Here is a 72089-nt window from a genome sequence, read left to right as displayed (position 1 = left end):
GGGGTGTTAAAATGGTCAGTTATTATTTTTAAGGTATAGTACTCTAGGATTTCAAACATGACTTATTTGAATTTTTTTTTTTTTTTGATTACTAGAGAAGCTGTGGGTTTAAAGAAAAAATCATGTATAAAATACCTGGTTCCTCCATATCACCCTATTATTTATACTTTACATTGGTATGGTACGTTTGTTACAATTGATGAGAGCACATTTTTTTTTTTTGTAGCTGTATGGCGGGATCATATTTCATTATTTTTCCATGTGAGTATCCCTTTATTGCAACACCATTTGCTGAATTTTTTGCTTTACTTGTTTTTTGATTGTTTGTTTAGCTTGTTTGTTGGCTTTTTGGGAAGTGCATGGAACGGGAATCAAACCCCAGGCTCCCACATGGCAAGTGAGAATTCTACCACTGAACTACCCTTGCACCCCCTGGAAGCACATTTTTATAACTGCACTATTAACTTAGTCTATAGTTTATGTTAGGGTTCACTGTTTGTATTGTATATACCCATAGACTTAAAAAAAAATTATTTTAGTAGCATAAGTACGCATATGTACTGCCTAAAATTTCCCCCCTCTAACCACATTCAGATATGTATTTCAGTGCTGTTAAATACACGCACAATGTTGGGCTACTATCGCCACCATACATAATCACAACTTTTCCATGATCTCAAATAGAAACTCTGCATAATTTAAACATTAACACCCTATTCCCTACCCCCAACCAGCTCCTGCTAACCTATATTCTAAATTATGACTCTATGAGCTTTCTTAAACTAATTATTTCATATCAGAAAGATCATACAATAGTTGTACTTTTGTTTCTGACATATTTCATGCAACATGATGTCTTCAAAATTCACCCGTTTTTGTCACATGTATCGGAACTTCTTTCCTTTTTACAGCTCAATACTATTCCATTGCATGTATATGCCACATTTTGTTTATCCATTCATCAGCTGATGGATACCTGGGTTGCTTTCTTCTTTTGGTAACTGTGAATAATACTGCTATGTGTGAAAATATATGTTCGAGTACTTGCTTTCACTTCTTGTGGGTGTATATCTAGAAGTGGGAATGCTGGGTCATATGATAGTTCTATATTTAAGTTTCTGAGGAAATGCCAAATTGTTTTCCACAGTGATTGCAACACATTATATTCACATCAATAATGAGCAATGTTTTTATTTCTTGACATCCTTTCTAATTCATGTAATTTTTCATTTTGTGACCAATAATTCTAGTGCATATGAAATGGTATCATTTTGCAGTTTTGATTTGTGTTTCTCTAGCCGTTAATAATGTTGACCATCTTTTCATGTGCTTTTTAGCCATTTGTATATCTGCTTTGGAGAAATGACTATTCAAGTCTTTTGCCCATCTTTTATTGGGTTGTTTGTCTTTTTGTTGTTGACTTGTAGGCTGTTAAAATTATAGATACAAAACACTTATTAGTTATATTGTTTCCAACTATGTTCTCCCATTGTGAAAGGTGATGTTTTATTTTCATAATAAAGTCCTTTGACGCATGAAAGTTTTTAATTTTGATGAAGTCCCACATCTAATTTTTTCTTTTGTTTCTTGTGCTTTTGATGTAAAGTCTGAGAAACCACTGCCCAACACAAGATCCCGCACATGCACCCACACATTTTCTTCTAAGAGTTTTATAGTTCTAGTGCTTATATTTAGGTCTTTGACCCCCCCCCCCCTTTTTTTTTCCTTCTTTGCATAGGCAGGCACCGGGAAACAAACCCGGATCTCCAACACGGCAGGAGAGAATTCTGCACTGAACCACCATCGCACTGCCCTACTTTATCCATTTTGAATTGATTTTTGTATATGGTATAAGGTAAGGGTCCACCTTCATTCTCCTGTATATGGAGAAGACATTTTTTCCAGCACCATTTGTTGAAGAGACTATTCTTTCTGAATTGAGCAGTTTTAACTCCTTATCAAAAATCAGTTGGCTATAAATGTGGGGGGTGATTTCTGAACTCTCAATGCAGTTTCATTCATCTATACTTCTGCTGTGTGCCAAAACCATGCTGTTTTGATTACTGTGATTTTGTAATAAGTTTTAATGTCAGGAAGAGCAAGGCCTCCAGTTTCCTTTTTTTTCAAGATGGCTTTGGCTAGTCAGAGGCCCCTTACATCTTCATATAAACTTGATCATTGGCTTTCCCAATTCAGCAAAGTAGGCTGTTGGAATTTTGATTGGGACCTCATAAATCTGTAAATCATTTTGGATAGAATAGACATCTTAATATGTTTAGTCTTACAATCCATGAACATGGAATGGCCTTCCATTTATTTAGGTCTTTTTAAATTTCTTTTAGCAATATTTTATTCTTTTCAATGTGTTAAGTACATTACATTCATAGTTAGATTTATTCCTAAATATTTCCTTCTTTTACATGCTATTTTAAATTGAATTTTTAAATTTCTTCTTCTGAGTGTTCATTACTATCGATTTTTGGATATTGATCTGGTACCCTGCCAATTTGCTGAATTCAATTAATAGCTCTAGTAGCTGGTGTGGACTTTTCTGGATTTTGTGTATATAGGATCATACCATCAACAAAACAGGAAAAGTTTTACTCCTTCCTTTCCAATTTGGGTGCTTTTTTTTTTTAAACTAATTGCTCTGGCTCAAACTTCCAGTAGAAGTTTGAATAACAGTGGTAACTGTGGGCATACTTGTCTCATTCCTGATCTCACAGGTAAAGTGTTCAGTCTTTCACCATTAAATATGTTAGTTTTTCATATATGCCTCTTAGCACGTTGAATGACTTTCCCTCTCTTCTCAGTTTTCTTAAGAGTTTATGTCAAGAAGAAGTGATGGATTTTTATCAAATGCTTTTTCTGTATCAATTGAGATGATCATGTGTTTTTCCTTCACTCTGTTAATGTGGTATATTATATTGGTTGCTTTTCTTATGTTGAACCACCCTTGCACACCTGGATTAATTCTCAGTTGATCATGGTGTATAATTCTTTTACTGTGCTGTTGGATTTGGTTTGCTAGTAAGTATTCTGTTGGGGATTTCTGCATCTATATTCATAAAAGATATTGGTCGGTAATTTTCTTGTGGTATCTTTTTCTGCCTTTTGTATGAGGGTGATGTTGTCCCTGTAGAATGAATTAGGAAATGCTTTTCAATTTGGGGGGAGAGTTTCAGATGGATTGTAGTTAATCTTCTTGGAATATTTGCTAGAATTCCCCTGTGAAGATCACTATGAAGTGATCTGGTCCTGAGTTTTCTGTGTTGGGAGGTTTTTGATTACTGATTCAATCTCTTCACTAGTAATTGGTTTGCTGAAATCTTCTACTTCTTCTTGAGTCAGTGTAGGTAGTTTATATGTTTTTTAAGAATTTGTCCATTTCATCTAGGTTATCTAATTTGTTGAAGTACAGTTCTTCATAGTTACCCACTTATAATTCTTTTAATCTATGTGGGATCAGTAGTAATACCGCCTCTTTTCACTTCAGATTTTATTTATTTGTTTCCTCCCTTTTTTTTTTCCTTTGTCAGTCTAACTAAAATTTAAATATCATTTGATTGATATTTTCAAGAACCAACTTTTGGTTTTGTTGATTCTATTGTTTTTTTAGTTCTTTATTTCATGTATCTCCAGTCTAATATTATTGTTCTTTCCTTCTACTATTCTTGGGTTTAGTTTGCTCTTCTTTTTCTAGTTCTTCCATACATGATTTGACATTGCTTTTTTTTTTATGTAATCATTTAAAGCTGTAAATTTCCCTCTCGGCACTGCCTTTGCTGCATCCCATAATTTTTTTTATATTGTGCTTTTATTTTCATTTGCCTCAAGATATTTCCTAATTTTCTATTTAACCCATTGGGTGATTAAGAGTATATTGCTTAATTTCCACATAGTTTTGAATTTCCCATTTTTCCCTTTGTTATTCATTTCAAGCTTCGTTCCATTGTGGTCAGAGAAGATACATGGTATAATTCCAATATGTTTTAATTTATTGAGACTTGATTTGTGACCTAAGATATGATCTGTTCTAGAGAATGACTGATGTACACTAAAGTAGAAAGTATACTGTTACTGTTGGGTGAAGTACTCTATATGTGGCTGTTAGGTCCTATAGGTTTAGAGTATCTTTCAGGCCTTCCATTTAATTATTGATCTTATTTCTAGATGTTATATGTATTATTGAAAGTGGTGTATTAAAGTATTCTACTATTTATGTAGAATCACCTATTTCTCCCCTTAAAATATGTCAATATTTGCTTCATATATTTTGGGGCTTGGTTGGTAGGTGCATATATATTTATAATTGCTCCTTTTCTTGTTGAATTGACCCCTTTATCATTATATAAGGACTGACTTTGTCCCTCATAACAGTTTTTGACTTAATGTCTATGTTGTCCAATATTAGTATAGCTACTTCAGCTCTCATTTGGTTACTACTTGCATGGTATTTTTTTCCATCCTTTCACTTTCTATCTACTATGTCTTTTAATTTAATGTGAATCTTTTCTAAATTGTACATAATTAGGTCATTTTTGTTTGTTTGTTTTCCATTCTGTCAATCTCTGCCATTTGACTGGGTAGTTTAATCCATTTACATTTAAAGTAACTACTATTTATGCAGGACTTTCTTCTGCCATTTTTCTACTTAGTCTTTGTAAATCTATATATTGTTTTGTCCCTCAATTCTTCTATTAATGGCCTACTTTCATATTTATTTGATTTTTTTTATTGTACCATATTGGATCCCTTCTCATTTCTTTCTGGATATATTTTTCATATATTTTCTTTGTGGTTACCATGGGGTTAGAAGTTTAACATCCTAAATAGATAACAATCACATTTGATTTGGTACCAATGTGACTTCAATAATACATGCATACGAAGCTCCAATACCCCTGCCTTGCCCCACCTTTTGTTGTACTTGTTACAAATTATATCTTTTTATATTGTACATCCCAAACCATAGATTTATTATTCCTTTATATACATTTGCATTTAGCACCTGTAAGAAGTAAGAAATGGAGTTGCATAACAAAAAATACAATAAAATAGCATTGGCATTTTTAATTACCCATATGGCGACTTTTACTGGAAGTCTTTATTTCTTCATTCCACATTGAACTGCTATCTAATGTCCTTTCCTTTCAGTCTATAGCCCTTTAGCACTGCATGCAGGACAGATTTAGCACTAATGAACTCCCTTAGCTTTTGTTTTTTGGGGGAATGTTTTAATCTCTTCCTCAATAAATAGAAAGAAAGACTCACTGGCTACACGATCTTTGGTTGGCAATTATTTTTCCAATATTTTAAGTATTCAACCCACTGTCCTCTGGCCTCCATGATTTCATGATTCCTCCATGATGAGAAATCAGCAATTAATCTTATTGGGACTTCTTTGTACATAAGGAAGTTATGCTTATTGCTTATCTCTTGCAGCTTTCAGAACACTTTCCTTGCCTTTTGCATTTGACAGTTTGATTAGTATGTCTCAGATGTATTTCTTTTCATGCTTATACTGTTTGGTGTTCTCTGGGCTTCCTGGACATGCAAACTTTTGCTAAGTTTGGGAAATGTTCTGTAATTGTGTCTTTGAATATTCCTTCTTCCCCTTTTTCTTTTTTTTTTCTCATTCTGGGACTCCCATAAAGCACATATTGTATGCTAGATAGTGACCCACAAGTGTCTAAGGTATTTTGGCTTTTTATATCTCTTTCTTCTTACTGCTCCTCAGCTTGACTCATTTCAAAGTTTTCTGGTTCTTTCTTCTTCAAGCTCGAATCTGCTGTTGAAACCCTCCAGGGATTTTTTTTATTTCAGTTACTGTGGTCTTCAATTCTGGTAGTTCTGTGTGGTTCCTTTTTAAAATTTCTATCTCCTTACTGAGTTGTCATATTATTCTCTCCTCATTTTCCTGCTATTTTTCAGTTCTTTCTCTATAATTTTATTCATCTCCTTGAGCAAGCTGAAGATTATCTTTTAAAAATATTTGTGCCATATGTCTACAGTCTGGTCTCCTTCATTGATGTTTTCTGGATCATTGTCCTCTTCCTTCATATGGCCATAATTTCATGTTTGTCTGTTTGTTTTGTAATTTCTTGTTGGGCCTTTGTCCATTTTAATATTTTAAGATGTTAACTCTGGGATTTACTCCCTGAGATGCCTGTTTCTTGAGTTTGTATACAGCTAGTTATACAACAGAGATTTTCTTGAGTGCCAGGAGCTAACAAAACTAAGAAAACCAAAGCAAAAAAAAAACTTTCTCTGCATTCCAAATTGGTTTTGCAGTGGCTGGTGCTCTCCTTCAGAGACCAGCCCTTCTATCAAGTGTCAGCTAAGGTGCATGCAAAGTGTAGGACCCTCCTTGTCTTTCCTGATCCTGTGTCTAGTCTTGGCTTGTGCTTGCTAGTCACTTTCAGAGTTCCCCTGTATATTAGCTAGAGTTCTCTGGAGAAACAGAATCAGCAGGAAATATCTGTAGATATAAAATTTATAATAGTGTCTCACATAACCGTGGGAATGTAGAGTCCAAAATCCATAGGGTAGACTGTGAAGCTGACGATTCTGATAGAGGGTCTGGATGAACTCCAAAGAAGAGGCTCACGAGCTGAAGCAGGAAGAATCCATCACTTCTGAATCCTCCTTAAAAGGATTCCAGTGATTAGATTAAGCATCACTCATTAAAGAAGACACTCCCCTTGGCTGATTACAAATGGAATCAGCTGTGGATGCAGCCAACATGATCATGATTTAATTCTATGAAATGTCCTCATCGCGACAGACAGGCCAGCACTTGCCCAACCAGACAAACAGGTACAACCACCTGGCCAACTTGACACATAAGCCTGACCATGACACCCTGTTTCCAGGAATTTTACTATCCCTTCTACTTCCCAGGAAACAGAGATTCTTCCTCTCCCAGGTATTCCACTGCAGGAATTAAAGCAGGTAAGTCACTGTACCAGGCTACCCAACTCAATTTTTTTCTTACTTTGCTTTAGCTGTCTCAAGTTGCTTTTGCCTAAAATGAAAACTCTGGAAGGGAGGGCATACCAAAGAGGAGTTTCCCAAGTCAATCTTTCCCAGCCAGACCAAGGCTGGGAACCCACAAAGGGAGCACTGGCCAGCTCCAAAGTACCAGCTCAAGAAGGAGCCAGGAAGGGTACCAGAAGCTTCCTCCAGAGTTCCTAAAGCTATGCTTTCTTCAAACGGTATATGCTCAGCAAATGCAGCTTTAACTGTCCTCTGCATCTCCGAAGAAGCACACTGTCTTCAAGTCTCCTCCACCACCTTTGGGGTAAGTTGGAACAATGCCAGTCCTCAAAGCCAGGCCCCCAGCAATCTGAAGTAGCTAATCAAAGCAGTGATCAGTGAGTGGGCCAAACACCCCAGGATCTTGGGGAATGCGGTCTTTTGTACTATCCTGGCACCCACATTCTGAACCAGGGGCCAAGTTTGAGTACTTCCTGGCTGTCAGCTAGAAGATTGGGGGATAAGCAGCAGTTGCATACAGAGAATGCAATTCACCTGTATTTGCCATGATTCACCAGCCTTTTCTCCCTCTCGTTCCTGGATGTTACACAGTGTTCTTCTAGACTCAAGAGTTCTGGAATAGTTGATTCTGATAGTTTTTGCCTCTTTCAACAGCTGTTCTGGTGGAAGGACTGATTACTGGAGCTACCTACTTTACTACTTCCTTTAGAAGAAAATACTGTGTGTCGGGCAGGAGTGGTCTTTAACATTGCTAGATACATCTGTCATTGATCTTTCACCCATACATGGTGCTGTGATAACTACCTTTGTGCATAATGCTTTACTCACATTTACGATTTTACAAAGGTGACATATCATTGTCAATTTCTGATTGGATCCTCTGGTGTGTCTTCCTGAAAGACCAACAGCCTATATCATTGCCTATTATCAAGGGGATGGTAGGATTTTGACATTAAATATGCAATTAGATAAACCAACATTCAATAGTAAAGCTTAATATCAACTCTCCCATAACATTATTACAAAAATCAAATAATTTAAAATAGTAAAGCCATATGTGACACACAAGCATTGAATAAATATTATCTATCATTATTATTACTACTATTATTTTATATTTAGAGGATCTTAGTCTTGGTTATCTCCAGCATTTTCCCTTATTAAAACTATCTCCCTTTACAGAATGCCTTATTTTTTTCCTCTATCAATCCAAGCTTACTTTTCATTCAATGTTCAGTTCAGTACTCAATAATCAGAAAAAAAAGCCCTGCCAGGCAAATATCATATAACTTACTCCCTGAACAAATACGTGTTTATCTGTGTTCTAGATACTGAGTGCTTCAGTCAACAGATATAAAACTCTTGCTCTCATAGATCTTATTTATTAGTGAGATCGCTAGATCAACAAAAATATCAACATATAACACATCATCTTCCAGGCAGTCGTATCTTAGTTTGCCTGAGCTTCTACCACAAATACAACAAATACAGTTTTGGCTTAACAACAGGATATTCATTGGATCAAGATTTTGAAGCCAAAAAGAGTCCAAAATCAAGATATCAGCAATACTTGCTGTCTCCCAGAGTCTGTATTTTCTGGCGCTGGTTGCCAGCCATCTTTGGGGTTCCTTGGCTGATACCTCTGCCTCCCGTCACATGGCAATGTCCTCTCTTTTCTAGCTTTTGTGACTTCCAGGTTCTCTGTATATGTCCTCAAGAAATTGAATAAGGACCCACCCTGATTCAGCGGGGCCACATCCTAAATTAAATCTTGAAGAAGTCTTATTTATAATGGTTGACACCCACAAGGATGCAGATTAATATTAGGAATATGTGTTTGTTGAGGTACCTAATTCAATTTACCACACAGTGTTCGTGTTATTTAAAAATAAAACAAAGTAAAGGGGATATAACAATGTAGTGGGGTGGGGGTGCAAGGGTAGTTCAGTGGTTTAATTCCCACACGCCATGCGAGAGACCCAGGTTTAATTCCCAGCCTATGCACGTCCCCAAAAACAAACAAACAAACGAAAAGCCAAACAAAAACAAAATTTCAACAAATGGTGCTGTAATAAGGGGAATACTCACATGGAGAAAGAATGAAATGTGACCCCTGCCAAACAGCCATGCAAAGAAAAAAAATTATGTAGTCGGATGAGGTGCTATTTTATCAGAGGTAGCCAAGGAAGCTCTCTGCATTATTTGACATCTGACTGCACCAGCAAAAGAAATAAGAGAGTAAGACAAGTGAAGAGAGGAATAATGGAGTGTGCTTTGTCTGTTCAAGGAACAGCAAGGAGGTTGATGTGATTGAAGTAGAATGAAAAAGAGAAAAAAGTTTAGAGATATGTTCAAAGATACCGGTAGAGCCAGGCTATGAGCCAAGGGAAGTCTTTCTGGATAAAATGGGAAGCTACCAGAGTATTTTAAGAGAGAAGTGATGTGATCTGACTTATGTTTTAAATTTAAAACACAATCTCTTTGGCAGCTGTGTGAATAATGGACAATAGGAAAGCAAGGATGGAAGCAAGAGGGAAGATGGTTTTGAATTGTTTTAGGGTAATGGCATTGAGACAGTAAGAGATGACCAGGTCCTGAATAAATTTAAAAGATCAAGACAATTTGTTAATAGACTAGATGTAGGATGTGAAAGTAAGGTAAACATCACAGATGATGCCAAGACTTTGAGTCTGAGAAGTTAGAAGAATAGGGTAGCCATTTACTGAGATGGAGGAGATTTAGAGAAGGGCAGACTAGAGAGAGGAAAAGAAGAGTTCACTTTGGACATGTTAAGATGTTATCTGGCTGGTTATCAGAAATGCAAGTAGAAAAATCCAGTAAGCAGTTGGATAGAAAAACTGGACTTAGGGGAAAAGTCAGGGCTGAAGATACAAATTTTGCAGTCATCACTGTAAGAGATGACATTCATAACAAAGGAATTGATCACCTAGAATGAATATGGATGGAAAAAAGGTCAGAGGCCAGGCCCTGGGCCAGCCCTGCATTTTGGAGTCTGGAAAGAGTAGGGGAAAAGGAGACTGAAGAAGGAAAGGAATCAAGAAAGAAGGAGTTCTGGAGAGCATGTTTCAAGAAGTAAGCAAGTAATTGTATCAAATGTCCATGATTACAAAAGAAATAAGTAGTTCTAGATTTGAGTGCTTCAAATTTTGTGTCATTTTTCTACACTATTTTTCATCAGTACATGGAGAATTTATTCCAAAATTCACATCTGGCACGTGATTTGGCCAAATCTGATCCACAAAATATGTCTGTTTTTACCAGTACAGATTTTGTTTTAAAAAATTGAATTTAAAAGCCTTTATGTTGACCATATACTTTACAATTAACCAAAGACTTCCACATTTTGCTTTTATAAAGCTATACATTCCTGGGTCTAGTTATAATTATATCATAATTTATGTCATAATTATATGACATAATATAGTCATAATTATATCATAATTTATGATTATGATATAAAACATACACACACACAACACACACATATGACAACCCAGTTATTATTGTACCTAAACTTAATCTCCTTGGCCACAATATAAGAAATTCAAAAGCAGATCCCTTGGAATTGCCCATATTGCCCAGCTCTGTGTTAAGGCACGCAGAATTATGACCCCCCGAGAAGATTCCATGCTGTAATTCCCAGCATTGTGAATATGTTCCCTTACTGGCAAAGAGGATTTAGCATATGTAATTAAGACTGTTAATCAGTTGGCCTTAAAACAGAAAGATTATCCTGAACTTCTCTTTGAACCCTATAAAGTCACAGGTGCACTTAAAATCAGAAGAGTCTGGCAGAAGAGGAAGTCAGAGGTTCAAAGCATGAGAATTTATCAGTGCTGGCTTGAAGATGGAGACGATAATGTGCAAAGAAATAGGGACCTAAGTCTTACAACTGCAAGGGACTGAATAATGCCAACAATCTGAATGAACTTTGAAGCAGATTCTTCCTTACAATATCCAGAAAAAGAAGCAGCTCTGCTAGCTCCTTAATTTCAGCCTTTGATACTGTGAGTAGAAAATTCAGTCACACTATGTTGGACTTCTGACCTACACAACTGTAAGATAATAAACAGCCACTGTTCTAAGCTGTTAAGTTTCTGATCACTCGTTATGCAGCAATTGAAAGTTAATACAGTGCCATTAATAAAATATGGACACTGAAAGACATCCATGTTTATCACAAATCTATTTTCTTCCATAAAGACTTCTTAGACCAACACAGATGACAAACAATGGCCTGACCTCCCCCACCGCCAGCTGTATCTCATAAGACATCATGGTACCCACCTGATGGAGCCTCAGCCACTGCAACCTCATCTTTACCTCTATTACCATGTGCACTCCTGTACAGGGCTTTTGCATATGCTATTTCCTCTGCCTAGAATTCTTTTCCTTCCTTCTGTGTTTAATAAATGACAACTGATCCCTCAGATCTCAACTCCATTATCATTATTTCCTGAGGAAAGCCATTCCTGGCCTCTTACTAGGACTGTGAACCTTTTTATAGGTTCTTAAAATACCATTCCTTTCTTATTAAAGTTGCAAATTTATATGTGAATCTGTGATAATTTAATTGTCATATTGCCTACCTGTAAATTCCAAGGTGGAAAGGAGTTTTCTGTATTCGCTCTCTAGTACATTCCTAGTGTCTAACAGGGTGCCTGGAACATAATAGCTATGTGGTGGTTTGGAATTACATGTACCCCAGAAAATCATGTTCTTAAAGTTAATCCATTTCTGTGGGTAAATCCATTGTAAGCAGGAACTTTTTACTTAAAAATGTTATTCTATCACTATACATACAACTTAATAGTACCCTTTTAATCATATTCAGATATATATTTCAATGCTGTCAATTACTTTTGCAATGTTGTGCTACCATTACAGACATTCATTACCAAAACATTTCCATCACTCCAAATAAGAATCATATATTTTAAGCCTTAACTTCTCATCCCCCTGTCCCCATCCTGTCCCCTGGTAATCTATATTCTAGATTCTGATTCTATGAATTTGCATATTCTAATTATTTTGTATCTGTAAGATCATATAATATTTGTCCTTCTTATGTCAGGCTCATTTTAGTCAACAATGAAGTCTTCAAGGTTCATTCATGCTGTTGCTTGTATCAGAACTTCATTCTTTTTTTACACCTTTATAATATTCCATTGTATGCATATATCACATTTTGTTTATCCATTCATCAGCTGAAGGACACTTAGGTTATTTCCATCTTTTGACAATTGTGAATAACACTGCTATGAACCTCAATATGCAAATAACTGTTCAAGTCCCTGCTTTCTATTCTTTTGGGTGTATACCTAGAAGTGGGGTTGCTGGTTATGTGATAATTCTATGCTTAACTTGCCTATGAAATACAAAACTGTCTTCCATAGCAGCTGTACTATTTTACATTGCCACCATCAATGAATGAGTGCTCCTATTTCTCTTCATCCTCTCCAACACTTAAAATTTTCTGTTTTTTAATGGCAGCCATTCTAATGGGCATGAAATGTGTATCTTATTGTGGTTTTGATTTGCATTTCCCAGATGGATAATGATGTTAAACATCTTTTCATGTGATTTCTGATCTTTTTTATATTTCCTTTGGAGAGATATCTTTTTGTTAAAGTCATTTTGTCCATTTTTGTTTTAATTGGGTTGTTTGCCTTTCTGTTGTTAAGTTGAAGGATTTCTTCATATATTATGGATTTTTGCATTATTTCATGTAACATAAAATTCACCATTTTAAACTGTACATCTCAGAGATTTTTAGTTTATTCACTCTGTATGCAACCATTACCACTATCTAATTCAAGAACATTTCCATTACCCCAAAAAGAAACCCCATATCTGTTAACAGTGAGTCCCCATTTTCCCCTTGCCCTATCTCCTGACAATCACTAATCTACTTCCTCAGATTTGCTATTCTAGACATTTCATATAAATGGAATCACAGCATACAGGCCTTTTATGTCTGGCTTTTTCACACTTAGCATGACCTCATGTTTCATCCATTTGCAGCAGGTATCAGCACTTCATTTCTTTTTAAGGCATTATCTCAGCTTTCCTCTAGGAAAAGAATGAGGATTGGTTCATAGAAAATCTTGGCTCTAAAGAAAGGCTGATTCTCATCCAGGGTTGTTCTGTCACATGGGAAGGCACATGAAGTCTGCTGGCCCTTTGCTCCTAGGTTTTGATGCATTCAGCTCCTGGTTCCAGTGGCTTCCTCTCTGAGCTTCTGTCTGTGTCCATACATCTCCAAATATCTGCTAAGTAGGACCTTTAGATGAGACTACTTCAGTTAAGATGTAACCCATCTCATTCAGGATCCAATCTTCTTACTGGAGTCCTTTAAAAATGGAGTGAGTAAAAGAGAGAAAGCCACAGAAACAAGATGCTAAAAGCAATGAAACCAGGAAGAGAAGCAATGAAACCACAGATGCCACCATGTGCCTTGCCATGTGGCAGAGGAGCCAAGAATCTGCCAGCAGCTAGGCTTCTAGAAGAATGCTTCACTCTGATGAGGCCTTGATTTGGACATTTTCCTGACCTCAAAACTGTAAGCTAATAAATTCCCATTGATAAGCCATCTATTTCATGGTATCTACTTTCAGCAGCTTAAGAAACTAAAGCAAGTTGTGTTTTTAAAAAATTGTTAATAAACATATACATATATGATGACTGCCCCAAATATCTAATTCTAATTCTAATCCACAAAGAGGAATTACATGGCAAAGAGTAATTATATATATGTGTTATATGGCAAAGAGGAATTAAGACTGTAGATGGAATTAAATAATAAGCCTATCCTGGAATTTCTGATGTTCTTACAAGCAGTGGGGATAGCCAAATCGATGGGCTGAGTCCTCAATCTTGGGGTTTGTCTCTATGAAACTTATCCCAGGGTCTAACTTATTGTCAGGGTGTAAATCTCCCTGGCAATGTGGGACAGAAATCCCAGGATGAACCGGGACTTGGCATCAAGGGATTGAGAAAACCTTTTCAAGGGGGAAGAGAGAAACAAGACCAAATAAATTGTCAGATTTCAAACAGAGTCAAGAGGTTATCCTGGAGGTTATTCTCAGGCATTACATAGATATCCCCTTTTTAGTTTATGGTGTATTGGAGTGGCTAGAGGGAAGTACCTAAAACTGCAGAGCTGTATTCCAGTAGCCATGTTTCTTGATTGTATAATGATATAGCTTTTACAATGTGACAGTGTGATTTTACAATGTGACTGTGTGATTGTGAAAACCTTGTGTCTGATGCTCCTTTTATCTAGTGTTTGAACAGATGAGTAAAAAATATGGATAAAAAATAAATAATAGGAGGAACAAAGGTTAAAATAAATTGGGTAGATGGAAATACTAGTGGTCAGTGAAAGGGAAGGGTAAGAGGTATGGGATGTATGAGTTTTTTATTTCTTTTGCTGGAGTGATGAAAATGTTCAGAAAAATGATCATGATGATGAATACACAACTATGTGATGATACTGTGAGCCACTGATTGTATACCATGTATAGAATGTTTGTATGTTTGTTTGTTAAGGTTTGACAATAAAATATTTAAAACAAACAAACAAACAAAAAAGAAGCCTATACTGAATAATCCTGGGGCCTATGAAATCACAAGGGTCTGAAAAAATGGAAGACTGAGGTAGAAGAAGAGAGACAGAAGAAGACATGATTAAGAAAGAATGGTACAGAGAGAATGAATGTTTGTTGGCTTTGGATATGGAGGAAGGAGGACATGCGCTAAAGAAGTGTGGGGATCAACTAAAAGCTGGAAATAGATTCTCCATTGGAGCCTCCATGTGGAACCCAGCCCTTCCAACATCTTGATTTTAGCTCAGTGAGACCTATAAAGGACTTCTAACCTCCAGAATTCTGAGATAATAAATTTGTGTTGTTTAAACCTTGCTAAATTTGTTTACAGTAGACATAAGAAACTAACACAATAACCTACACCACTGCTTGGCTTGCCTACAGAAATTCGGTATGTTCCTTGATTGCCATCAGCTCAGAAAAAAATTATTAAATAAAATTGAATAATTAACTATTAAACACATTGTGACAAAACTGTATACAATTTGAGGTTGGGAAAAAACTTTCAATTATTGCATAACTACTCTCTCATATTTTAGATAAAAAACTGAAGCTCAAGGAGTAAAGTAACTAGCAAAAATTTATTCATCTAGCTGGTGGGAAAGCTGCAGAAGATGACCGACATAACATAGTGAGAGAAAAAAATTAATGACAAAAGTTAAGAAAACAGCTGTGGATAATCTGATTCGCACATGGTGATCTCAAGTAGTAATAAGTAATAGAGAATTTTTCCACTTTGCAAACCAAAACCCTAGGAGGGCTCTACCCAAATTTTTAGAAGAATACTAAATAACAAAAAATAAAATAACAACAGATTGGCTGCAAGAGGAGAAAAAAGTACTCTTTGAATAGGATTTGCCACATGGGATAAGTGACTGTCTCATCCGATGTGAGTTAAAAAAAATAATTTCTCACATTGCATAAATAGATTCCTTTACTCTTTGGGACAAAAAACAATGTGTGTTTAGGTTGTAAAATGAAATACCGGCAGGTCAGAGAGCTAGTTATTATTTTAACAAATATTGGTGGCTCTTTTTGTGTCATTATATAATAGACTATTGGTTCATATCAATAGTGTTACTTTTTATAAAAGGAATTCATTCAAATTGTACTATTTGATACCTAAAACATATCTTCTGTTACCTAGCAGATCTGGAGTATTTAAAGTAGACAAATTACAAATAAATGCAAAGCACCAACATACTCTGAAAAAAGGTAGATGAATAATTAATAGGCAAATAATGTACATATGATCATTGGTCACTGATAGCAGCAGCAGACTTCTGTTGGAAACGTCATAAGAAGGAATAAGTATGGGGCTTTCATACAGTGGGTCTTCTAAAAAATGTAACTAGTCATTGTGGCATACAAATATTCTAGTCTTGGTTTCTCTATTGGCTCACCAACGTTTTCTCACCAGACAAACCTTAATGGAAAACATAATCCGTCCAAGATACGAGTATTTGTGAGCTTCATTCATATTGGCAAAACCAACTCTGGTTAATAGAAAGTACTATGCAAGTGCAAATTGTTCTTAACGGGACTGTATACAAATTAGAGAAAGATGACTAATAGTAACATATTGTTCTGGGATGTCTTCCTCCAAGCAAGGCAAAAATATCAGTTAACCAGTAAACCAGCCTTTATTTAGTACCTAATCTGTTCTCAAAAGTATCCAAGTCTCAGGATGAAAGAGAAGCAGGTGGTCTATACATTTATGAGAACAACTAATTCTAATGGCTGGCTAATGTTTTTAAGGATTTATTGTATGCCAGAAATTTTACTTGGATTATTCATACCCTTCATATTAATCCCTCAATGTGGGAATTTCTTTTCTCAGTTTACAAATGATGAACTATTGGAAAGGTGCAAGAAGTCAAGTACCTTACCAAATGCCACATAACTAGTTCTCGTAGAACCCAAACTAACTCCAAAGAAGGTCTTCCTTCCATTTTATGATGCTGTCTTGTCAGAAATGGTACAACACCTTGCCAAGAGCCATAAAATTAGGAGGGTTATTACAAAGCAAACTGTACAAAAATTCTTACACTTTTGGGTTCATCAGGAAATATGTTTGCTGTCTATGGGAACCAGTGGGACATGGCAGTTAAATGCTCAGATTTTAGATCCAGATTGCCTGGGTTCAAATCCCATCTCCCCCAATTGGGAAAGTTGCTCGATGTGCCTTAAATTTATCTTTATGATGGGTATAATTGTACTACCTCCTTCATGGGTTGCATGTGTTAATACCCATAGATCACTCAAAATAGAACCCAGCCCATCACTGATACTCGGAATTTTGGTTATCAAAGCATAAGGAGGTATAATCGACAAGAATGTTCAACAGGCAGCACTGAATGAATAAGGCATTCATTGTGCATGAGTCCAAGCTTGGTAGTCTCTGGGAATTAAGAGGATAAATTATTGGGCCTGACCTCAACGAGCTTTCAAATCCACGTGTGTTTTCTATTGAGGTTAGAGCAGAAAAAATCAGCTTATCTTTGATCTCAGGTATCTTGAACAAACCTACATATAATGGTTAAATTCATGTGTCAGCTTTGTTGGGTTAGGATGTCCAGTTGTTTGGTCAAGCAAGCTTTGGCCTGACTGTAACTATGAGGGTATTCCATAGATTGATTTGTATCTATAATCAGTTGATAGTCACCATGGCTGATTGCATCTACAATCAACAAAGGAAACTGCACTCAGCAATGTGCACTCCCTTCATCCGATAAGTTACAGGTCTTAAAAACCAGAACCAAGGATTTCAGAAGACAGAAAGAAGTTCTGCCTCTACTACAGCCCGCAAGCCTCTCCTGGCAAATTCAACTTCACCTTCATCAGAATTTTCTGCTTGCAGCCTACCCTACAAAGCTCAGATGTGACAAATTTCAAAATGACCTTTACTGGAGTTTCCAACTTGAGGCCTGCCCTATGAAATTCAGACTCCATGGTCTCTAGAGCCAATTCTTACAATAAATCACTTAATATGGGTGTGTATATTGTGGGTGTATGTGCGTGTTAACAAATGTGTGTGTGTGTGTATGTGTGGTTCTGTTTCTCTGAACCCTATCTAATCCACAATAAATCCACCCAACTAACATATCACGCTTATTCTTTGCCTTTAGCCTACATTCCTATTGCCTCTCCATTCCTCCAACCTTCTTCCTAGAGCATACGGCTCTCTCATTCTATCCATATCTTCCAGTCTATTAAAATTGCCACCTTGAAAATTACAAAATACTTTTAAAGTCCATATGCATAAGTCTTTTCTCAGCCCTCTCCCACCCAACCCTAGCACATTCAGCAGTTCCAAATTATGTACAGTTTTCCAAAAACATATTGCTGCTTTATGCCCCATGCCCCCTGGTGAAGAGCTCTAACTCTTCTTCATTGACCTTTTACTATATTTTCACTAGTCTTTCTGCATGCAGCTTAAATATATCTATGTGGAGCTTTCCATGACTTGCTCAGGCACTCCTCCACTCTTCCATGCTCTTTCTACACAGATTATAGATATAGATATAGATATAGATATAGATATAGATATAGATATAGATATAGATATAGATATAGATATAGATACATAGATATAGATATGCTTCATTATCAAGTATCCCCAATACTTGGCACTATTGTACCTATTCAGACCATTTCATTTCTAATGCATTCATATTTTGTGCCTCAGAATTTAACATTTGGGGTGGGCCATGGTGGCTCAGTGGCAGAGTTCTTGCCTCCCATGCTGGAGACCTGGGTTTGATTCCTGGTGCCTGCCCATGCAAAAAAATAATAATAATAACATTTGACTTTGCACAAACTACTTAATTGTATTATTGAAGGAGCAAGACTCTTCACTTGATCAAAATCATAATCATTAAATTAATAAATAACTGACAAAATGATTTCCATATTTCTAATTCAGTTCTCTGAGGCATACAAAAGAAATCCCCATAAGTTAGTATCTAATTAGGTGAAAGCAATACCAATCTAGACTTAGGTGAATAAATTCTTAATTATAAACTTATTCAGGATTCTTTTTATCACCTTAACTGTTTCTTCCCTCAGTGCTACTTCTTTGAAGCTAATCACTAAGTTGATTTATCTGCCCTACAGTTAGTGTCAATGGAGACAAAGTTTTTCTGTGATTAGAAATGGGAATTACAGGATGGCAAGCAAATGCACAGATGGGTGAGCAACATTAGAAAAAGAAGACTTTGGGAAGCCATAAAAAAAAAACAGAATTAATTCTGAATAGAAAAAGGAAATTACCCTAAAGGGTAAGCATAAAAACAGCATGAGTGTTCCTTATATGAAGTGAGAACATTCTATAAAAGCATTTAGGGAGTAATAAAATACATTCTTACATTATATTATTTTACAATCATCTTTTTTCTTTTTGAAAATAAGAATATGATCCATAGCCATTATTTAGCTCATTCAGAGTTTCCTGGGAAAAAGTAACAGAAGACACCTAAGCAAAAGTATATGCAATTATGCCTTGCTCAACCTGGAAGAGAGTCTCAAGTAATCTCTGCCAGATTGGAGACTAAGAATTCTTTTCTGGCCCCCCTAAGATCTCAAGGTGACTTAGGAATGAAAACTACAATCTTCTTTTCTAAAGGTCTCTGCTCAAGGCAAAATATCAGCGTAGATCTTCTGGTAAATCAGTGATGACCTTAACTCTTAAGGAACCCAGAATTAAGAAGATGAAAAAGTATGGCTGTTAATAGCCATTTCTTTATCCATTCATTTATCCAACAACTATTGAACACCTCCTAAATGTAAAGCAATGTGCCAGCTATTAGACATGAGAAATGGAAAATATACAAAGATAAATAGCAGAAGTTAACAATTATGGAATACTGAGAGCTTTAGGTGAATTATTTTCAGCTTTGTGTCAATCCTCAAGGTATTAATATCTCATTTTATTGAAAAATAAAATAAATTTTTTCAATGATAAATTACGTATAAGTAGCAAACTGAGTATTCACATACAGGGATGTTTTACAGAAATAAGAGGCTTCACAGAAGAGATGGTATTGAATTGGGCTTTGAATGATGAACAAGTAAATTAGTCAGCTTATACTAGGTTATACAGTTATCCCTCCCACTTCACAGGGGTTAGGGGTGCAGCACCCCTGTAAAACTTTCTGACCTTCCTTTCATACCAGAGAAGGAGTCTTTGTCAGGGTTTTCTTTGATAGTCTCTATAAGATCCTCTCCAGTGAGTAGCGTGTGCAGTGTGCCTTACATTTCTCTATTACTGCCTGATCAAAAGGCTGAAAGAGAGATGTTGTGTTATATGGCATGTAGATGACTTCAACACCTTCAATATGGAATTCATAGCATTCTGGGTGGCTGGGGGCATTGACCAGATGCAACAATACCTTAAAGGGTAATATAATCCCTTGCTGGCAAGGTATTTTCTAATCCCTGGTACAAAACACTGATGGGAACTGTCAAGGAAAAGTGCTTTGGTTGTCCAGGTTTCCCTATTGAACATCCAGAAGATATGCAGCTGGTACTTGTCCTTTCCTGCCAACAGTCAAAGGTTAGCAGCTTTATGTATTAGGGCTGTCTTTATTATGAACCCTACGACACTGGCACACAAGAGCAGGGTTACCGTATCCCTGGAGGCTTTAAAGCCCAGGGTTTCCTTCTCTTCTTGGCTGATGTATATCCTCTGAGACTTTTTTTTTTCCTATATAGGGCAGTTTCATTGGCACTGAGCATCTGTTCCAATTTGTAGCCTTTTCTTCAAGGTTTCAAGAAACTCTTTAGCTGCCTCTTGATCAGCAGATGCTGCCTGCCTCTCCATTACTTTTATACTGCATAGGGTAAAACTTTTTAAAACTTTTTCAAACCAACCTTGCTGGCCTGATTATATGTAGGGGTAGACCCTTTGTCTTCATTTTTCTTTAAGGAATCAGAAAAGGATTTACTCTTTTCTCATATGATGCCAGAGTCTACCAGGCTCTGCACCCAATAAGATAGTATCGTCTTATATTACATTTGGAAAATCCCCATGAAATTTTTTGGCACAATTTTGCACCCAATCCTGCACCCAAAAGAAATGTTGTACCTTGTACATGAGGAGATATAGCTCTTGTGGTTTATGCAAATGCTTTGCAGTTGTTGCTGTAGCTGCAGCTTTTATATGTCATCTGCAGCTTCTGCAAAACTCCCCCAAAATTCCCACTTAATTTCTCAAGCTGACCCACGATGTAATGAAACCACGGGAATGTCATGATGGGGAAGGGGTAACAGTACTGTGGTAACAAACAGTCCCAAAGTCTCAGCAAGCTATTTTATTTTCCTGTATTACATGTTCATTGTGGTTCAGCTGCATCTTTTTCATTCTACAATCTGCCTGACAAAACATGCCCTATGTGAAACCTACTGTGCTGGTTTGAAAGGATTATGTGCCCTAGAAAAGACATGTTTTAATCCTGATCCATCTCAGGGAGGCAGCCATTTCTTTTGATCCCTGGTCAGTACTGTAGATTGGAACTCAATTAGATTATCTCCATAGGGATGTGACTCACCCAATTGTGGTTACTAACCTTGGATTAGAGGCAGGTGTGACTCCACCCATTCCAAGTGGGACTTCATTAGTTTAATGGAATCCTTTAAAAGAAGAAACATTTGAGAGCCACAAGAACTACCAAGCCCACACAGCCAGAGATCCTTGGAGATGACAAAGGAAAATGCCCCTGGAGCTTCATGAAACAGGAAGCCTGGAGAGAAAGCTAGTAGACATTACCATTTTCACCATGTGTCTTTCCAGTTGAGAGGGAAATCCTGAACGTCTACGGCCTTCTTGAACCAAGGTATCTTTCTGGGTGCCTTAGATTGGACAGTTCCATACTCTGCTTTAATTTGGACATTTTCACAGCTTTAGAACTGCAAACTTGCTGCAGCTAGCAAACTAGAACTTAAACCTATCTCTGCCTGACAGAATTATGAAATGGCTCTTGAAGTTACTACTCAAAAGTGGCTTAAGTCACTTTCATTTATATTTCATTGGTCCAAGCAATTTATAGGGCCAAGTTTGCTGTCAATGGAGTTGCAAGGTAGAATGCTCCCACAGGGAAAAGCTGCAAGTATATGAGAATTCAATTACAGCAAGTTTATACTATAGAAATGCAGAAGGATATTCTAAGTAGAGGACATAACTTGACTTCATTCATCATATAAAAGCATTCATTTAAGCACTTGCAGAGAATGGAATTTCAAGTCAGTATGGAACATTATCTAATTGCTTCAGAATAAGGAAATGGCTGACCTGACACAGTTTAAGAGACAGGCAGATGAATGTGAGGAGAAGGGAAAGTAGAAACTGACTTCGGCTTGCAGAATAGGAAATTTCACCTCCCCTACTGTGTGTCTAAATATCGGGCATCTAAACAATTTAGATGGTGACATGAAACACTGCCATCTAGTCTCTGATCTATTCTTCTGACTTAGAGCTGGGCTGGATATCCAAGGCCACATCTTAAAGCTCACGGCCCTCAAGTTCTAAGTAAATTGGTCACTCATAGTCCACAGTCTTAAAGTAACAAAGACAATTCTTCTATTGACACCAGTTTTTCTGTAAAGCAACCTACAGAAACCAAGTGATTTTCCCTTAAAGAGCAACTGAGACCCTGAAGATTGAGATTGCCTTAATGTTACGTTCTCAGTTTGATCCTGAGATCAAGAATAAAAGCAGGCTTGCTTTCTTTAATTTTACAGTGAGCTCTCACCTCCAAGAAAACTTCATCTAAGCAATCTACACAGTGCTAGCTTATCTTGTGAATACAGTAGAAATACTAAGCAAACTGAAGTTTAGTTTTGACATCAGATAAATCCATGCTGTCTACATGGTGCCTGATGATTTGGGGTGAACTTTAATTCATCTTAGTCTATTAAAGACTCCTTTATCAAAATCAAGACTGTCTCACCTAGAGCTCTTCAAATTTTCTCTGCCAGCTTAGCTGTGTTCTAATTTAGACACACGAGAAACAAAACAAACAAAAAAGAAGAATGCATGTCATTAGAAAACCAATTGGCCCCTTGGAACATCCATGGGTTTATCCGAAAACAGCAGAGCTAAGACTTGAGGCCACAGGCCCCGTTTTCGCCCATTTGGTTCCTTGAGTAAGAAGGTCCTGAGTACATGCTGCTTTGAGGAAGGAAAGCTAAAAACAGCCCTTGAGAATCTCTGATGTTGGTTGATTAAATCAAAGTAGAAACTATTTCATATACACTTCTAGGGATAAGAAAGCAACATGAGAGAGAAAACCAGGTACCTAGGACACTGAAATTCTTATAAGAACTTCTTCCAGGAAGGGAAATTTTTTAGATAAATTAAGATGTTATAAACCATTGGAGAAACTCTTCTAATTCTAAGCCTTCCCTCAATCTTACCAAACAAACAAAATACCCTTTTAATCTGAACAAAGCCCTCTGAGATTTATCCACAGAACAGGGTTCAAATCACAGAATCTGTAAAAGTCCTTTTGAATTAGAAATTCTATAATCTTGATTTGAATCAACCCTTGGATTATAGATATCATTTCAAAACGTCTTTGAGGGTTCTCAGCAATCTCCAAAACAATAGATTTCTAACATTTTCCTTGTGTCCTTAAGAGTTAGGGAAAGAAGGAAGCCTGGACTATAAGGATTTATTCTGTAACTCCAAATCTTCAACCAGAGTGTGCTGCTTTTAAAAGCATTATATATTGGACTTCCACAAAATATCTCTTTTGAAGAAAGAATGCTAGTGGTGTGGGAAAAAAAATTGAAAACCACTTCTCTATGCAGACAAAATTAAACAGAAGGCTTAAGATGACAGCAGTACCCAGTGCCCCTCAACTCCACCAGGCCTTTCCAGGGAGGGAAGGAGTTTAAGAGTGGTAAAATGATCCTTTGAATAAAGGCAGTAGGAAAGAGGAAAGAAAACAAACTGACTACCACATCACCTTCATTGTGTGAAAGCTACACCTGGCAGCAGCTTGGAAGGGTCCCCTTCCTTGCTAAATGTAGTAGGTAACCAGCTGGGCTTGTCATGCCTGCTTAATAGCAGCACTTTAAGAAAGTGTTGTCATTTCCTTGTCATACTCATTTCTCTACCTTCTATTATCTTTTCAAAATCATATTACAAAATATTATGAGCTTCCTGTATCAGACACTTCGGGTCTTAGTCACTCAATTATTAAAATTGTATGATTTTTTAAATTGCCATTATGTGTGGGCTGTCTTTACCAAAGCGACAAAGCAATTGAGTTAATCCAAATGGTGCTATGATTGCAGGATCAGAACATGGAAAATTATAGCATCGGGGAAAAAATACAGCTATTTTCTATCAGTGCCAATAAAATCCTAGGAAACTCAACATGACACCATTATGTTAGACGAGCAGCACAAATGCACCCAACATATTACCATGCTGGATGATATGAAAACAAAGCCGTTTAGTGCTGTTAGTTCTATACCAACCTACTCCTCCATATTTATCGAGGCCCTCTGGTAACGTGAGCGGCTCCACATTCCAGGACAAGGGCAATTCTGACCTACTGTCAGCCATCTGTCTCTGCACCTAGGTCCACCACCGTACTCTCTCCACTTAGCTACCATCAGATTTGGGCTCCTCTGCCTCTCTCAGAGGAGAGAGGTGAGCAGAACTCCATGCAGAGTAGGCTCTGCATGATTTTTTCACAGGCACAGCAGACTGTACAATGTCAGCTCTCTGGGCTTAGTGAGCCACTGACAAAGCCAACCTGAAAAGGAGGTAGAATCAAGTTGACTACCCAACCCATTAGAAAAAAAAAAAAAAAAAAGGCAAGCAACATTCTACAGATATTTTATTGACCATTTGGGATCTCTTTTCCATTGTTCCTCCAAACACAGATAGCTGTGCTCACCTAACACCAACCTGCAAATTCAGACTAGCTCCAAGTTCTGGAAGCCCTCTTTTTTTTTTTTTTTTTTTTTTTTTTACATGGGCAGGCACCGGAAAACGAACCCCGGTCCTCGGGCATGGCAGGCAAGCATTCTTACCTGCTGAGCCACCGTGGCCTGCCCTGGAAGCCCTCTTTTTGATGACGTACAATTGCCTAGGCAAGGCGCTTAAACTCAAGTGCCTGCAGAGACACATAGGATGCAAAAATGGAAAGAGATATTAAAATAACTATGAAGGAGAGAGTGACAGCAGGAACTGTGGCAAACCTGAGAGTTCAGACTTATCCAAAGGAGGCGGTACAATGCAGCTCTGACAGACTGTTTCCAGAACAAATGCACGAGCAGCCTTGACAGAATTTCTGGTTTGTTTTTTTTTAATATTTTTATTGTAAAAACAAACAAACATACAAACATACTTGACATAGTTACAATCAGTGGCTCACAATATCATCATAAAATTGTATATTCATCTGGTTTGGTTTTTAAAGAAAGAATGCTAGTGCTATGGGAAATCCGAAATCCAGATTTTTATGTGAAAATATGATTTAAGTTGACAAATTGTTTTGTTTGTTAAAACAAACTGTTTGTCTACGTAATAGTTTCCCACTGCTGTTATCACAAATTATCACAAACATAATGGCTTAAAATAACACAAATGCATTAACATAGTTCAATAGGCCAGAAGTCCAAACTATGTCTCACTGGACTGAAATCAAGGTGTTAGCAGAAATGCATTCCTTTTGGAGGCTGTAGGGGAGAATCTATTTTCTTATTTTTTTCTATTTTCTACAGGCCACCTACATCCCTTGGCTCAAGACCCCTTATTTCATCTTCAAAGCCAGTAGCACAGCATCTTCGAACCTCTCTTGATTCTGACTTTCTTGTTTCCCTCTTTATAAACATCTTTGTGATTACATTAAGCCCAACCGGATAACCCAAGATAATATACCCATCTCAAAATTCTTAACTTGATTCTATCTGTGATGTCACTTTTGCTATGTAAGATAACATATTCACTGGTGTCAGGGATTAAGACATAGGCATCTTTGAAGGCCTTTATTCTGCCTACCTCTCCCTGTTTTGCAACCCCTGGTCTAGGCAATTTAAAGAACTCAGTAGCGGGCGGGCCGCGGTGGCTCAGCGGGCAAAGTGCTTGCCTGCCATGCCGGAGGACCTCGGTTCGATTCCCGGCCCCAGCCCATGTAAAAAACAAACAAACAAACAAAATACAATAAAACAAGAAAATGTTTCCCTTTCTTCCTTCCATCCTTCCTTCCTTCTCTCTGTCTTTCCTTCCCTTCCTCCCTAAAAAAAAAAAAAAAGAACTCAGTAGCTTAACCTCATCTCAGTCTTGAGCTGATTCTTATGCCATATATTCAATAACTGAATACAAGTTCCTCTAAACCACATCTCTATCCTGTGCTCTTAACACATCTTCCTGTACTTACAACATTGCCTTGATTTAGAGGTCATGGAATATTCTTGACCCATAGTGTGGTACTGAGCCACTGATGACAGACTCTTCTTCCCAGATTTCAAAGTTTTACTTCTGTGACTCTTACACACTGCCCAAGTTATCTCCAGGACATGTCCACTGCTCTCTCTGCTAAATAAATCCCTGCTCTAGGAATTATATCTTTTTATTTTGAGTTCTCCCTCATCTTCAAACTTTTGAAATTGCAAACACTTTCTGAAGGATTATATCTTTTTAATTTTTGCAGACAATCATTTGAGAGCTAAAATGGAACAATGTATTCAAAGAAAGTGATGTCTCCCATCTAACTGATACAACACCACCCTTTGGCCTCACTTCTTATAGCATAAGATGTCCCCCTTTCTCCATCTCTCAGGAAAAATGGGAAAATGTACTAGCTAAATAAAAAGCAAATTTCTGCAGGGGTAAGAAAAGAGAGTAAATATCACTGATGTTGGGTTTTATTTCCTCTTCATACTGATAATGAGTTTACCAAAAATTGAAGCCCAAGACAACAGTGTACAATTTAAATAGCTTTCTGGATCTACAGTTCAAGATCTGTCAAGGCCATAGCGGAATTTAACTTTTCCTAGTGATGAACAATCAAGCACTGTTCCAGAAAGAGAGACTGGAATATAAACAGGGACTGCTACCACAATGTCATTTTTACTTCCTTTCCCATCCCTCTGCCACTTCCCCCACCTTCCCATTTCCTTATTCTTTTCTCTGGAAACTTTCTCTTGTACTCCTGTGGGACAGAAGTGGATATATTTAAAAAGGTATTTGTTATGACTTTCTTGTCCCTTTAGAGTCAGTTTTGTTAGATGGTCTTTGACCTGCAGCCCCTCACTCAGAACATACCTGTTCTTTCCCAGCAGAGCTGGTGGGCACCTATAAATCAGCTAGGCTGATTCCACTAGATTCATAGGCTGACTCTCATTTGGCCTATGTTTACGAATAGCAGAGAATGAAACCTCCATGAGACTATGCACAGAAGTCCCATAGAACTGGTGGACCCTTAATTTTGCTTACTTGTCAACAATTAAAAATCAAGAGCTATCACAGGAAATGTCAAACAACTAGTCTCTCTTGAAAGCAATCAAAAGATGTGGCCTCACTGGTTTGCATTTCACAGGCACAAGCTCCCAAGAACTAAATAGTAGCTGACCCCTTAAACAGGCACACCCTTTCCAAATTGGCCCAGCTACACTACCCTAGGAGGCATTTAACTTTGTAACTCATGCAGAATAAAAGAGTGATTAAATATATGCAGTAAGGCAGGTCTGGGTCTGATTCTTGACTCCATATGAAAGAGTATATGATTCTGAAGGCACTGCTAAGGCCACTGTAAGAGATCAAATTCCATTTCCATACCTTAGGAATGCTGTAAATTCTTCTATTGCATCTGAATATTCTTGCACTGAGGATCTCTAAAAACAAATTGACTACTGATTGGTTCTTTGAAACCACCTTGTCATCTACAGATCAATGATTTTGAAATGACTTCTCTTTCCAATTAGATTTATTACATCTGGTCCATCTCCAGTGTTTCATGATGTAGCACTGTGAGTGGGCTCTGGCTTCTTCTGTTTAATACTTGCAAACTCATAGCATGACCAGGATGATCATTTAGTGGTGAAGGATACAATAACATGGCCAGGTCACTGCACCCACACCACTCGTGATATCAGCTTCCAGGGGATATGGATTCCATTTCAGACACCAGCATATGCTCAATATCATTTTCAACACAGTCCTAAGGTAGAGGAGGAAACATTTCAGTGCCAAACACCTATTTAAAAAAAAAAAAATCTCAAGAGACTCTTCACTGGGCTCTTTTATTCTCAGAATGCACAGATAATGTTTGTCTTACCAATTTGAAATAAATGTAATTGACCTTTTAAACACAGAACCTGAGTGATTTAGAGAAAAGAGAAAGAAACAACTCACACTAATCCTATTAAAACGAATAATAATGGCAACTCATCTATAAGACCTTCAGCTAATAAAAGCAGACTGTTCCTTCTAATTGTTATTAAAAGACTGAAAACATAGAGATATGAAGATGGGAGAATTAGTAGCAGGAGTCTAGTTGCCGTATTGCAGAGTGAGACCATGAGAGAAGCATGACATTGCTAGGCAACGCTGTGCAGTTAAACAAATTTTCGCTGGCTCAGTGTGGTATAGTAGGTAGAAAGCAAGACTCAAGAAGAGCAAAGGGGAAAAGAATTAAATTATTTATTTTAATGGGGTGAGGATGGATGGAACAAAAGCAAATGCACAAGTCAGTCCCAGCCAAACTGTCAGGACTATGAAATGTAAAATATAAGAATTCTAGAAAATCTTAAAACATTCTTTTCACTAAATCAAAGATTATCATCTTTTTAATTCAGAATGGAGGCATAAGCTAGGTATTATATTTTATAGACATTAGATTATGGTTAGAGTATACCATTTTATAGATGAGGAATGGAGGTACATAGAGGTAAGTTAGCATGCTCAGGATTAGGGACCTAGAGAAATGAAGAAGCTAAGATTTTACTACAATCCTGTGTATTTTCAAAGCCCATGTTCTTCTCATTATTACATGCTGGGGCTGCTTTATTTAAGAATATCTCATATATATGACTCTAAGTTTTCCTGGGCCTTCAAGGTTTCCATTGTAGCAACATATTTTGTCTGGAAAGAAACACTGGTGTGAATAGTAAGTTATTCATTTCTTTATTCATTCATTCATTTGTTCAATAAATGGTACCTTCTCTTTTCCAAGTACTCTTCTAAGCAGGAAAGCAGATACAGAGGTAAAAAGACAAGTTCTGTGTTCTGATGAATGTGATGTTCAAATGGGGTTTGAAAAGGCTGACAATAAATGAGTGAAAAATGGATAATAATATCTGAGGTGGAGATAAATGCAGTAAATAAAAATAAAGGAGGCTAAGGCTAGTGGGATACAGTGGATTAGACAGAGTGGTGAGAATTAGCCTGTGAGATCTGATCAGTCTACATTCTATGACTGGGGAAGACTGCCCAGCTTATTATTTTTTTCTGCTCTTACTCTGTTTTATTTATTCATGTATTCATTTATTTATTATTTTTTTTATTTTGTTCTTGCATTTTGAGTAACTGTAAAAATATCTTTCTCAATGTATTTCTGAGGCTCTTCTCTCTTGCCTTTGGTCTACAGATGCATTATTCTCCCCAAATGAAAATACTGAAACAAGGACTTGAATTTCTTTGAGAGGACCTGCCCCACTTGCCTCACTGCTTCCTAATAGTAGTCCTGCTCTTGCCCACCCACAGTCCACTCTCCACATAGCAGTCACAGTTTTTTAGACACACAAATCAGATCATACCATTCACCTGCATGAAACCATCCAATGATACCCCATGGAACTCAGAAGAAACCCAACCCTCCTGAACATGTAACCATGAATGGGATTCTATCACCCCTGCCAACCTCATGTTTCACAAATTTTTCTCTATGTCTACCACCCTATTATTAGACATTGCTATGATTAGGGGATTTACTACAACAATGGGATATTGTTGAACTCCGTATCTATATTGGTCATCTTAACCTTACAAACTGATTTTTTTTTATTCCTCTGTTCCAAAAAAAAAAAATAATAAAATTCCTACAGAATGTATTTCATGCTCTTTTACCTGGAATTCTGCTTTTCCAACCTTACTTCCTACCTCCCTCCAGTCACACAGTTTTCTTGCCACCCAAATAACTTATTATCTGTGACCTACACACACCTCCCAATTTCCTTCTCTAGTCTTTTATTTCTGTTTCTTCAATAATTCCCTATTCTCTGCCTCTGCCATTTCCAACTACCTACATCTTACCCAAAAAATGTTTTAATGTTCAAGTTAGGTTTTACTTCCTCCAATAAAATCCTCTGTGCTCTCCCCAACTGAACAGAAGCTCCTTTTCATGTCTCAAATAACATATTTCACTTTCCATTTGTATTGTGGTTTTCTATACTTGTCTTTTTTTCTCCTTATATTAGATAGGGTAAGCGATAGTTGCTGTGCTAAACTACCCCATAATCTCAGCGACTTAACAAAATGAAGTGTTATTTTGGACTTGTATCACAATCCAGTGTGGTTCAGTGGGGATGGGGAAAGGAGGTGACTCTGTTCTTCTCAACTGAATTCCAGGATGCCCCTTTCACCTACTGGCTCTTTCCACTGCAGCCTTGGACTCCTCCACTGGAACCTGTCCATTTGACTGGTAGTAAAGAACTAGAGAATGGAGAAGAGGCACGCGCTCTTTTTCCTTTATTAGAGAAGTTGTGGGTTTACAGAATAATGATGCATAAAATACAGGATTCCCCTATCCCCCTCCCCATTATTAACAACTTGCATTGGTATGGAATATTTGTTACTATTGATGAAAGCACATTTTTATAACTGTGTTATTGAACTATAGCCCATGTTTTAACTTAGGTTCACGTTTGTGCTGTATACTTCTATGGATTTTTTTTTTTTTTAGTTTATTTTGTTATGACATATGCAACCTAATATTTCCCCTTTTAATCATCTTGTCTCAAAGGGCTACCTGCCAAGGCAAAGTGTCTGGAAGCAAGAAACTATGGGGGTGTATTTCTGAGAGCATGGGCTGGAGAGGATCAGATTATTTCTCTGCAGAGCAAATATTCCCCATCAGGATATAGTGCTGTGGGAAGGACCCTGCAGAGTTTCTGATGGAAGAGTCAACATTCCCTCTGCCTTCCAGAAAGAATTACCAGCCAAGAGAAGACTCCAACAAATCATAAAAGTAAAAAGCATTTCTTTGGGTTTATAATCTTTTTTCAAATCTCCCCTTCCTTGTGCGAAAACTATAGAAACTACAAGTAAAATAGTGAAGGGGGAGAAATGAAAAAGCAAATGACACCCTCACCATGCAGGCTGAGGCCTAACCAATATCAAGACATGGAGAAGGTGAATATCAGGTTTATAAGAGATTGAATTTTTAAATCAGACAAGATGGGACTTTTTAAAACCTGGAAGTGACCAGGAAGCAATGGAGGCCACCTAAGATGTTACTAAGAGATGGGAAAGGGAAGCTCAGCGGGCATGTTTGAAGGAAGGAATTGAAAAAATAACAATAAAATGACTGTATGCTTGTATCCTGCAGAAATCAGACTGTTCAGTAAACTAGTTTCTATTAAAGACAAATGATTTAAGCATTCAACTCAAGAACTAGAAAAAAATAGTACAGAAATAAACCAAAAAAATAAAAAATAAAAAGGAAGGAAGTAAATATAAAAATAGTGTTAGGATGGTGCAATGGTGGCTCAGTGGCAGAATTCTCACCTGCCATGTCGGAGACCCAGGTTTTATTCCTAGAGACTGCCCATGCAAAAAAAAAAAAAATAGTGTTAGAAACCAATGAAATTAAGAACAAAAAGAAAAGAGAGGTTATTAATCAAAGCAAAATCAAGTTTTCTGAAAAGAATAAAAAACAGAAAACAAATGTTGACTGAGTTGGGGGAGCAAAGATGCAAATAAGCAATTAAAATAAAGGAAATAACTACAGTAATAACAGAGATTTTTAAAATTGTGAAAAAGTTATGAACTAAACAACCATATTGAAATACATTTTGAAACAAAGATGAAACTATTAAATTTCCTGAAAAAGTTACAAAATGTCAAAATAGATAAAGAAAAAAAAACTCCAGAATGGACCAAAACCATTAAAGAAATTATATTAATCTTCCCTCTTCCATCCACAACCCTGTAAAATCAAAACAAAACAAAAATTTGCAGGCCCAGATAGCCATACAGTGAGTTTAACAAACTTTAAAGAAATAGCAACCATCATACACTCAAGTTGTTCCAGAAAATGTAAAAGCAATAAAAGCCAACCAACTCATGTTAAAAAAAAACTAGTAAAACCTTTATATTAAAGCCAGATTTTTTTTTAATGGACCAAGTCATATAATAAGGAAAGAAAAAGTCAAGGCAATTTTACTAATAAACATGGACACAAAAATCTTGTTAGCTATCCAAATTCAATAGTACACCAAAGGATCATGACAAGTAAGGTTTATTTCAGGACTTCCTGTATGGTTCAGTAACAATCAAACAATGTAATTTACCACATTAGTGCATTAAAGAGGACCATTCATATGGTTACTTTAATAGACAAAGAATTAGCATTTGATAAAATTAATACAGTTCACTATGATTAAGAAAAAGTCTAAGAAAACAAGAGACAGATTGAAACAATTAACTTGATGAAAACAATAATAATAATAAACTGCCCAAAAGCCTATAGTAAACATCATACTTAATGGTGAAATTTTTTATTTATTTGTTTTTAGTTTGGGAAGAAGAAAAGAATACATGGTATCATTGCAGTTGTTTAATGTGGTGCTAGACATAGTGACCAACACAATAAAATAGGGGGGAGAGAGAAAAAGAAAGAGAAAGAGAAAGATTAGAAAGGAGGCAAAATTGTTACTACTTTTAAATGATATATTTACATACAAAACCAAGAAAATCAAGAGGCAAAGCTTTAGAATCAGCAAGAATTGACAATGTGGCAGAAGATCAGATCCTCAAAATCAAGAACATCTCTTTTCATCAGCAATAACCAACCAATAAACGTATCTAAGAATTAAACTTACTAAAAATTCTCAAGACTTTTGTGAAGAAAAATGACCTTCACCATACCCTCCCCAAAAATCTGAATAGAAATATATGCTGCATTGGTAAGGGAGATTACAGTATTGTAAAACACTCCAAAAACAAAATGATTGCATACATTTGATATAGTTCAAATGTAAATAAGACTGAGGAATTCAACAAATTTACTCTAAAATTTTTAATGAAGAATAAGCATCCCTGAACAGTCCAAACATCAATAAGTCATAGTAATCAACACTATGGTCTTGGCAGAGTCAATAGACCAGTAGAACAAGATAGAAAACTAAGGAACAAAGCACTTAAATGAGAACATAACATCTAATAGAAGTAACTCACAAATTAGTGGAGAAACGAACTATTTAAAAAATAATGTGGAGAACATTTAAGTTATATTTCCCACCTCATCCTATATTCAAAAAAGTAAACCCCCAATGGATTAATGATCTAAAAGAAAAGGGTAAAATTATAAACTGATAAAAGTAAAGGTAGGGACAGGCCACAGTGGCTCAGCAGGCACAGTTCTCACCTGCCATGCTGGAGACCCGGGTTCGATTCCCGGTGTCTGCCCATGCAAAAAAAATAAAGTAAAGGTAGGAAATTATCTTTATCACCTTGGGGATGGAGGAGGATTTCTTTTAAAAGATTCCAAATCATAGGCCATGAGCAGAAAACTGATGAATTTACATAAAAATTATTTTTTTTTGTTTAATGAGCATCATTGTCAAAATTAACAGATGGGTGACAGACTGGGAGAAGATGTCTGCAATGTCAAAATCTTTCAAGGTTTTAGCATTCAAAATATACAGGGAACTACAGCAAATAAGCAAGAAGAGGGCAAGAAACACAAGGTTTAAACAGTTAAAAATTAAAATTATACAATGCACAGAAGGTGATTCAAACTGACCAATGATTAAATGAACATTAATTCTCACTAGCAATTAGAGTATCCCCAAATAAAGCAATAATGATGTATCAATTTTTGCACAAAAGTTTGCTCTGCTAATGGGTGGGTATTGTTATACCAAATATGTCACGCTATGTAGATTATTATCTAGCAATCAACTCCTGGTTTTATAGCCCAGAGAAATTATCATACCAAATCCACAAGACAAGCCCAAATGGAGGAACAAATATAAATACCCAGAGTGAAAAATGTGACATTTTGAACAGTCCTAATGACTACCATCGTACACCTTTGTCATCACAAACATTGGGGTCACTCTCCTTTCTGCAAATGAAATACTCTCAACCCACCCTTGAAGAGGAATAATTTAAAGGTACCAAATTATCATGACATCATTTGCTCTATCAGTCAAAATAGGATAGATAGATTATGCCACAATAACAAGTATTTTCCAAATCTTGGTGGCTTTTAAAAGCAAAGATCTATTTCTCACTCCTGTTATTTGTACAACACTGTCTGGCAATGTATTTCAGATTTTAGAAATCACTCTTACCCCAGGACCCAGGCTGATAAAGCAGGAATTATCTGGGACATTGTGGTTCACAGAAGCAGAGGAAACGTGCTACATACACCTCCATGTTACTCCTGCTCCCAAAACATCAGCCCAAGTAATTCACATAACTAAGCCTGAATTCTACAAATTGGAGAAATACATCCTCCAAAATAAGGGTCAGTTAATACTGATGATGAATAGTGATAGTCTATCACAGTGGATGTTCATTGCAGCACTATTTAGAGTAGTAAGTGTATGTGTTAGCCCATGTATCTGTAAAGAAGGGGAATGAATAAAATGGAGCAAACATATCCACTGTACTATACATTCATCAGAACTACTGATGCATTTCAATACAGCAACAAAAGAAGATATATCTAAATACTAAATGTAAATTGAAGAAAATAATCAGAAATTATATTTATAACAGTATAATTTTGTGCTTTTGATCAAACACATGCACAAAACAAGATAAGTTTTTCAAGCAAATATATATATCCAAATAAGCAAATGAAGGTCAAGTGGAAAAATATATATTAAATAGGGATGGTGTCTATGAGTGATAGGGAAACACAAGTAGATACGGACCAATTCATATAAAAATAAACAAACAGAAAGGATTGATGACAGTGCACTAAAGAACAGGATCAATTAGATTCTGTTCAACAGATATTCGTTAAGAAAGACTTCTATGTGCCCTTTCAAATACAAATATATGATTCGAAAGAAATAATGTATTAAAACATTACATGTATACATCCTTCAAAGTAAATTATCAGATTTGTTGTCGCCATCAGATTCTTAAGGAAATGAGACATGAGCAATGCAAGTTCTTGTATTGGGGATAGTAGTGTCATGAAAATTTCTGGCACAAGGCGGGTATTATAATAAATTTAATAAATAATAAATAAGAACTGAGTTCTTACCCAGAAAGTACTTTATTTTCCTATGTATGAGTTATCTAATCGTAACAAAGCTACAAGTAAAAGCTTTTATTTGCAATCCCATACATGAAGAAATTAAGGCAGTGAGGAAATAAGTGAATTATCCCAAGTTTGTACTGACAGTAAGAAATTCCCAATTTATGAATTCTTACCTAGTCTTCATTTGACTCATAACACTTAGCCTGACACAAGAAAAAAGAATTCTTTGCAGTTCCAAGGAGAATGTGATTTAAGTCTGGTATTACAAGAGCCTTTAAATAGCCTTCAACCCTCATCTATCAGCTCTTCACATACTTACCCAAAGGACACACTACTGTAGCCTGTGAAACCCACCTTGGTGGACACAGAAACAACTTCTAGAACTTGTTTTCTTTATCTGCACTCTACTAAACATTGGCTTGGCACTACGATTTGTCCTGGGGCAACTTCCTATTGACATAGGGAAGGTAACATATTTAAGTAGCTTACATAGCTTAAATACTGCCATCTCCTAACAGGGAAAAAAAAGTTTATACTGCAAACCCTTCAAAGGCATGTTGCAAAACTTTTTCAATATATATATATATATAAAAATGTTTTGTTTTAACAGAGAATAAATAAATAATGTTAAAGTAGCATCTACTGATAAAATGGTAAACAAAGTTAACCAAGCAATGGACCATAGAATGGTATATAATTTACCAGGGGTAAAAGATAAAACTTATTATGTAATGTCAGCTGGGACCAAATAAAGATTTAATATTTACTGGAGTATGAAACAACTTTGAATTATGAATATATAAGAAAGTGAGGTCAAGGCAGGTAAAAGATATGCTCAAACAGCCAAATCATGCTAAAGAGTAATCATAAAACTGTTGATGCCATTTAATCCCATTATGTATACCACCAAAATCTCTAGAATTTAAAATAAACAGCTTCTATTTCACTCTTCTTAAGATTAGAAGTCAGAAAACTACAGCCCATGCCCTGATTTGGTAAGGCCTTCAAGCTGAAGAAGGTTATTACATTTTTAAAGGGTTGTAAGAAAAACAGGGAAAAATAAGAGGTAGGAGGATGGGAGTTGGGAAGAAGAGAAGAAGGAGAAGAAGAGGAAAAGGAGGAACACAGAGATAATATGTAGCCTACAGAGACTAAAATATTTAATACCTGGCCCTTACTGGAAATGTTTCCTGACCTCTGTTCAAGAGCAATGAAAGAATTAACATGTTTCATTATTGGCCAAATGTAGGTCAAAAACCCCAGAAATCTAAGACAGTTATACATTATTTTTTATCCAATAAAGTCGAGGTCAACAAACTATAACAAGCATGTTAAAGTTTCACAGTGACACAGACATGCCCACTTATTTGCATAATGTCTATGACTCCTTTCAAGCGACAATAGTAGAGTTGAGTAGGTAAAACAGAGACAAGATGATTTGCAAAGCATAACATATTTACTATTTAGTCCTGTAAAATAAAGTTTGCTGGCCCTGCAGTTAGCAACAGTAGCAAGACGCTTGCCACTCACAATAAGATGCCCCTTTTTATCCTAGTAGACACTGTTTCCTCATAAGAACTAAACGAAACATAAGCTTTTTCTAAGAGTTTTTTCAGCATGGTGGCTATATATCCTTTAATGGTTTTCTCCCTTGTAGCTACTCTTGTTTTGAGTTCATCATGTCACTCCATTCTTTGCTATGGGGAATGCAAGTAATTGTAAAGATGCAATCCTGGTTGACAGACACCAGGCTATAGATAGCATGATTGGTAAAATTCAAGCAGATGTAGGTATTTCTACCACAGACAATAAACTAATAAAGATTCTTTAGTTGAAAATTTATGTAAATGAGACTTGAGTTTGAATAATTCTATGGATAAACTGGTATGAAAATATTGAGAAAAATACAGATATCTATCTATCCATATATATATATATATATATATATACACACACACACACACACACATATATGCATGCATCTATTACAACCAACTATTCCACAGGAGCTTTGTCGAGGACATTTTCATTTACATAATATTATTACTTCATTTTATGTCTCCTGTTTTAGTTTCTGTGCTGGTTTGAAGCTGTTATGTGCCCCAGAAAAGACATGTTCTTTTAAACCTATCTTGTCAGGGCAGACCTATTGTTGGGTAAGACCTTTTGATTAAGTTGTTTCCATGGAGATGTGACCCTCACCCATTCAAGGTGGATCTTAATCCACTTACTGCAGTCCTCTAAGAGGGAGACATTTTGGAGAAAGCATAGCTGCTTGGAGACAGAAAATGCCTTGGGAGATGCTAAGCTAACAGATGAAATTCAGAGTTTGCCCCAGAGAAGCTAAGAAAGGATTCACAGATTTTTAGAGAGAGAAATGCCCTGGAGACGCTAATAGATGACCTGCAGGACACAGAAAGAAAGCCACTGGAATCAGAAGCTGAAAACAATGAACCAGGAGCAAGGACCAGTAGATGCCAGCCACATATCCTCAAAGTTGACAGAGATGTTCCAGATGCTGGTGGTGGTCTTTCTTCAGAGTCCAGGTATCCTCCTGTTGATGCCTTAATTCAGACAGTTTCATGGCCTTAGAACTGTACATTTGTAACCTAGTAAATTCCCTTTGTAAAACCCAATCCATGTTTGGTATATTGCATTCAGTAGCTTTAGCAAACTGAAGTAGATTTTTTTATCAGAGAAGTAGGGCACTGCAATTTGCAAATACAAAAAAAAAAAGCTGGAACAGCTTTATAAATGGAAAAGGGAAAGGTTCTGAGGAAATTGTGATATGTTTAATAGAAAAAGGCCTGAATTGCTTTGAACAGTCTGTTGGTAGAAATGTGGAAATATGCTTCTGATGAGGCCTTAGACAGAAATTATGAATGTGTCATTGCCAACTGGAATAAAGGAGACCCTTGTTTTAAAGTGGCAGAGAGTTTGGTAAAATAGAATCCTGGGTGTTGGATGGATGGTAGAATTTAAAAGTAATGAGCTTGTATATCTGAGGAAATTTCCAAACTAGATATGAAAAATGAGCCTAATTTCTCCTTGCAGCTTACAGTAAAATGTGAGAAAGGGTTAAGTTTAGAACTGAGTGCTGGGGAACAAGAAACCAGAAACTGATAGCTTGGAAAATTCTGAGCTTTTGGAAAATGAGACCCCAGAGAATATTACCCCACATGAGGGTTTAACAAACATGGAACCCACCGGTTCAGAAAAGGATTGGAGATGAAGTTATCCAGAAAGGATCTGTAGAAGGCGCTATTGTCTGAAGGTTTTTTAGGAGCAAGGGTTAATACAAGACCTGCAGAATTTATTGGGAGCAGCTGGCTTCAGAGTGGTGTCCGCAGTAAATTGTGGAGACTGTTATCTGCTTAATTGGAGGACAGTCTGGGAGGGAGACAATGTTTGTTTTTTCTTAAACCCCAAGGTCTTTATACCTATCTTTTGTATGTAGGGAGTAAAATACTGAAAAGTAAGCACTCTGCTTTATCACAAAATGCATGCATGCTTTTTTGTCACTTAAATCCTACAGTATATAAGTAGGAACTAGTTAAGAATAAAGTTGTCTGTTGTCACCAAGCTTCAGACTCCCTGATCCCGTCTGTCTTTCTCATCATTCCTTAACATCCTTCGAGCTCTGTTTCATAGGAAGCAACAGGTTTTGACCCTTGTATACTGCATGCCAAGCCAACAAGTTTTTCATGAGATTTGTGTAGACAGAACCACTACCACTCTGAACAGAAAAGGGACAAATTGAAGGAAAAATTACTTCAAGGCAGAACCATGGAAACTAAGGTCTGGAGTCAAGAAATATCGGGCCAGGAGAGTAGACGCACCCATGCATGTAGAAAGGGTGAATTTGCCCCCAAGGCAAAGGGCAGGCCTTCCATCTCAGTGTTCAGGAAGAGTTTTGGTACCCCAGGTCTCAGAGAGGTCTTGTAGCACATTCCCTGGGGATTGAGGAGAGCCTGGCCACCACCCCACATTCTGAAGGGATTTAGTCAAACCATCTCTGTTATATTGCATTCTGGCAGCTTTAGCAAACTGAAACAATTCCCTAGGCTGCTCAAGCAAATACCATGAAATGGTATATGGTATTTGGTCTCTCTCTCTCTCTCTCTCTCTCTCTCTCTCTCTCTCTCTCTCTCTCTCTCTCTCTCTCTCTTTCTCTCTCTCTCTCTCTCTCTCTCTCTCTCTCTCTCTCTCTCTCTCTCTCTCTCTCTCCTCTCTCTCTCTCTCTCTCTCTCTCTCTCTCTCTCTCTCTCTCTCTCTTTCTCTCTCTCTCTCTCTCTCTCTCTCTCTCTCTCTCTCTCTCCTCTCTCTCTCTCTCTCTCTCTCTCTCTCTCTCTCTCTCTCTCTCTCTCTCTCTCTCTCTCTCTCTCTCTCTCTCTTTCTCTCTCTCTCTCTCTCCTCTCTCTCTCTCTCTCTCTCTCTCTGAATTTCATTCTGCTTATGAAGGACTCCAGTAATTAAGACCCTGATTGAGGTGAGCCAAACCTTAGTTGAATTAACACCTTAATTGAAGTAACCTCGTCAAAAGGTTCTACTTACAATGGATTCACGCCCACAGGAATGGATTACATTTAAGTATAAGTTTTTGGGTGTACATTCAGCTTCAAAACACCACATCTTCTTGAAGAAACTTTTTATGAGGACCCTTGAGAGAAATAATACAGAATTTATATGTGTTTATTGTATGGACAATGTGTATATAGTCACTGATTGTTTCACTTACTAATTTAAAGTCTCTCAGCTCTGAATTCAGCCTTCATTGCCTGTTCTGAGAATAATGGATCTGACTCCATTAAATATTTTTCCTTTGCCAGCTGACACATTGATAAGCTTTGTCAGTAGTGGTTGTTGGAGAAATACTGCAGGAGGAAGGGGTTTGCTTCCCGGTTCCCATCTGCTCTCTCTGCAGGTTCCTATAGCATGCAGGTTCCTCAGTGCTCAGCTCTTGCTGTACAGGCAGCTTCTTCAGCACCAGGCCCTGCAGCATGTTCAGCCTCTGCAGAGGTAGGTTCCTGCAGTACACAGCAGACAGAATTGCTTGATGGTCAGTAGCTTCCTCTAGAATCACTCTAGAACAGTTTTATAGTATAGTGCCTCTGGCGAAATATAAACAGCTTTCCTGGGTACCTTGGAGGACATGTTTCTGGCAATTTCCAAAGGGCAGATTCTTAGCACAGCAGTGACTTCTTTGCCATCCAGAGAATCACAGCCATGAGATCTGAGATCACACAGTGAGATCTGGATCTGAGTACTGAGGTGGATGGTGAGTTCTCTTCATTGTATGTTCTATCACAGCCGTAAAAGCAATGAATGCTACTTATATTGGTTATTATTGCATTCTTTAGAGGTCTCTTTTTTTCTTACTAGCCAATTCCTTGTTACTTCAATACCCAGTTATAGTTAATAATTCTTTATATTAAACTTTCTTTTGTTAAAATTACTGTGTAGTTTCTTTTTTATTGGGCCCAGACTGATACACTAATCACACATCTTATTTATTTGGCCACTGGGAACTTTAGAGTTAAATTGCATATGTACATGTTGTATATATACTTATATGCATTCACATACACACACATATACAAATATATATAATTTAGTATATCATAAATATTTTATACATGATTATATCTTCTATAATCCTTAGGAAAGTAAATTATTTTTTTTAAATACTATTAAGTACTTATTATGACACATTAAAAGATACAAGTATTAAGTAAATAGATATATATTTGAAAAGTTGTGTTAAACATAAATAATGAATTATGAACATATCATGTTAGTGTATGCTAAGTCTTGACCATCAATCTCTGAATAGTTTATAATCCAGGAATGATTATTTCAAGGTTTTAGTCCTGCCTCCAAGTCTAACACACTGCACAGTTGGCACTTGTACCTTACAGTATGGATCCATTATAGTCTCTGACTCACTGCCATGATTTGCCATGACCCTTTCTAAGACTAAGCTCACATATGCTCTGCCCACCCACTTCATGCTAGTGGCACCTACTATAACTGCCTTGACTACATCCTTCTCATCTGAGTAAGCTATTCTATTTCCTGCAGGAAACACCATTTAAGCAGGGAAAGAAATGGATGTCTCCAAGGATGCTGAAAGGAAAACCAACTCCAAGGTACAAAGGAAACCCCTTTTTATGATGTTTGCTGTTTCTTCCTGCAATATATCCCCTGGCCAAAAACAAACGAGTCAGCTCTTAAAGCAAGTCTTTTTCCTCTACCTGTTTTTGCTCTCCACTCTCTAGGAAAGGAAATGTCAACCTACCTTTTGAGTTCACTTCATTCAGCGGTAGTATAATCTGAAGGCTTAAATTCCGTGCCTGAGAGAAAACATAGGAGGTTGGAGTGGCACTGACTTCTTCTACCTCTAAGTCATTAATTTTAAACCAAGCAATAGTAAATAATTAATATCAAGAATATAATTCTTAGCATTTTTAAGTTGCAAAATTTGGAAACACATTCCTAAACACTCAAAACAAGTCAATTAGTCAAATAAAATCATGGTCTTTCTCCACAGTGCAGATGCATATCATCACGAAGAGTGGGGTCTCAGAGAAATATTGATTGACATGAAGAAATGATCTTGGTGTGTTAGCTTAAAACAAAAGTTATTATGAGGCAGTAAATAAAAATTAAAATAAAGGAAAAAGGAAGGAAGGAAAGATGGAAGAAAAAAGCTATGTCTAGCAATATTTTTGTCATGGGCTACAAGAACAGAAAATTAATTTTTAAAAATTCTCATCTCCTCTATTGAGGCAGTATTACAGGCTTACCCTGGGATTATTCCTCATCTGTAAAGGGGAGAAAAAATAGCTAAGGAAATGAATAAATAAATGCTGATATACATAGAGAGAATATAAAAGCAGTTAGAACACTTTTGACATAAATTAGTTTTTTCAGTTTAAAGAAGTGTGCATCATTCCCTGTATCTTTTGCAATTTTCTATTTGGTTGTTTAACTTCTTAGAAACTAATCTTAATTGAGCAACTATTATGAAATACCAATATTAAATATAGCATTTTAAAAATAATAAAATTATTATTACTACCATTTTGAATGTTTATGTCAGGCATTTCGATAAGCACTTAATAAATACATTCCATTTAGTGTTCTCAACTTTCCTGTGACATAGGAAATTATTGTTCTCAGAAGAAGAAACAGAGGATCCGAGAAATTAAGTGACTTGCTGAAGATCACACAATATCAGAAGTAGTATTCAAATGAAGATCTTACTGATTCCCAAATCTGTTCTCTTTCCACTATCTTAAGCTGCTGATTTTCACATCTCATGTGGAATTGCTGATGCCTTGGAATACTCAAACCAGAGAGTTGGAGTTTTTAAGCCCAAGGATGTAAGGACCATTGACCGAAATGAGAATTATCTAGGACTCTTATCAACATTGGCTGAAACATCAAAGAATGAGATAAAGGAGAACACAGGGCATGGGCAATATGATCAGTCCCTACTCCTATGTTTCAGGTCTGTGAGAGCTAGACTGGTGATTTTCATGGTCATTGCAAAGCCCAGCAGTAATACATCACATTACACAGGCATAACTTGCTTCTTGAAGCAATAGCTGCAGATAAACCATTCTATTCAAAGCGAAGTAAACAGTGCAGTTCAATGAAAACCAGAAATGCAGTCAGAATTCAGCAAATGCAGTTGTGAATTTGCCCTTTAATATATGTGTAAAACAAAAACCACCAGATTTACAGCTAGAAAACTAGAATTCTAGGACCAGTTCTTGGTCTTCACATTCCTCCCCTGTAAAGCAGCAGTAGAGTTCTGTCCTATTTACTTTATGGGGTTATTATAAGATTCCAGTGACACAGTGAGCTTGAAAACATTTTAAAGAGTATAGAATATTGTGTAATATGTATCAATATGAGATACTTTTTGTTATAAGTAATTTCTTCAGTTGCAGCCAACTTTTCAAATAACTTCCATTTGAGTTTTCCATTTTTTATAATAAAATATCTGCATAGTCCAAAATATTAAAATTACAGAAAAAATTTAAAAGTTTCCTATGCAATGGTATGCTGGAACTGACCTGTCAAGCTTATGAAAGCCAATTATACATAGCTCTTTCCATTTATGTGTTCATTGATCTCATGTAGATAGTTTGATATCAGTGATCTTAAAATTATTTACACAGTGGAAATTGGCAAATATTATAAAGTAAGTTGCTGTTGTTGTTTCCTGGCTAATCAGTTGTTAAACATTCACCAGCACACCCACTGTCCTTAACTTCAGAGTTTTGTCAACTTGACGAATTTTAAATCAGATTGCTACCCTTTAAAGAGGTCAAAAATTGAGGGATATTCAAAATAAGAATCAGGCAGTCTGTCTTAAGCCTTTAATGTGTCATGCTCCAACAAAGAAGGTGAGGGATTCTGAATAAACAATGAGAAAACATGCTTTATGTGCTCTAGCTGCTAAGGCCTGCATTGTCTTAGGCTCTGCATTAGTTGGGTATGTGACCGGATTACACAATCTCTGTGGTTTTCTTTCTTTTTTTTTAAAGAATTTTAACCACTAAATGCCAACAGCCATAGACCTTTAAAGGCTTTGCCTATGCCCAAGTTATTTCATTAGTGTCTCATTCTTAATGAGAATATTTCTGATCTTTGAATGGATGGCCAAGAAGTAGAGTTATTGGTCTTCCCCTAAGACATGAGTCCCCTGTTCAAGTTGCAAATTGTGTACAGTTCCAAAACACTATTTGGTGGCAAATAGGGCCTGGAGTGCCACCCCAGCTTGCCTTCTATCCCATTATTTTATGGAACTATTTTCTGCTGTCACCACCCTAGGACATCAGGAACTAATTTTCCAGGGACTTCATAAGTTCAATAGGACATTTGAAACATAAGACTGATTTTCTCCATACCTACTCATGTTCAGTCAATATACACAAAACTTAAAATGACATTTTGTCCACCAGAGGGCGCTCATAATGTTCCAAGTATAGAGCAAAGGACTATGGCAATTTGAAGAGACATCTTAATAGTCAGAGTAATGAAAGAACCACCCTCTTGATGAAGTCCTCACTAAATGCCCAACAGACAAATAAAAATAAATTTTCTTATTTCATTTTATTTCCCTGGTCCCATCCCACAAACACACATAAAAGTCTTAAGGAATAAGTTAATAAAAAAAAAAAAGAAGAAGAAGAAGAAGAAGGGATCAGGGTGAAATCTGTGTTCCACATTTTCAAAGTGCCAACTTTGCAAGAAGTATATTTTTCTTTAAAATGTGGGCGTATGGGAGAATAGCAAGAAATTGATTTTCATAATGTTACATTCTTGGTGCTTTAAGACAATACATCTCGAGTTATTTTCCATCATGAAGCTGGTGAACCGCATACTTCAGATGACAGGGCATCCACCCTTCTCTTGGAACTTCACACTTCTCAGGCGGCTAGGAAAAACAGAGGCCATCACAAGACTGTGGTCAAGCGTGTTGACAGCCTCAGCCACAAGTTATTCGAACTTCTCACAAAAGCAAAATAAACTTGTGATTTCTGAGACATGTTGTATACCTCATTAGTGGTTTCAACTAAGTGCTGTTTTATTGATCTTAAAGCCTCTCTTTCCTCTACTCAAGTTGACTTTCACCTGTCTCCATCTTTTCCAAACATCCCGACATTATGAACCCACTGGTTGAACCCTAGTGATTGCTAAATTTAAGTCACTGAATCGGAGGTAAGGCTTCTACTTCATTCCTGTGATGTTACCATGTCGAACATTTGCCTCATGCTATTTTGCTTCTCCACAAGGGTATTTTATAAACATATTTCAAAATTAGACAGATCAAAAGACCCATTAAGTCTATTTCTGCTTCAGAATTGCACACCAATTAAAAGTCTCACTTTCTTTTCCATTTTAAAAAGTGCCCAATTAAGCCATCTCAGAATGATCTAAAACCTAGCTATTTAGTATCAGTGTAGTACAAACACACACACGCACCACAAGTACTTTACAAAAGGGGGAAAGTAAAGACAGAATAACTTAAGAGTGTTGTCAATTTGAAAAATAGGTGGCAAAGTAATTATCAAAGAACTGTTAATAAGCAAGCTTGACCTTTACAACATGGCCCCAAATTGCCAGGCACTGCAATGCTTTGAAAAAATTGGCTTCTTGGCACTGCCAAGACCAAAAGCAAAATTGGCCCACCTTCCCCCATTCACATCTGGGTTCAGTTTGTTCCCAGTAAGAAGAGCTTAACCATTCATGCTGACTTGGTCTCAGTTCAGATGGAAAAGTGGCTCTTTAATATGAAAGGGGCAGAAGTGGGTGACTATTTCTCTAAGTCCTCCCCTAAGGGGAAACCTGTTGCTTTATTATCCTTACATAATTGTCTGGGATTAGGGGATTGACTGGCTTGATATGAATAGTGCATTGGTCCCTTTTCGAAGTTGTAGCTTACTGCCCCGGGGGCTTCAAAAATAAAATACATCATTACAAGGACTTTAAACTAACTAGGACTAAGCTGAAGAATATTACCCCTCTTTCCAATACATGAAATGACACAGAAAGAATCACATAATTCAGGTTTAACATGAGAAATAGTAATCACAGAGTGATTACTTAATATAGTAGAGAATGAGGAAATAGTTACTAGAATAAGGAAAGTGTAAGAGGGTCACACAAAGAGGGTCATACAACTTTGTTGTGACACAAAGTTGTGGGGACTTTTTTCAATTTCATCTCATGAATGTGATCATTGCCAATTACTTTCTGTCTGTGTATATATTTTTGTAGGTATATCAATTTCAGATTTGGAAAAATTTATTCCAGATAAGAATATATCATAATTCCAGACTTGGGATTCTTAAAAAGACATATTGTGATTTCACTGACTAGATGAAAAAAGCTGAGTAGGTGATTATTTCCTTAAAAAAATAGTAATGGTAGTAAGGAAACAGTACCACATCTCATATCCATTGTCTTTTTAATCCTCCCAACAATCTAGTTAGTGCCTACTCTTTCTGTAAGATCTCAGGTCAAATAGCATTTGACCTTGATTAAGTCAAATCCCCCTATGATATGCTTTCAAAGCACCATGCCTCTTCACCTTGTAACAGTTAGCAAAGTTGCAATTTTACATTTATTTGTTTAGATATTTGACAAATGTCTCTCTTCTCACCAGGATGTAAGCACCACAGGGACACACACTGGCTGGTTTTGCCATCAATTCATCAGTACCCAGCACAGATCCCGACATGCAGGAGAGAGTCCATATCTATCTCTTTATTTTTGATATGTGAGTAAATGACCAGCTGAGGCAACTATGAGATAAATGGAAAACCAGAGGCCATCACAAGACTGCGGTAGTGAATCACCTTAAACAATCTAATTAGGTAACCATGATAACATAGCCATAAATGTTACTAAATTAATCTAGCTGGTTAAACTCCACTCCATATTCTATTTTTCCCCCAGTGTGTCTTATCAGAAAAACTGTGAACAAAAGCATGGGGACAGTTGCTAGAAGGTCTCAAATCAATACAACAAGAAATTATAAATAATTAGCCAAATTTGTTTTCCATCCAGGGTAGTAAAATAAACCAGGTATTCTTTGCTACTTTTAGACCATCAGAAATATCCTGGGTGAGTTGTTATTTGTAAGGGTGGGTTAAACACCATTCAACCAAATGCAATTCTCTTCAGAAAATTGATAATTATTTTTTAAAAGAGGCAACAAAGGGATTGTATATAAAGGCTATATCTGTTTAAAGTAGGAGGAGAAAAGAGGATAAGATTTAGAAGGAAGTCATTGATGATCTTGAAACTTGAAAGAAGTTTTATTATAGTTTTTTTTTAAGAAAGCAGGGATTAATAATAGTAAAAAAAGGATAAAGATTTTAAAACAATCTTGGGAAAAGTACTGCCTTTTAAAGAGAAGGTGAAACCTAGGATATGCTGCAGATGGGAGGAAAACAATAAAAGAGCAAAGTCCCTTAGGATTCCCATAGGACCAGGACAATGAGTACTCTCAGAAGGGTTTGCTTTTGAGAAAAATTTAAACACATCTTTTACATTTCTCTAGGTTTAGGAAGGTGCCAGAGAATGGTCTGTACCCCACTAGAATGAACTGGGTCCAAAGCTACAAGTACATGAAAGAGGGGACTGAAAGTGTGTAGGAGCTCAATGAGAATCAAAAAGGTCACCATACGAAAATTGGGGCAGGTCCCACGTTCAGCTGTCTCCTTCTTCACTGAATCGTAGAAATTCAAGTCTGGCATCTCATAACCATACTAACCTGACTTTACCAGAGACAGGCTCCCTTGACTTCAATAGTTGTTCAATGTATTTCCAGCTAAGTCCCTAAGTCCCAGAGCTACAATCTTCATTGACACAGCAAGGTCAAACTTTAGCCCATCTGAAACTCTAGAACTTAGGTATATTTTCACCCAATCTCTCTCACTCCATGGAACCAAGTCTAACATTTTATTGGTTAAAAAAAAAAAAGAAAGAAAGAAAAAGAGGATAAATATTAAAACAATATATCTCAGCCAAACTCAGATATTCTCCTGAATCCTGGGAAAACTGTCATTTTTCCTCCACAAAGGTCTAAAAAGCCTCCTCTCTTGGCTCAGAGAAACAAAAAAGATGTATTTAACCAAAAGGGATTCTGAGCCTTCTGGAAGTACCAACTGAGCTTCCAAATGTCTCACATAATAGGAATCTTGAATCTATGGTTCCTTCTTGATTAGCTTTAGCTGGTACTCCTGAGGCAGAGGGTTTCCTCACCTAGAGTTCTAGAATCTTATAGTCACATGAACACTCACAGAAAGCAAAGAAAACAATGAGCACAGATCAGAAAAGCCTAAAAAGGGTCTTTGAGCATATCTGACTACTTACAACCCAACTTCTAAGTGAAGAAAAAACTGAGAAAGTTCCCCAGAGACTATAAGTTTTAAGATCATAGAAACTTCCCTGCAGAAACCCTTGAGAAACTAGTGCTAAAACTCTCAGTCCCTTCAAATACCCTGAGCTCCCCCAGGAATGGCCACTCTAGGCTTCCGAACCATATCCAGGTAAGGCTAAAAGAAGGAAAGAAAGGGAGTATGTCAGAACTGATAGACGCTGAGTGGCTCTCACAGGTCACTATCCCTGAGGATTACTGTCCATTTATTCAGCAACCTGTTTTGTCAGGGACCATGTCAGGGGCTGGACACTGTACTAGTATCTAAGAATACAAACCTGAGGCTATCTCTCCCTTTTTAAAAACTCTTGATCAATGTTTTATCATCAAGATAAGTCCAAAATCCTTACCATGAGAAAAGCACTTCCAGAATGATGGAAAAAGTATCTCGGAAAATCTGTTCTGTCATTAAATCAATAAGAACATTAGCAAAACTTCTTAAAATAAACTTTTTTTAGAACTCTTGAAATTAAGCAAAGTCTTGAAAAATTTGAGGAGTATCTGTTCAAGAAAATTAGCTGAATTTTAGTAAGAGCTATGAACTCTGTGCATTTGGACTTGCCTTACTTCCATTCTCTACCCTAATAATCAGCTCATTGATAGCTTTAAAAACTACAGCATTACAGTCATAGCAGCTGTGAAAACCATCATCCTAAAAGCCATTCAAGGGGGCAGAAGGAGCTTGAAGCACCTATAAAAGTTCCATCCCAAGAGAATTTTCACTGTTTGATCCATCTGGCAGCTCCCTGGAATAGCTCCATTCTCAGGGCTTGTCTTTATTTAACCTCACCCAGAGCTTGCTCTATGGAAACAGCCCATTCTCAGGGAATTTTCTAAAATTAATAACAATTCCTTAAAATTTCAACTGTCTGAGGAGGCAATATCAGTTGGAACTAACAAAAGGCTAACCAAAAAAACTTAAAAGGAAAAACTGCAAAATGAGATATCCAGAAATGGGTTTGAATGGCTTGCTAATATTCCTGGGACTCTAGAACGCCACTCACATATACAGGGGTATGCCCATGCCCAAGAAAGACCTGAGAAGCCTTGCATTCTCATATTTGGGTGAATTTGAGGATTCTACAAGCAGGAAATGAAGACTTAGGCAGAGTTGTAAACTGCCTGCCAAAGCATTGAAACCATGTCCCAACATACACACAAACACATACATACACTGAGATCCCCTCAACAAAGGCTAGAAAACTTACTGGCTCAAGGCATTTAAGGGACTCTCTGTACAATAATTAGCTAACCACTACCCTAATTGAGCAGAGATTTCTGTGACTGCACATGAAAAAGAATGCATAATTACAGAATTAGTCCAGGAAAGTTACTAACAAACAGCAACAATAACGAACCTGGGGGAGGAGGGCTTTAATCAGATTTTCATAGTTTTTACAACATGTTATTTATAATGTTCAATTTTAACAAAATAATTATACAACACACAAAGACAGGAAATTATGCCCCATATATAAGGGAAAAAGTAGTCAACAGAAATGGTCCTTGAGGAAACTCAAATGTTAGATTTACCTCACAAAACCATTAAATCAGCTATTAAAATATTTTCAAATAACTAAGAAAAACAATGTCTAATGCATTAAAGGAAAGTATGAAAATGATGACTTACCAAATAGGGAGTATCAGTAGAGAAAGAAATTATATTTTAAAGAAAATAGAAATTCTGGAGTAGAAAAGTACAAAATTGAAATTAGCAATTCACTACTATCAGAAGCAGATTTGAACTGGCAGAAGAATTAGAAAACTTAAACACAGATCAGTAAAAGATTATCCAACCTAAGGAAAACCAATAATAAAAACAAAGAAAAATCTACAGAGTTTCAGAAACCTGTGGGACACCATCAAGTACACCTATATATGCATAATAGGAGTCATAAAGAGAGAGGAAAAGAGAAAGGTGAAAGAAGAATTATGAAATCACAGCCAAAAATAACAATGCTGATGAAAAATATTAATCAACCCATCCAAGAAGCTCAAAAAACTCCAAAACGAGATATATGCCTACATACATCATATTCAAACTCTCAAAAAGTAAAAGACAAAGAGACTCCTGAATGTAGCAAGAGATAATTGAGTCATCACATACGAGAAATGCTCAGTAAGATTAACATCTCTCTTCTCATCAGAAAGTACGAAAGCCAGAAAACAACGGGATGACATATTAAAACCACTGAAAGAAAAAGACTGCCAACAAAGAAGTCTACATTCACCAAAACCATTCTAGAAAAACAAAGAAGAAATTAAGATACTTTCAGAAAAACAAAATGAAGGAATTTATTTTGATCAGCTTTACCTTACAAAAAAAATACTAAAAATTCCTGGTGCCTGCCCATGCCAAAAAAAAAAAAAAAAAATACTAAAAGGAGTCAGTCCATCAGGAGGAAATGAAAGGAAAATAGGTACTAAAATGAATCCTCATGCAGAAGTAAAGAGCACTTATAAAGGCAATTAGACAGATAAATACAAAAAATATATTCTTTTAAGAAACATTCTTTATTCTTCTCATATATTTAAAAGACATCTCATAGATTTTTAAACAAAAGTGACACTAGAGACAAAGAATGGCATTCTATAATGATGAAAGGGCCAATCCATCCAGAAGACATAAACATCATCAAATGTGTGAATCGAGCAAGGGAGTGTCAAAATACCTGAGACAAAAAAATAACAGTATGACAGGAACAATTAAAAAAACAACAATAGTTGGAGATGTTAATACCCCACTTTTGTTAATATATAGAACTAGACAGATGATCAATAAGGAAATAGAAGACTTTAATAATACTATAAACCAACTAGACTTAAGAAACTGTGTTGGTAAATTTCACGTTATTGGCTGTTATTTACTTGATCAAGCAAGCACTGGCCTTAGTGTTATTGTAAGAGTATTTCATGGATTTAAATCATTAGTCATTTGATTGCATCTTTGGTTGACTACATCTACAATCAACAAAGGAGACTGCCTTCAGCAATAAAAGAAATTTTCTCATTCTATCTTGAAGGCCTTAAAGGTAGAACTTACGACTTCAGCAGTCAGAAAGAAGAATATCTATCTCTACATCAACCAGCCAGCTTCACCTAGGGAACTGAACTTCACCACTGAGTTCCCAACTTACCACCTACACTACAGAATTCAGACTTATCAAACCTTACTACCTGCAGCTACAGCAGTGCTTAAATAGAAATTTATGGTTATAAATGCCTATATTTAAAAAGGAGAAATATCTCAAATCAGTAACCTCATCTTCCATCTTAAGAAACTAGAAAAATAAGAGCAAACTAAACCCAAAGCCAGCAAAAGGAAGGAAGTAATAAAAACCTAGAAGGAAAACAAATGAAATAAGAATATAGAAACAACAGAAAAAAATCAATGAAATCAAAAACTGGTTCTTTGAAATGGTTAAAAAAAATTGAAAAACCTTTAGGTTGACTAAGAAAAAAAGACAGGAGGGCAGTGTGATGGTGGCTCTGTGGCAGAATTCTCGCCTGCCATGCCAGAGACATGGGTTCATTTCCCAGTGCCTGCCCGTGCAAAAAAAAAAGATAGGAGACAGATTACTAAAACCAGAAATGAAAGATGATACATCACTACCAACCTTACAGAAACGAAAAGAACTGGAAGGGGAGCCTGTGAATAACTATATGCCAACAAATTAGATAAGCTTATGAAATGCATAAATTCTTAGAAAGGCACAAACAATTAAAATTCTTACCATGCCCAAGATTAGCCTTCTAGTGGTTCAAAGCAGGGTAAGGAAGGGTGAAAAGTCAATCAGGAGAGGCTGCAAATGAAAGATATCTAGCACACTGCCTCATCTTCCTGAATCTATGGTATTGCTCCAGAAAGGGCTAACTTCATATGGTGGGTGGCTCCAGGAGAAAGCCCACAGTCTCCTTTTAATAGCCTCAACTACCCCACAAATCTGTACTCTCTCCGACAAGAAATACTGCTACATCCAATACAGTGCATTTGGCTTTTCTTTTCCCAACTACCTTCTTGTTTAATCACAAAATAGTGCTTTGGAACAGGCCCTGATATGTCAGAATTGGCTGAATGTATTTATGCTGGGACCTCCATGACACAATAAAATATGGTAAGATGTACTTGGCACTAAACAGGAACTGATTACAGTGGAATCTCCCTTTGATGAGTAAGAAACATCAGGATCCTGCAGAGCCTCAGGTATAGATTCTGAATGTCAATAATTATTGCACAGAACTATTACTGTATAGAACACAATTCTGTCATTTTTTTTAAGGGGTTGAGTATTTGCATCTGGGATAAATAACACTTCAATGCATGTTCCATATTAACAACTTTCAACGTTTAAAAAAAAGTTTGATAGTTTTGTAAACTAGCCTTGAAATTCCTAGTTCTCAAAACTGGCTGGGACCCAAAATGGAAACTGAGAACAAAGAAAGGAAACTGTTTTCATAAGTCAGAATTTGGCAGCATCAGAAATCATGAGGTTAGAAAACATTTTCAGACTGGTTTTACAACTCCTGTTAGACTAGTTAATTGATATCACCACCCACATTTACCCTGACTGAGCTCTGAAAACTTTTGATGATCACCTTCCTAAATGAATACAATTCTCCATGAAGAACAGTGTTCACCCACCCAACCTAACCCCACCCCTTTATAAAACTGAATTGAAATTTTATACCATGTTGGAAATTCTAAAGTCAAGTCTGAGGGATCACCTTGAAGTCATTAATTAACAGATAATACTCAAACCAAAGAAAAGACTCGTATTTATAGAAGAACAGACCTCACAGGGCAGCCTAACACTAAGTTATTTTCTTTTAAAAAAATAAAAGAGGCAGGGGGAAGGCAATGTCTCTTGGGTGGCAATGGTGAAGTTGTTTTCAACCACATGTCACTCAGGCCTTTCCTGATCACTCAGTTCCCTTCAGGCTCAAACATTCCAAGACAGGAAAACTTCTTTATATGGCTGACTAAGAAAGCTTAAATACTTCCTATCTTCTTTACTGGATGATAAACTAAAAAGCTGTTTGGCTTTTTAACTCCAATGTGTAGCTTTAAGAAGAATAAGCCAAGGTGGAAAAAGCATGAACAAGGAATCAGAGGGTCTGGATTCTTGCTCTGAACCTTCCATTAACAACTAGTGTTATCCTGACATTGTCACTTTACCTCCTGGTCTCAGTTTCCATTTCCATAACATGGAGGTGTTGGATTATGTCAGTGGCTTCCATGAAATTTGTTTGCCTTTGTTTAAATGAAATATTACGTGGAAGCACAATATGTGAAGTCGAAAAAGTAGAACTGTTTGGTTTGAAGGGTGGGTGATTTCCCCCAACCCTGGGCCACTGGCCATCCCACTTCCCATTACCTCCTAAATTCATTCAGCGCTCAAAGTATATCTGGCCCAAAGTATATCTGGCTCGTGATCTCTGGGGTGCTTACTTAAAAGCAGAACCCTTGGCCCCATCCCATGATCTACTAGACCAGCCTATCTGGAAATGGGGATCATGAATCTGCATTTTAATAAGCACCTGAGATGTATCCCATGCAACCAAAACTTTTAGCAGTACCAAGTACATTAAAAAGTACTGAGCTAGATATTTCCGAAATACCCTTCCACTCTGACACTCTAAAAGGGGTTCTTAAAATTTAAGACTTCACACATCCCCTTGGAAACATGATGAATGCAATGAATACTCTCCCTGAGAAAAATGGAAGCACACACACACGCATACATGAAATATACCTAGGATTTCAGGGAGTTTACATACCCAGTTAAAACTATGGGCCCATAAGTGAAACCCTATAACCCATCAGTGATATTTCAGAGAAGAATGGTGATTCTTTAGAGAAGGAATTCTTCTAGAATCAGATTTCCCTTTCTTGACTGCTGACTATTGCATTAAACCAAAGGTTACCTATAACTTATGATCCTTTACCCAGTTTTTGTGGTGTTCAAAATACTTGATACTTCTTATCTGGGTGTTTGTTTTACTTAATTATCAGGATGGCGTCATCCTGAATTTTACTCAGTATTTACTTCACTACAGGTATGAGGTTGAAATGGCCTGATTACAGCAAACTGGTTGATGCTTTGCAAAGACACTTGCTGTAAGGACTGTTCAGGTCACAAACTGGTTCATTTCTCCAATTATAGGCATAGACATTCCTGCTGGTGGAACAAGAGGATCATGTCTTCCAAGAGGAATGACACAGCCACCTCATTGCTGGAGGCCCGACATTCTTCACTTCACTCAATCTGCCAAACAATAAAACTGTGGTGGCGCCAAGCACCCCTATAAAGGGCTGTTCCATAAATATTCATGGACCATGACAAGGAGCTGGATGGTTCTTTCCCAAAAGTCTGCCTCCATTCTTCACAGTGTCACCCAGATGTATGCACCATGTTTAATGAGAACTATAGCATGCAATAGAGGCAAGGTTCTGTGCCACCTAGATGGTTTTCTTGATACCTTTAGCCTTATGTTGAAATCTGAATGATTTTGGCTCTCATTCTGCTGTTGGCCCTACAGCAAAAGCCCCTCTCCAAGTCAGCTCCCCCACCTACTTACTCCCAGTCAATAGGGAACCACTTAACTACATGAACATTAACTAATTTGAAGTTTGCTTTTCATCCCAGCACTAATGGGAAAGGAGGAATGTGTTTGTGTTTGCAAATTTTCCATGTGGGTTAAGTAAAGATTGTTTGCTCAAGTTTGAAGCTTGGAAAAAAAAGAAAAAACAAGGCCCTTGTCTCATCTTGTCCTCTGGAGGTAAGCAGAAGAGTCATTGTTCCCAGTGCAGCTGAAACTTGTGGGTTGAGAAACAACTGGAATCTCTTCTTTGAGGTTTCTGAAAAATTTCCCCCAGACTTATCAATGTCAGCAACCGTGGCGGGCTATTGTGTTTTGCTTTTTACTACTTATTTATTGCCAAAGCAAATGGCTATGACAGTTAAGAATGGAAAGAGTGGCAAGTAGGAATGAAATATAGGAATAAGGCATTATTATAAACAAGAGAGGTTGCTAAAAAGGGAAAGAAGTCCCATCTCCTGTAAAAGCTAAAAGTGCCTTTCATCATCCAACAAGACTGGACCAAAAGCAAAATTGTTTCTAAAGGTAAACAGATAAATGAAGCAGTGACTCATCCAGAACTCCAGAGTGGATTCCTGCCTCCCCCATACAAAATGTTGCTTTTTAATTTTTCTGTAAGTAAAACAGGTTGAAAATAAAGGGGAGAAACATGTTGAAGGGTAAGAACTAGGATTTATAATATTAAAGCAGAATCTACAAGGATATCATAGTATAAACCCACCTCTCATAATCTCAAGATAAAAATACCTTCAGAGTGGTCCCCCCTTCCTTAGCTGAGCCATGGCCAAACGAAGGTTGCTGCTATTGATGAGCAGCTTACTGAAGGTTATTTTTCCAAAAATAAATTTTTCATTACAAAAGTTGTGGGTTTTGCTGAACAACTGTACACCGCCCCACCACCAACACCTTGCACTGGTGTGGAATATTCGCCACAATTGATCACAGAACATTTTTATAATTGTACTACTTTTTTTAACAGCGGTAATCAACATTTACTGAGAGATTCCATGTTCTGGGCACTGTATGAAGCAATTCATATGGATTACCTAATTTAAAGTACTCAATATACAAGTTGTTGAAATATGTCCTATTATATTATGTTAAAAATTTTTTTAGAGATGTTGTAGGTTTACCTAAAAATCATGTAAAAAATACAGCATTCCTATATACCCCTATTGTGGACACTCTGCATTAGTGTGGTACTTTCGTTACAACAGATGAAAGAATATTTAAAATAGTACTACTAACTATAGTTCATGGTTTACATTAGTTGTATTTTTCCCATAAACCACCCTATTATTAACACCTTGCATTAATGCTGATGCTTGTTATTATTCATGAAAGAACATTTTTATATTTGCATTACTAACTGTAGTTCATTATCCACAATAGAGTTCACTGTGTTATACAGTGCTGTTTTAATTTCTATTCTATTCTAGTAACATACATGACTTAGACTTTCCCCTTTTAACCTCATTCACATATATGATTCAGTGCTGTTAATTACAATCACAATGTGCTAAAATCACCATAAACTTTTACACTCAACCTAAGTAGAAATTCTGTACAAATTAAGCAACAACTCCCCATTCTCTATCCCCAATCTATCTCTTAGTAACCTGTACTCTTTAGAGTCTAACTCTGTGAGTCCTTTTAATAAATATTTCTATGAGTTTGCTTTCATAGTTCACATCAGTGAGATCATATATTTGTCCTTTCATGTCTGGCTTATTTCACTCAGCATAATTTATCCATGTTGTCACATGCATCAGGACTTCATTACTTTTTATGGCTGAATAATATTCCATTGTATGCATATACTACACTTTATTATCCATTCATTGGTTAATAGACACTTAGGCTGCTTCCATCTTTTACCAATTGTGAATAATACTGCTCTGAACATATGTGTTCAAATATCTGTTTGAGTCCCTGCTTTCAATTCTTCTGGATATATACCTAGTAGTGGGATTGCTGTTATCTTATATTTACTTCCTGAGGAACAGTCTTCCACAACAGCTACACCATTTTATATTTCCACCAGCAATGAGTGAGTGTTCCTATTTAATCCTCTTCAACACTTATTTTCAGTGTTTTTTTTTTAAATAATAGTCATTCTAGTGGGTGTAAATGTGGTTTTGATTTGCATTTCTCTAAAAGCTAGTGTTATTGAGCATCTTTTCATGTGTGGGGTTTTTTTTTGTTGTTGTTGTTGCTTTAGCCATTTGTATATACTCTTTGGAGAAATTTCTATTCAAGTCTTTTGTCCATTTTTTAATTGTTATTTCTCTTTTTATTGTTGAGTTGTAGGATTTCTTAACATATTCTGCATCTTAAACCCTTATAAGATATCTAGTTTCCAAATACTTTCTCCCATTGTGTACACTGTCTTTTTACTTTTATGACAAAGACCTTTAACTCACAAAATTTTTAATTTTGAGGAAGTCTCATTTATCCATTTTTTCTTTTGCTGCTTATGCTTTCAGCATAAAATGTAAGAAACTATTGCCTAACAAACGATCTTTGCCTGAAGATGCTTCTCTAAATTTTCTTCTTGGAGTTTTATGGCCCTGACTCTTATAATCATGCCTTTGATCTATTTTGAGTTAATTTTTATATACGGTGTAAGATAAAGGTCTTCTTTCATTTTTTTTGCATATGATGTCCTACTCTCCCAGCACCATTTGTTGAAACACTATTCTTTCCCACTTGAGAAGACTTGGTAGTCTTGTCAAAAATCATTTGGCTATAGATGTAAGGGTCTATCCCTGAACTTCCGATTCAATTCCCTGACACAGTATATTTATCCTTGCGCTGGTAGCATGCTTTTTTGATCACTGTAACTTTGTAATATGCTTTAAAAGTTGGTAAGTGTGAGTGCTCCAATTTTGTTCCTCTTTCTCAAGATATTTCCAAGTTTTCAGGGTCTGTTACCCTTCCAAATAAATTTGATAACTGGCTTTTCCATTTCTACAAAGGAGGCTTTGAGATTTTGATTAGGATTACATTGAATCAGTAAATCATTTTTGGTAGAATTGTCATGTTAATGATATTTTGTCTTCCAATCCATGAACATGGAATGTCCTTCCATTTAGGTCATCTCTGATTTCTTTTACCAATATTTTATAGTTTCCTGTCCTTTACATCCTAGATAAAATTCATTCCCAGATATTTAATTATTTTAGCTGCCATTGTAAATGCAATTTTTTTCTTGATTTCCTCCTCAAATTGCTCATTACTAGTGTTTAGGAACACCACTGATTTTTGAGTATTGATCTTATACCATACCACTTTGCTGAATTTGTTTACTGAATCCAGTAGTTTTTTGTAGATTTTTCAGGACTTTCTATATATAGGAACATATCATCTTCAAATTGTGAAGGTCTTATTTTTTCCTTTCCAATTTGGATGCCTTCATTTCTTTTTCTTATGTAATTGTTCTGCTAGAACTTTTGTTACAGTGTTGAATAAGAGTGGTGACAGCAGACATCCTTGTCTTGCTCCAGATACTAGAGGGAGTGCTTTCAGTCTTTTACCATATTAGCAGTGGGGTTTTCATATATGCCCTTTATCGTATTGAGGAAGTTTTCTTCTATGTCTATTTTTATAAGTGTTGTTATCAAGAAAGGATGCTGTATTTTGTGAAATATCTTTTCTACATCAACTAAGATGATCCTGTGTTATTTCCCTTTTCTTTGCTAATATGGTGCATTACAATAACTGATTCTCTTACATTGAATTACTCTTGCATACCTGGGATAAAGCCAACTTGATCATGGTGTATAACTCTTCTAATGTGCTGTTGAATACAATTTGCAAGTATTTCCTGAGGATTTTTTCATCAATATTCACAAGAGAAACTGCACTGTAATTTTCTTTTGTTGTATTATCTTTATCTGGCCTTGGTATTAGGGTGATGGCCTTATAAAATGAGTTAAGTTGTATTCCATCCTCTTCAAGTTTTTGCAAGAGTTTGAGCAGGATTTGTAATAATTCTTCTTGGAATGATTAGTATAATTCACTTGTGAAGCCATTTGATCTTGGACTTATATTTTTGTGGGAAGATTTTCATGCAATCTCTTTACTAGCACTTGGTCTGCTGAGGTCCTCTGTTTTTTCTAGTCAGTGTAGATTGTTTGTGTGTTTCTAGGAATTTGTCCCGTTTCATCTAGGTTCTCTAATTTGTTGGCACACAGTCATTCAAAAGGTATCCTCATGTTCCTTTTTATTTCTGTGGCATCAACAGAAATGCTCCTTCCTCTCATGTCCGATTTTGTTTATTTGCATCTTCTCTTTTTCTTTGTCAGTCTAGCTAAGGTTTTGCTAATTTTGATCTTCTCAAAGAACCAACTTCTCTTTTATTGATCCTCTCTGTTGTTTTTGTACTCTAATTTCATTTCTGCTCTAATCTAGTTTTTTTTTTTCCTCATGCTTGCTTTAGGGTTGTTTTCTTGTTCTTTTTCTAGTTCCTCCAGGTCTACAGTTCAGTCTTTAATTTTAGCTGTTTCTTCTTGTTTTTAATGTAAGCATTTAAGGCTATAAATTTTTCCCTCAAATACTGCCTTTGCTGCATCCCATAAGTTTTGATATGGTATGTTCTCATCTTCATTCATCTCAAGATATTTGCTGATTTCTCTTGTAATTTTCTTTGAACCACTTTTTGCTTAAAAGAGTGTTATTTAACTTCCATATATTTGTGGATTTTCCAATTTTTTGCCTATTATTCATTTCCAGCTTCATTCCATTATGGTTAAAGCAGACGCTTTGTATAATTTCAATCTTTTAAAATTTTCTGAGGCTTGCTTTGTGACCCAACATGTGGTCTATCCTGTGGAATGATCCATGTGCACTTGAAAAGAATGCATATCCCACTGTTTTGGTGTGCAATGTACTGCATATGTCTGTTATGTCTAATTCACTCATTGTATTATTCAAGTTCTCTGTTTCATTATTAACCCTTTGTCTAGACATACTATCTATTGATAAGAATGATGTGTTGGTATTTCCAACTATTATTGTAGAGAGGACTGTTTCTCTCTTCAGTTTTTCTAGCCTTTGCCTCATGTATTTTGGGGCACCATGGCTAAATGCATAAGTATTTATGATTGTTATTTCTTCTTGGTGGATTCTCCCTTTTATGAATATATAGTGTCCTTTCTCTCTTATAACATCTTTTGACTTAAAGTCTATTTTGTCCAATATTAGTATAGCAACCTCAGCTCCTTTTGGTTACTATTGCAATCCTTTCACTTTCAACCTATCTGTATCTCTTGTAAACAAGATATTGTTGAATCATGCTTTTTTTTTTTTATCCATTCTGCCAATCTGTGTCTTTTAATTGGGGAGTTTAATTCATTAGCATTCAGTGTTATTACTGTGAAGGCAATACTTGGTTCATTCATTTTGTCCTTTGGTTTATATATGTCATATATTTTTTTTTTTTTGCGTCTCTTCCTTTATTGCAACTCTTTTTCTGTAGGTTCATCTTTTCTGATGTATCTGACTACCCCTTTTTCATTTGTTTATTTTTAAAATATTTTCTTTGTGAGTACCCTGGGGTTTATATTGCACAACCTACATCTATAACCTACTAACTTAAGAAAAAGACACCAACTTAGCTTCAATAACACATATGCTCTCTTCCATATCCATCCATTTATGTTGTTTCATCCCAGTTTACCATTTTATATTGTGTATGTCCATTATCAGGAAATATGCATTTTTCTTGGTCAATTGTATTCTGATTCTTATATGAATTAAAGAGCAGATTTGTATATTGAGGATACAGTACTGTTGGGTTTTGCATTTAGTCACTCTTTTAGTCACCCTTTCTGATGATCTTCATCTTTTTTCAAACTACTCTAAGCCACTCTCTCATCTTTTCCTTTCAACCTGCAGAACTCCCTTTAGTATTTCTCAGTTTCTATTTTTCTGTAAATATCTTCAACACTCCCTCTTTATTGAAGGACAGTTTTTCAGGATAAGGAATTTGGGGCTGGTGGCTTTTCTCTTTCAGTATCTTAAATATATCATACTACTGCCTATTCATTTCCATGGTTTTTTACGAGAAATCAGTATTAGTCTTACTGAGGATTCCCTGGGTACGATGAATCACTTTCCTTTTGCTGCTTACAGAATTCTCTCTTTATCTTTGGCATTCTGATTACTATGTCTTGGTGTAGGCCTATTTGGATTTAATCTGTTTGGAGTATGTTGTTCTTTTTGGACATGTGTATTTATGTTTTTCATAAGAGTTAGTAAATTTTCAGCCATTATTTCTTCAACTATTCTCTCTGCTATTTTTCCTTTTTTCTTCTCCTTCTGGGACACCCATTATGTGTATGTTTGTGCATTTCATTTTGCCGCTCAAATCCCTGAGACAGCATTAAATTTGTTCTGTTATTTTCTATAACTCTTCTTCTGACTAAATGATTTCAATTATCCTGTCTTCTAATTAGCTGATTCTTTTTTTTCCCTGTTCAAATCTATTGATGCATTTTAAATCTCTACTACTGTGCCTTTTATCCCCGTTATTTCTACATTTCTTTTGTATACTTTCAAATTCTTCTTAATGCTCACAGATTGTCTTCTTAATATCCTTTAGCTCTTCATCCATACTTTTCTTCATCTTCTTGTATTGATTTAGGAAATTTGTTTGACCTTCTTTGATTAGTCATCCCAAATTAAGTATCTTCTCTGAAGTTTTAATTTCTTCCCTTGACTGAGTCATATCTCCCTGTTTCTTGATATGGTGTGTAGTTTTTTGCTGACATCTAAGCATCTGATTATCTTGATAGCTTAACTCTGAAGGTCAGTTTCTCCCTCCTGTCTAGGGTTTTATTGTTTATTGGCTTTGTGTTAAGGCTCTTCATTGATACTTGTTCCAACTTGTTGTATACCTTCAGAATAGTCTGTATTTATTAACTCTTCAGATTTTTTCAGCTCTGATTCTTGCCCTCTACATGCAGTATGATTTTTAAGATGGTAGTTTTTGTGCAATTTTTCCACCTCCAGGAGAAGTCTTCCTTTCCTGTTCCTTCTTCAGGTATCTTGACCTGTTCTATAGGAGAAGTCTTCCTTTCCTGTTCCTTCTTCAGGTATCTTGACCTGTTCTATCTGTTTTTGTGCAGAATTTGCTCCCCAACTCCTATGACTTATTTAAATTTTCTTCCCCACTCAGTGCCCCATTTTCCTTACATTTTCCAGTGCTAAGAACCATCCTCTTTTCTGTGAGGCTCTTCTGCCTCTGATGTCTTCCTCATTAGGGTATCCTGCTCTAGGGAGCCAGATGGGGTCAATCTAAAAAGTTGGGTCACTTAGGTTTGCATTTAAGTGATCCAACTAACAGAAACTGGATTGAGTAAGCAGCACAGCTTTTGCCAACGGTTCTACCATGGTCTCTCTACTTCACACCCCCCTCCAGGGGCCCTTTAGTATGAAGAACTGCTTGTGTTCCGCCCTGGATTTCTGAGAACTTGAGTCCCTGTGCCTGGATATGTGTGGAGTTCTAACTCACTGCTGTGAGTGCCTCCACAGAGTGCTCTACAGTGGGAGGGGCCTGAGCTGCCACCTCTGAGTAATTCCCAAGCTTCAAATGACTAAATGAGGGGTATGGGAATAGACCAACAGTTCTGGGATGGCAATTTCTGACCTATTATTTTCTTCTACTTCAATTCAGCATTTGTGGAATCCTTCTTCCATCTCTACCATCCTCCAGAGTTCTAAGCAAGTTGAATTTGTTCTTTTAGTTGCTAAATGTTTGGGCTGGCTTTTTCAGAGATGTCTTATGTCACTATGTTGATGACACTGGAGAGTCTGAGTATTTGATTTTGGTTTATTTGCTTAGGGGAATATACCACATCTTCCATGCTTCTTTTAACACTATCATATTCATGATATGTTAGTGCCTCTATTCTGAAAGCCCTTCATTACATTAGCAAAAAATTGCAATGCAGAGATGAAATGTTTCAATGTTTCCCTATCAACAAAAGGCTAGAATCCCAGACCTATATTATCTGACCCCTGCTTATTATTACAGCTTCAAATCTTAATATTTTGCCCCTTGAACTTTAGGTTCCAATAATTTCAGGAACTTTAATTTCTTCCAAATCACTGCCATATTTTAGGCCTCTATAGGTTTTCTTATGACATTCTATCTCCCTTGGTGACTCTCCTCCCTTATTCATTATTTTCTATATACCAAATCCTACTTATCTATCACGACAAAACGCATCACCTCAAGGAAGTCATTCTTAACACCTCAAACTACTCCCCCAGGTGATATAAGGCACCTGGGCATTATAGTCTCAGGAGAATTACCTTATTTAATATTTCCTCTACATAAGCACCCCAAGCAACATGAGGTCTTAGTCAATTTAGTGTTCCCACTGCCAAGCAAAAAATAGACATTTAATTGAATTGAATTAATAAAAAGGAAAGAGTAGTATGGAGTGGAGATAAAAGTCCTGAACTTGGATTACAAAGTCTTGACAGGCAAATCTATCTTACCTCTCATTTGCCATCTGCAGCTGACTCTATTGCTGACCTCTGAATTCCTCCTGGTTGCCAGCAAAGTTCTCTGGTGAGTCTCATGGCACAGTCTTTGTCATCTAGCTCTCCCTGCCTACTAAACCCAATTCTGACAGCCTCCACTCCAAGTCTTCTCAGGTGAACAACTCATTCTCCAATCTCCTGCCCACCTGGTGACAGCCAACAGCTAGGTCCACAGCAGCACTGAACCAGAAACTATACAGAATCCACAGAACTCCACCCCACGAGCCCATTATCCCCTCCAGGATCATTCTAGATGACTGTCTTAAAATTGAACTTACTGTAACAAGTAAGAAGTAAATCTGCATAAAATATTTTTACTTATTTGGCCAAGTTTATTCATCTCTTTTTGAAGAACCCAGTATATTGTCTAAAATGTGGGAGATTCTTGATGAATATGAATTTATTTGTTTATGACTTCTATGGTCACTTTCAAATCTATGATTAAATGCTTTGTGGTAGAGACTGAAAATTGTCTACAAAATGGGTGCTCTCCCTTTCATAATGTTGAATTGTTGCTGGGAAGGGGCTTACACTTCCTAGCACCCCTTGCATCTAGCATGACCAAGTGACCAGTATTTATTAATGAAATACAGAAGAAATGTGTTTCTTTCATGGTCCAAGGCTTTAAAGAAATGGTTATCACTTCTCCATGCTCCTTTTTCCCCTGCTGGTTCAATGAAGTTGACAAAATATCCCTAGAATAGTGGCTGGCAAACTGTTTCTTTAAAGGGCCAGACAGGAATCATTTTAGGCTTTGGCAGCCAAATGATTTCTATCACAATTCCTCAACTCTGCCTTTATAGCAGGAAAGCAGCTACGGGCAATACAGTAATAAATGGGTGTGGCTGCATTACAATAAAACTTTACTTACAAAAAAACAGGTGGTAGTCCACATTTAGTCATAGGCATAATTTGCCAACCCCTTCCCTACATGATAGCTGAGTATGAGATGGAAGAAGCCTGAGCCTCTGAATCTCAGGTGGAGAAAACTTGGCAACACAGACCAGAATCACCTGTGTTGGATTGTTACATGCACGCTAAATAAATTTCCAATTTATTAGGCCACTGAAATTCTGGAGCTTTTTAAAACAGCACTATTTACTAATACATGATCCTAGAAAAGAATAAAATAATTAAAAATTGACTATGTGAATTAAAAGAGCCTTCAAGCTTAACTTAAATGAGAGCCATAAGATTTAGTTCTTTGGCTCATGAGCTAGTTCCCTGATCCACTCTGGCTTCTAGAATCACTTCTTTTTTATGCTTTTTCTTCCCCTTCCTTACTCTCCTGTTCCTTCTCTCATAACTTGTTAGGTAGACAAATGAAAAAGAGGTGAAATATGATATATTTTATTCCATAGGCCGGTTTTTAAACTGTACTGGCTACATTTACTTTGTACATGGATATCATTATTTCTTTAAACTCAGTAACAACATGACATAGCCCGGTGAAGGAAAAAAGCCACAATGTGCAACTCACAAATGCACTGTTATCTTCTAAGGCCAAAGCTGTTGGGTGGTTAGTAGGAAAAATAAAAGTCCTAGCCCCTTCTTTTGTGTTATCTTCTATTAGAAATTCCTAAAGCAATGCAGCTCAAACACTGAAGAGTATACTGAAGAGTATAGGAAATTGCTCATTCAGCTTCTAATTATAAAGTTTTCTGGACTTGGAATCAAACGTGTTGAAAGTTTGGGGAGGTGGAGAGACAGAATGGTCAGAAATAAGTTCAAAAGAAAGGCCTACTGTAAACTCATACTCCTTCCTGCCCTCTAACAACCAAACAACTTAAGTGAGTCTATCTCTTAGCATGCATTCTGTTGCAAATCTGAGTATAATCCCTGCATTGAATAGAGCATATGTGTAGATGTGGCTGTGCATGTGTGTGCTCTGTTTCCCAACACTCTTAAAATCTTAACAATAGGGGGCCTGCTTGGGTTCTCTTTAATTGTGAAAAAAATCCATATATTCTCTAATCTATCCCATAAATTTAACCTAGAGTTTTATAAAGCACTGACATCAGCCTGTCCAAACTCCCATTTCTAAATTAGTTCCCAGACATATGCACATTTAACACAGCCTTACAACTTGAATAAGATTAAGGTTATGCGTCCTCCAATCTTCTTCAGTTTTTACCTTCATCCTCAATCATCTGACCAGTTGCATATGTCCAGTGAATGTGGGTCCAGTATACGGCTAAGTACAAAGGGTGACAGTGAGATAATCACAGATTTGCCACTCAGTTTGCCTATTTTAACAGCAATGACTTTGAGCAGGATATTAACCTCTCTCAACCTCCATTACCCTTCTGTAAAATGGGAATAATAACAGTATATACTCCACAAGGCTCACAAAGACAACATTTGACACAAAGAAAGCACTAAAAAATGTTAGCTGCTACTCCTATTAATATTACTGCTTATTTTTATTACCCTTATCATTATTAATCAGAATTAAGATTCTACTCAAATAACCAAATTCATTCTTTTCCCTCACTGTTGGACATTAGATGCGTACAATTCCCTTCTGCTTAACATACTGCCTTTCAGAATCGAAGCTTTAATTTAGATAAAGGTCTATTTTTCTTTTTCATATCAAAGGGAAATAAACAAACAGATGTAAAACATATTTTATAATATCTTGGCTATTTACTTTCTGATTTATGGTATCTAGCACTCTGCTTAAAGTTCTTCTTCCATTTCTTTTTTTGTTAGATAAAATAGCAGATCTTCTTACAATTTCCTTTAGTAATTACTTTTTGTACTTACCAAGTCCAAACAACTAAGACACAGGCCCTGTAAAGAAAATGTCATCTCTACACAGTCAATAAATCCAGGTTTCAATGGGCTTAACCTGAAGCTCTGGTCTGTCCAGTACTTTCAATGTTACATCCCAAGGGCTTCCAAGCTAATGAAACATGTTGCTATCCTAATATCTACTTAAGCAAATTGAATGTGGCCATACAGGAAAATTACTCCGTTGTCATAGTAACTTTTTACTACTTAGGTCAAGAAGAATAGGAAAAAAAAAAAAAAACCAGTTGCAAACTCTACATCCTAAAATAAAATTGTGGGAGGTATGAGGCAAAGACAAATAAGGAATTTAGTTTAATATGGAAAAAACACCTGAAATGCAAATGAAGTCCCTCTAATATACCCTTGCTTAGTGTGCTCTGACATAAGTTTGGGGGTGTCTAAGCAATAGATTCACAGAACATAAAATGTGGAAGCGCTCTTAGGAAATCTAATTTGAGTCCCTCATTTTTACAAATAAAGAAAACAAAATTCCAGAGACATAACCTGCACAAGTTCCCACACTCAGCTATCTGCCCACATTGATACAGAAGCAAGGTCTTCGGCTTTTCCACCCAAGACTATTTTCCTCATCCTATGCCTGTGATTTTAAGAGCATAAAGGAACCATCCAAAATAATCTTTGGAGCCTTTGATGTTATTTTAATTTTATTTAGAAAAATAAACTTATGTAGAATTGATTCATTGCAACAAAAGGAAGATAGTTTATTCTTAAATTGGTTCCATTACTGTCAAGTTATTTTAAAAGTTGGAAATATCTCACTCATCTTACATCAATTGTACACAGCCTCTGTATTAGGCACTCAGCTGGTTCCTAGAGATCAAAGATTATTTGGTCAAAGCTCTTAGGCTGGGCAGACAATGGTGGCTCAGTGGCAAAGTTCTTGCCTACCATGCCAGAGACCCGGGTTCGATTCCGGATGCCTGCCCATGCAAAAAAAGAGCAAGCTTTTAGGCTAGTCAAATTCTTGTCAAAGTAGAATCACTTTATGTTGAGGCTGAAAATTCCCATCTCCAAGAGATTTGCTCTCATTTCACAAACCTTAGAACAAATGACAGTTATGGTATCAACCCAGGAACAGCTGCGGCCTCATTTCAACTCTGTGATACTATCAATACCAGGAAAGGGTGAAAACCGCAAAACAAGTGCCAGAGAGGGTTTTTAACATTATCAGTGAAATGAGACTTACTAGCTGGCTAATGCATTGAATAGAGACCTGAGAAATTGAGCCAGTAAACAGAATGGTCCAGAAATATGGGAATGGACTCTTTTATTAACAACATTTATAGGATGTGTTTATAAGTTAATATCAAGGTCCTATGCCCCCTTTTGATCTAATGACAACTCATTTAATTTTTCCACACCAGAATCAGGTGCCTTTAGTATTATCCCTTATGGTTTGGGGCTGTGCTTTTCACTGGCTTGAAAGAACTCCTGGATTACAAGTGATATCAGAAGAAAGAGGTCTTGGTATTTTAGCCTCAGATCAGTACCCCCAAAGACTGCAAGATGAAACCATCATGCTGCAAGAAGTGAAGGTGTGGTCCTCCTATGGTACTCTGAGTCAATTCTGTTTCTATAATCAGACTGTTGACTAGGCATAAAATAGGTGCCAATAAATGTTCCATGGGTAGACAAATAGATGATGGATGGATAGATGTTCAGTCAGATGAGAAAAGGGCCATGGTTAAAAGTGACAGTTTTAATAAATTCCAAGTCAGGGATGACAAAGGGGTACATTCATGCAATCCATCATTCACTTACTGAACAAATATTTGTTGGGTACACACGAGGTACCAGATTCTGTTCTAGGCATTAGGATAATAGCAATAAAAACAACAAGGTCTTAGTCCTCATGGACCTTACGTTCTACTGAGAAGATACAAAAAAATAAAAAATGAGAAAAAGAATGACTTTATGTGGCCATACATGCTATGAAAAAAATAAAGCAAAGTGAGGGGGTATAGGACCATCAGGGTAGAGGTAATAACAAGTGATCAAAGATGGACTCTTTGAAAAGAACAGCCGAGCAGCAATCTCCAGGCAGAGAGAGAGCCCTAAGGATGATATGTTTGGAGTATTTGAAAAGAAGAAAGAAAATTAGTATGCAACTGAAGCAGAGGAAGCCAGGACAAGAGTGGTAAGCAATGAATTTTACAGTACAGAGTAGATTACATGTCACTTTAGGGGCACAGTAAGGATTCTGTATTTTTTGTAATGAGTGGGGAAGCCACTGGAGACATGTGGAGGTGAGTTAGGTCTATTATTTGTATTTGAAACCATCACTCTGGCAGCTTCAGGGAGAATAGACTAATGAAAGCTAGACTGGGGTGGGGAAGAGTTTATGATAATTCAGGTAAGGGATGAGGTGTCAGGAACTGGGTGTTAGTAGTTAAGGGAAGACAAGTCACCAGGAAAGGAACCAATAAGACTTGCCAATGGTTTGGCTATGAAAGAAAGGAATAATCAAAGAATAGTTCTAGGATTGAGAACTACGTAAAATTGAAGAAATAATGGTCCCATTTCTGATACAGGAAAGAGTGGGGGAGATTTTTTGAAGACTGAAACCTTCTATACTGTATCTACTATAGCTATGATATCAGTGGGCCAAAAATAGCCCGAGTTTTGGCCCCTGTTGTTTACTTCTTCAAAACAGACTAGGACCATTAGCCTAAAGTCTACTGACACGAAACTCAAATATTTACCCATCATTTGCTTTAAATGCATCCCAAATAAGCATTTATTTTAACCATTTAAAGCCTGACTACTTTAGATACCCTGTAAAACCAACATATCTTAACCACAGATAAGATAAACCCTGTAGCCATAAAATACCACAAATCACTGTCTTTGTAGCTCTCTGACCCAGGGACTCTACCTTGTTTCTGAGTGATATCACCTAGACATATAAGCAACCACTCCTTATTCCCTTTTCTCCCAGGAGTTCCTTTGCCCTATTTCCCTTCTGGCTGGTAGCCTCATGCCACTGTTTCTAGAAAGCCTCTTCTTGAGAGGGACTGCGTTTCTCAGGCAAACTTGTCCAAGCATGCAATAAAGCAAGCTGTGTGTACCTGTCATGTTTTGGTCCTGTCTCTTCCTTGATAAACCCTGAACTATCTGAACTCACTATACAACATTAAGTCTAAGATTAGTGTTAGACACTTAAGAGGAGTGGTGACAGGTAGTTACATATATAAGTTTGGAGCCCAGGGAAGTGGTAATATCTGAACATAGAAATTTGGAAGTCAGAAATGTACATGTTAATTGATCGGTAATGGCTGTTTGGAGTTTAGTGTTAAGAAGGATTCTGCAGTACAGTCTAAGCTTAGTGGTAAAGAATGCTGATACTGTTTAGCAATTTAGGTACCAGTCAACCATATGAATCAGGCAGTTTGAGCACAGCAAAAGGGAATACAAGTCATGCAGCAAGCAGTACAAGAAACCCAGGTAAGGTGTTTATACAAGTAAGATATTAATTGGGACCTTGGCTCAGCCAGTCTTCAGTATTGAAAGGGAAATAGGTTACAGGACAGAGTGTCAATGCTAATAACAGGTAGCATTCATTAAGCACTTATTTTGCACCATTTACTTTAGGATTTAATTTACTCTTGAAGACCAGACTGAAAAATAGGTATGATTTGTCATGTTTTACAAATTAATAAATTAGGTTTGAACCTAGTCAAGTTTATAAAGCTAGAATACAAAAACACTGCAAATTAAAGTCAGGCTTATCTGCCTTCAAAGTCCTTATCATTCCATTTTATCATAGAAAATATCAGAATAGGGACCAAGACAGAATAGAAGCTGATAAACAGAAAAACAACTACAAATCAGAGGTAATGGGGTCTCCCTCAATGGTAGACCCTGAGTCATCTGGGTCACAGAAGCAATGTGAGGGCACAGGGTGAGAATTCGCTTTCATTAATTTATTCCTCTAATATTACTAAACTCAGAATTAGCAGTAAGGAGAAGTTAGAGCAAGCACAAGTCTATGAATTAGAGGGACATAGGTATAAGGAAGCAAGGTGAGGGTTTTCACATACTTTCAGGGCAAAAAGGTTCTACCACAATGAAAGAGGTTTTTTTTTTAACCATTCCCTGGTTTTGTAGCTGGGAACTTGCAAAGAGTTAGGCCCTCTTCCTCCCCGGCTCTCTAAGGAAGCACAGGAGCCCACAAATGCTCAATCCATTATCATCACGGTCAACTTTTTATAGGCCAAGAACCTACAACATTTTATTGGCAAGACCAACTAACTTCATGGGTCCAATCAGACCACAAAATTCAATTCAAGTTGACAGATACTAAATTGAATACCCAATGTGACAGCAACAGTGCTAGAAACTACAAGTGATTCCCAGATAAATAAAACATCCCTCCTACCTTCATGGATTTTACTCTCTTGTAAAGGAAATAAGAAAATATGAAAAAAAAATTATAAAAGGTAGAATATAAGTGTTTAGAAAGTTACAAAAACAGTGTACTCCCAGCTTCAAGGAATTAGGAACCTCCTGTGAAGGAATGGGTATATGCTTTGCAGATCTGTTTGCTGTTGCTGCTATTCTGCTGTTGTAACTGGCTAAACAGAGATGACCAGAAAGAGCATCCTAGGGGAAAGAAAACAGCAGAAAACTATGACCCATGTTTAGAAATATACCTTCCAGCCTTGAATGCTGTTTTTAGGCAGATGGTCTGGGGTGGGGGGGGAAGTATTTCTAATTCCTCCTTAACAATTTTTAAGCTTAAGAGCTTTGGTGATATTTTGAAAGTGACAAAAAATTTAGGCATTTGGTGACTGGTACAGATTCTGAATATACTTGAGATACATGCCCCAAGAAAAATATCCCAAAGAAGCACCAATTTAGACTCTTTTCTAGCTCCTTCATAAATTCCAGACATCACATTTCCAGCAAAAGCCCCAGACAGTCAGATTTCCGCCAGACTCAGGCTTGACTGGTTATACCAGAAGCCATGTGACCAGTTTTAACTGAGACTGGGAATGGCCCTCCACTTGTTTTGTTGTAATCAACTCATGTCAAACAATAGGAATGCATAGTCTGTTGGTACAGCACCACCTGACCTGTAGGGCACTGAGACATCCCCTCCTTAGGGAGATCCCCCAAGAACGATGGCAGTTCCACACTGGCCAGAGAAAGAAGGAATTCTTGTGTGTTACATGACAGCAGCTTGCACCTGAAAATCAATCAGTGGCTGTTTAAGCATTTGAATGAACTCCAAATCAAAATGTATGCGTGGTACCATGCCTCTGACATATACTCACATTTATGCACCTTGATCCTGTGAATTCAGTAATTTAGATTTTGCCACTCTGGCAACAATCTAAGTGGATGTTTAGGATCCAAAACGCCCATTAAACTCCACCAAAAGACCAAGCTAGACCCTTCCAGGAAGACGGTAAAATAGGATAGGCTAAGCTCACCCCTGCTCCAAGGATCAGCTAAAGAAGTGAAAGAAAAATGATCAGGACAGTGATTCCAGGCTGAAAATGGCCTGAGAGGTTTTCTACACTGCACAGGGAAGTCATAGATGAGAAAGCTGAGGAATTGAGATACAGAGAACCAGAGACCATCCAGCTACTGAATAAAGCCTAATGCACCCCTCTCCAAACAGAGGCCTGGAACCCCCAGCAGTACATGGGCACGGAGAAGACAATAGGAGGTGAGATAAGCCAAGCCACACTTCTTCAACCCACCACATCCACACACACTACTTCTCCCCATCCATCTGCAAACCACAGCGATGTCTGCAGCCCTCCCCCTAAGCCCCACGCATGGGCATACCTATAGCCCACACCTCTCACACGTATGCCTAACTGCCCCCCCACCCCCATGCCTCCCAACCTGCATGCATTCTTTCCACACCCACCTACAACCCACCCTCTGCGTCCTGAACCCCATGCCCCGATCCCCACAACCCCCATACTGCATGCACACATCCGTGCTCTGCCCACACAGTGGCTTCCCCACACCCATGCCACACCCTGCCATTTCCCTGGCCCCACTCCCCCATGTAACATCCCCCCCACCGCACTGTGCACCCACACAGCTTCCCTAATCCACCTC

General features: G+C 36.9%; 1 protein-coding gene across 4 annotated transcripts; it reads left to right on the top strand.

Moving 5' to 3' along the window:
* Positions 1 to 37273: 37273 nt before the first annotated feature.
* LOC143644807 (uncharacterized) lies at positions 37274 to 54514 on the top strand. Of its 4 annotated transcripts, none has more exons than XM_077114276.1 (4): positions 37274 to 37629; positions 40008 to 40102; positions 41165 to 41232; positions 54209 to 54514. In XM_077114276.1, the coding sequence occupies exons 1-4, from the start codon at positions 37482 to 37484 to the stop codon at positions 54351 to 54353; spliced, it is 456 nt and encodes a 151-aa protein (XP_076970391.1). In that variant the 5' UTR covers positions 37274 to 37481; the 3' UTR covers positions 54354 to 54514. The 4 variants fall into 4 exon arrangements, with proteins under 4 accessions (XP_076970391.1, XP_076970394.1, XP_076970393.1 ...); XM_077114279.1 differs by lacking the exon at positions 54209 to 54514 and adding an exon at positions 44466 to 44634; XM_077114278.1 differs by lacking the exon at positions 54209 to 54514 and adding an exon at positions 42249 to 42965.
* Positions 54515 to 72089: the final 17575 nt, after the last annotated feature.

The sequence above is a fragment of the Tamandua tetradactyla genome, chromosome 8 (assembly GCF_023851605.1).
Source record: "Tamandua tetradactyla isolate mTamTet1 chromosome 8, mTamTet1.pri, whole genome shotgun sequence".
NCBI classification, from domain to species: Eukaryota; Metazoa; Chordata; class Mammalia; order Pilosa; family Myrmecophagidae; genus Tamandua; species Tamandua tetradactyla.
Note: the sequence above shows the minus strand (reverse complement) of the source record. Positions and strands in the feature narration are given on the sequence as shown.

Bases quoted from the DNA above. Each gene is read 5' to 3' on its own strand.
- LOC143644807 (XM_077114276.1), top strand. From the start codon at position 37,482: ATGACCTGCAGGACACAGAAAGAAAGCCACTGGAATCAGAAGCTGAAA. The intron at 37,630-40,007 runs GTATCCTCCTGT...CTCTCTCTGCAG, and splicing joins GGTCTTTCTTCAGAGTCCAG to GTTCCTATAGCATGCAGGTT. The intron at 41,233-54,208 runs GTACAAAGGAAA...CTCCAATTATAG, and splicing joins AAAGGAAAACCAACTCCAAG to GCATAGACATTCCTGCTGGT.